The sequence below is a fragment of the Xenopus laevis genome, chromosome 8L (genome assembly GCF_017654675.1).
Source record: "Xenopus laevis strain J_2021 chromosome 8L, Xenopus_laevis_v10.1, whole genome shotgun sequence".
Taxonomy (NCBI): domain Eukaryota; kingdom Metazoa; phylum Chordata; class Amphibia; order Anura; family Pipidae; genus Xenopus; species Xenopus laevis.
In genome coordinates this window covers 134,620,130-134,692,218 of record NC_054385.1, presented here as the reverse complement: position 1 = coordinate 134,692,218, position 72,089 = coordinate 134,620,130, and the positions used below count along the sequence as shown (strand labels likewise).

At 41.3% G+C, this 72,089-nt stretch overlaps 2 protein-coding genes and 2 pseudogenes across 2 annotated transcripts; 2 read left to right on the top strand and 2 right to left on the bottom strand.

The window, feature by feature from the left end:
* Window positions 1–4,330: 4,330 nt before the first annotated feature.
* Window positions 4,331–6,933, bottom strand: LOC108699481 (E3 ubiquitin-protein ligase TRIM39). The gene has a single exon (XM_018231581.2). It carries the CDS (start codon window positions 6,479–6,481, stop codon window positions 5,042–5,044), a length of 1,440 nt encoding a protein of 479 aa, XP_018087070.1. The 5' UTR covers window positions 6,482–6,933; the 3' UTR covers window positions 4,331–5,041.
* A 33,199-nt stretch (window positions 6,934–40,132) lies between these two features.
* On the bottom strand, window positions 40,133–42,486 carry LOC108699480 (E3 ubiquitin/ISG15 ligase TRIM25). Its single transcript, XM_018231580.2, has one exon. It carries the CDS (start codon window positions 42,037–42,039, stop codon window positions 40,603–40,605), a length of 1,437 nt encoding a protein of 478 aa, XP_018087069.1. The 5' UTR covers window positions 42,040–42,486; the 3' UTR covers window positions 40,133–40,602.
* Window positions 42,487–62,800: 20,314 nt separating this feature from the next.
* Window positions 62,801–62,919, top strand: LOC121397476 (annotated as a pseudogene).
* Window positions 62,920–63,185: 266 nt separating this feature from the next.
* Window positions 63,186–63,294, top strand: LOC121397470 (annotated as a pseudogene).
* The last annotated feature ends 8,795 nt before the right edge of the window (window positions 63,295–72,089 follow it).

Here is a 72,089-nt window from a genome sequence, read left to right as displayed (position 1 = left end):
AAACAAAGATGAGTCCCCTCATATTCAAATTTAGGGTTCAGCCTTGCCGCGGTCATGATCAATTCCTTCAAAGTGAAATCATGCACTCTGCAGATGACATCCCTAGGGATATTACTGTCCATATTCTTGGGCTTCAGCGCTCTGTGCACCCTGTCTAGTGTCACTGCATCCGTGGAAGATCTGTCCAGCAATTTATTAAATATTAGTTTCACATTCTCTCTAAGGTCCTCGTGATCACGAGCTTCCGGGAGGCCTCTGATCCTGACATTATTACGACGTTGTCTGTTTTCGAGGTCCTCCACATGGGAGCGAAGGTCACATAGTTGGGCAGACTGTTTTTGCACTATGGTATGCAGCTGAGTCACCATAGTCAGTGTTGTGGCTTCTGCTTGTTCTATCTCGGCAATTTGAGTCGCCATATTAAGCAGGTCTGCTCTAACTTCCTGCATATCGGCCTTATGAGATTCCTCAATTCTTTGGATTAATTGCTCCATGTCCTTTTTTGTGGGCAAGGAACGCAAGTGGGTTCTAAGGTCCCAGTCCTCTTCCTCATCAGAGGTGGATCCCGGGGAAATACAGCCGGAACGGGCCTCCGGGCCTAATCGCAGTCTGGCAGGTGAGGCCCTCTGTGGCTTAGGCTTATGGGCTTTAGCAGGCGTATTACTCACCGCCGATATCGGGGTAGGATCCGAATCCCACGTCAGAGGGGGAGACCAAGCTCCTCTTGAGGCCTCAGGAGAAGGAGTATGGAGATTGCGGCCTTGCCGGTCCGCCTGATCCACGTCCTGCGCATTCGCCGCCATCTTGGGGGAGCCGGGGACCGCACCCGCTCGGTGCTGTTTGTGGAAATACTGCGCGATGGCGCTTTTATCAAGAGCCGATTGCTGACCCGGGGCACCTTTAGCCTTTTTATGCTTGCCCATCGCCAACGATATGTTCGCTCGTATGCTTATTCACAGCTTATATTGGTCACGGACCTCGGAGCCACAGCAAAGCGCGTCTCTATCCCTCCATGTCCAGGCCACGCCCCCCTAAATTTGTTTTTTATTGAAGTCTCGTCACAGATTTAAATGTGCATTCACACAGTGATGTCCTCATCGTTACAAGCTGAACATTCATTAAACAAGAATAAAAGCATTTTGAGCAAAGCCTGTTTTGTTTGCGTGTTTTCAGAGAATATGAACATATTATAGCAAACTTGGTAGTGGCGGTCACACTTATAAATTCGCCACTAATTCTGTCTAGGTGACTATGAGAGACCTCTGCTATATTCAAATCCTAATAATTATTAACAAAACAACAACATAAAATAAAACATTTAGATCAGTCATGCCTATTACTCGCCCTTGTTAAAAAGGGCATTTATACGTTTTCCTTTATCTATGTGTCCGTGAATCCTGGGAGGCAGCTAGTATATCCATTTTATTCAGACCGTATTGCTAGGATAAGAGGGTTAGTTCCTCGGAGGCTTTCTAGGTCGTACCACGTGGTTCTGTAGAATGTGGAAACCGTCAGTTTTCTTATGTCAGGGGGGAGATTCAGGATATAAGTGGTCCATATGTCAAAGAATTTGCTGGTATGGGATATTTTGTGTATGGATGCTTCCAGCCAGTCCATGTGGAATAGGAAATGCAGTTTATTTTTTACTAAATTCATGGAGGGTGGGTTGGGTGATAACCATTCCTGTAATATAGCTTTCCTAGTAGCTGCGGCTAACCGTTCTGCTAGAGCTTTATCGGCCCTGGTGATTTGTTGGGTGTTCTTAAGTTTACTAAATAGAGCCCATTCGATGTCAGGTTCGAATTGTTTTTTGGTCAATGAATGCCAATATTCATATACCTCCAACCAGAAGGTTTTGATAATTGGACATGACCACATGCAATGAATTAAGGAGGCATCAGCTGTTGAGCATCGCAAACACGATGGGCTGGCTAGCAATCCCATTTTGAACCGTCTTAGTGGGGTCAGGTAGGATTGGTGTAGTATTTGCAGGGTCATGATCTGATATTGACTGAATGGTATTAGGTGCATTGAATGAGAGTGCATTTTCACAATGTCTGATGTTGAAGTTCCTGAAATTATGTCAGTCCATTTTCCAAAAGAGGAGTCATTTTCCAATGGGTCTAGGTTTGTTCTTGTAAGTTTGTAAATGTAGGAAGTGGAGCGTGGTGTGTTGGGTCCCTTCCATATATGGTTTAATGGATTAGATATGTCTTGCTCTGTCATCTTACGTAATACCTCCCTCGCATAGTGGGTAGCTTGTAAGTAGTGGAAATGTTGTCTGCAAAGAATCGGGTGTTTAGCGGATGCTTCCGCGTGTGTCATGACATTTAGTGTGCTAGTGAGTATGTCTCTTATGCAATAGATGTCATTGTTTCGCCAGGTAGTGAACGTATTAGATAATAGACCATTTGGGAATTGTTTATTACCAGTCCAAGGTAGATATAGGGAAAGGACTTGTGTGGTATTCCCTTTATGTCGGGCGTGTCTCCAGGCTTTATAAGTGCCCATAAAGAGAGGGTTAATTTTTTGGTTGTGTGTGAGTTCATTAGGTGGGAGGTGGAGTAAGGGATTTAAGTATGTAGTATCCATAAGCTCTTGTTCTAGGTCTAAGTTGCTGTATGTGGTAGTATTGTATATCCAGTCACCAGCATGACGCAACAATGCAGCTTCATTATAATCCTCAATATTGGGAAAGTTAATACCTCCATTCATTTTTTGTTGCTGTAGCTTTAGTAGGGCTATTCGGGGCCTTTTCATTTTCCAAATGAAGTCCCTGAAAAGTTTATTGTTTAGTTTTAGGTCTTTGCGTTTGAGGTAAAATGGTAATATTTGGATCTTATAAAGTATTTTTGGGAAATATATCATTTTGATTAAATGTGCTCTGCCTAAAAAGGAGATGTTTGCCGTTTTCCATTTATCTAGGTCATGCTGGATGTTGGAGATGGCTTGTTTTATGTTTAGCTGGTAGATATCTGTGTGATGGCTTGCAAATTTTATGCCTAGATATGTAATACTTATCTGCACTTTTTATCTGGAGTGAGGGGCACACAAGCTGGAGGGGAATTTGTCCCCTAACTCTCCCTGTACTCACAGCAGGGTCACCAATAATTACCCCAGTGAGGAGGGAGGGGGAGAGGAGTCAGAGGAGGTGCATTCTGGGAAGTGATTGTTATACCAGAGGCACAGAGAGGAGGGACAATACATGATTGACAGCTGACATATTAAATGTAACTATATAACAAGTGTGTGTAGAAGAAAAACTAATTGGGCTTCATCTTTAATTAGAAAATTCATTTTATTAGACAGATTTTCATAGTGGGTTACAGGTTCTCTTTAATGGTAAATAACTGTCAGTTGGGGGCACTTACACAAATGGGGGCATTAGGTCTCTGCCCCTGGTAGTGTTACTGGTACCCCCACTCTCTCCCACTACAAGTTCATTATAGACATAGAGAAATCATTCAGAATTATTTATAGCAGCTCATATAAACTACAGATTCATTTCATATACACATTCCTCTTCATTTGTAACTGTACACTTTGTATTTTACTACTTCACGTCCTAGAGCAGGCATCAGGGAGTTGCTGGGAGTTGTAAACCATAAAAATAGCAAAGTACCAAGTCCATCATTTTTACATCTGACTGAATCCAAAGCCTAATGTCAATATTCAGAGTTGAGGGAAATAAAAAGGTCACATTCAGTCAATGACTTTACATGACTTTAAAGGAAAACTAAATCCTAAAAAAGCCTCTGGTTAGAAATGCTGTATGTTATATACTGTACCAGCCCAGAGGTGCAACACCCCTATAATAATAATAATCCAGCCCTTCAATTCTTTCCCCCAGCAGCCCCCCATCTTAGATCTTGTTAGACATCTTCTGTGTGTCAGTGACTCTGCACATGCTCAGTGGGCTCTGGGCTGTTGGGAAGTGAAGCTTAGGGGTTGGGAAATCATCCAGTAGAAAGTAAGGTCACATCTTTCATTGAAGCTGATGCTACAGGGCTGATTATGAATCAATTTTGATGCAGTCCGATTTTTAAGCTGTGGTATAATGTGGATCTGATTTCTTTAAAGGATAAGTAAACATTTAAAAATAAGTGGATGTAAAATGAATGAGGGGCCTATTCTAAGAAATTTTGCTATGTACATTCATTATTTATTTTGTTTTAATTCCAAGATATTAAGGGATACATGTACTATTAATATGAATGAATTGTGTTACAACAGCACCACCTGCTGGTCAGTTTCCCACCAGTCTGACCAGCAAGTAGTCAAGGAAGTTGTCAGGAGAAAGAAAGAGGCTGATGTTCTTCTGCTTAGGAAAGATGTGAGAAAGGTTTCTACTTTTATTCCTTTTAGATTTTAAATGTGCCCCATTGAATCTTGCTCATAGGTTTTCACATAACAGCATAAAATAACATGTGTGGCCCTTAATTCTTTCCTTAGATTTAATTCCTCTATAAAGGTTTGGATTTGGGTTGTGCTGAACACTCACGACTCCACCAAATCCAAGTCCTACAAAAAGTGCTAAAATTTGGTCACATCCAGACCAGGATTTGGTGCTTCCCTAGTTACAGCAGTAAATATATATAAATATAAATCAGTATATAAAAGAGTGAAGCGAGAGATCTATACTGTATAATGAATCAAAATAAATGAATAATATTATCCCCCTTCCCCCCGGGACATATAACTGTATGTAATTCAGATTCTGTATATGCAAATAGTTGGAAATAAATGTCAGTAATTATGATGAAGTTGGCACATGATCAGCACCAGAACAGGCACAGGCACAGGCACAGGGAACAGGAACATATTCCAGGGGAGAGGGAAGAAGAAGTTAGGGATGTTTTCAAAAATGTAAAAAACATACAACATAATTCTAACTGGGAATAAATTGAATTACTTGAGTCTCTTAATTAAAGTGATGACTCTTTGTGAAGTCGTTGCTGAAACTCTGCCCACCTATCCATGCATCATATGGATATGGGCAACTCTGGGAATGGGTTTCCTCATGTTGGGCAGTTGGCAGTGACTAACTCATATTTTTCAAACAGGCATTTTCATCCCACACCAAGCATGCGGCATGAAGGGGCTCAGTGAATGTGGCAGTGAAGGTGTGTAAGTGTCTGATTGGCTCACTCAGCTCATAAAAGGACAGACGTCCGGCCTCATAGTCCAATGAGATCCTGATTCTACTGCAGGAAGGGACGTGGGGTAAATGTGTCCATTCCCTGTTATATGTAACTGAATATGCATTAATCCATCTGCACAAACACCAGGATTTGTTATTATCCCCAATCCAGGAATGACCACCATTCCTCTCTATACTGGGATAGGCCACCCCTATCCCCCAGCCCCCTGATTCACTGCCCTCCATGTCCCAGTAATGTCGCCCTGAGGGGAAACTCCTGCTGCTTAAAGTCTGAGGGACCTGAAATCTCTCTGGGGATTGTGGGTAATGTAGTTCTGTTAGTGAGTAGCAAACAGATTTTCTGTCCTCTGATACAGATAAATGATTCCCAGCCGTGTTTATATCCAGTAACAGGTCTGTAGCCTCCTGCCCATAGATCCACCTTCCCTTTACCCCAGTCCCAATGGCAGCTAAGCCTGTGAGTAATGTCTCTGAGATCAGATCCACATCCAGATCCCCTACAGCAGGGACCTTTATATCATGTCTCTCTCTGCCCCCCTCATTATCTGCAGCTCCATGTGATTCCCGTTCCTGTAGGACAGTGAGTGGATCTGCCATGTTGCACAGCTCCTCAATGTGACGGATCTTCCTGGACAGCTCGTCCTTCTTTATTTCCAGCTGGTGGATCAGATCAGTGAGTGGGAGTGAGAGCTTCTCTTTCTGGCTGGAGATGTCACTCAGGAGTCGCTTCTCTAGGGCTTCCAGCTGTTCCCTGATGTCTCTAAACAGGGCAGTGACTCTCTCTGTCTCACCGGCTGCTTTTTCTGCCACTTCTCTCCTGCGCTCCTGCAGTCTCTGGGCTCCTCTCTCAGTCTCCTCTCTCTCTGGCCTCAGTTTCTCCACAACTTTCCTCAGTTTCTCTTTCTTCTTCTCAGAGGCCTCACTCAGCAGCTCCACCCTGTGGCCCCTGTGCTTTCCCACAAGGCAGCAGGACACACAGACACACACAGACTCCTCACAGCAGTAATACTCCAGGATCTTGTTGTGTGAGGAGCATTTTGAGTCTCCAGAGGTCCCAGTCCCATCCTGCTGTGGGTCAGTAGAAAGGAATTGCTCTGCTATGTTCCTCAGCCTCAGGTTCCTTATCAGTTCAGGTTTCCTTCTATATGTCCTTCTACATTCAGGGCAGGAGGGATCTTCCTCTATACTCTTCTGCCAGTCCCATGTTCTCTCAATACAGATGAGACAGAAGTTATGGCCACACAACAGGGTTACAGGGTTGGTATAAATCTCTCGGCACACGGAGCAGCTCAGTTCAGCTCTCAGATCAGCAGCCGCCATTGCTGGAACCTGGAAGATGTTTTCTCTCTCCTCTCACACAGGGAGAGGCAAGTTTATTGCTTGGACTTTGGACTCAATTAAAATATGAAACTTGAAACTCTTGCAGGGAAATAATGTGGGGTTATTATATAGTGAATTCTGTACATTTCTACTGGTCACAGCCAGTGATTATTTAGCTATTAGTTAAGCCAAGAAGCTGTGCCATTCTGCTCCCAGTAGTATCTACTCATGATTATGGTGTCGTGGGCATGAGAGAAGTGTTGGGCATGTCCTGGTAACTTGTCAGGGAGCAGATTGGCCTCTATTTCTCTTCAATATAACATGATGTTTCTATTCTGCCGTCATTATTGTCTCATCTACACACTTGACAATTCTTTAGCCAAGTGATGGGCAAATCTGTTCTGTTTCACTTCATCAAAAAATGGTGAAGATTCACAAAATGTATTAAAGTCAATGGGCTTTTTTTTGCACAACTTTTTTTTTTTTTTTACAATACATTGAAGTCTATGGGCATATTCTTTGCTGCTAAACATTTTACTACTCACTAAACATCTTTAAATTACTTTCCACTTTTATTTCAACCCATCATTTTGTTATTCTTGTATTTCCCAGTGCAGGATCGGTAACCAACTTACTGACTCTCTAAACTGTTCCAAGTGATACAATCGTAGGTGGTGTCTCTTTGCTGCTGGGAATTCTATCAAGCGAGGGTTCAAAAATCTGCTACTGGGAAACGAGAGTGCCGATTGAAACAGATTCATTGTAAATCTTACATTAAAAAAAAGATAAACGGTTAATGGAAATTTAAAATGGTCTGTATTTTAAATCCAGATTCCAGAGCCAGATGTTATTTTATGGTTCATCACAGGAAGACTTATGGGTGAGATTCACTTTGAGAAGAAAAAAATGTTCTTTTAATTCAGTTCCAGGTTTTTATCATTCAGTTCAGTTCCATTGAGTTTTTTAATTCAGTTCCAATTATTTTCCATAGAGTTTAATAAAGTGACATTTTTCTCATTGAATTGTATCTGGCTCTATGGGACAACTTGGAATTGAATCAAGAGATAAGCTTTTTATACTAACCCCAATTGCTGTGATAGTGACTGATTTTCCAGTGGGACCTCCGTACCTGGTCTGTATGGAGCTGTAACAACCTCTGAGGCCAAACTTTGCCAGATACCTGCACTCACCAGGGACTTGGAAACCACAAAGCTTCTTTATTTGGAGAGGAGGGACAAATGCTGGAGGTTAAAAGGAATATTTCACTTCCTAAACTCTGGAGCAGCTCCTCACTCATAGAAGGCAGCGACACAAGTGGTTGATTGGAGGAAGTGACATCACACATGAGGAAGGGGAAGGGGAGGGTTTTGCAAATAAGGAAATAAAACAGTTGCAATATAATATTGGTCACTAGGTGGCAAGGTATGTGCATATAAACAATGAAAAATATACAGTGGGCAGCACACTTTTCTCATCAACTGAATCTGGCCCAATGTATGATGGTGTCTGAATGCAAATTATTAACATGCATATATATTGGATGCTTGTTCCTACAATATATATATATATCTAAGAGACAATCACTTTTTTTACAGTTTGGCTCTATTGGGCAGTTGGCGGCTGGGTGTTACTTACCTTCATGCAATCCCATGTTTGGACAATGCAGCTCCCATACAGTATGTCCTTGTATCTTTCCAGTTTATTATGGAGAGTGACAATGCCATGTTTGAATATCTTATTGGTATTTTCCCTTTTAATTATTTCCGCTAGGGTAGGTGCAGTTGTAGTTTTCCATTTGCTGGCAATGGCTGTAAGTATCTGGTTAACTAAGCTTTGGCCACTTTCAGTGGTGTAACTACCAGGGGTGCAGGGGGTGCAATCGCCACAATAATGGTTATCACAGGAGGCTGTGCAGGGGGAGATATTACAGCTTGCACGATTCATAGGGGGGAGAGCCCAACAGGGGGGCCCAGATGCACATGCTGTACCAGGGCCCACCGGTGAGAGGTTATGCCACTGGCCACTTTTTTTTTTTTTTTTTTTTTAAAGGTTGTATTTTATTGAATTTCAATAACACACACTCTACATGGAAGAGAAGAAAAAAAAAGGGAAGAAAGAAAAGTGTACATCTGGTTGTGTTAAGGTATAACAGTAATTATCACAACAGACATTGCTCTGCGTATATGTTAAGCAGAATTCCAGTATTACAAGAATCTAACCGTCAGGGGTCTTATATGATTATCCCTGGTTCTCATTCTCCATTGGGTGGATATCTAGCCAGGGGGACCACAGCTTCTCGAATTTGGAAGGGCAACCTCGGCTTTCATAAGTGAGCCTAGTAGCATGGAGCATTTTATTAACAAGATTGACCCCCTGGTCCACTACAGGTGCACTATTTCCCATCCAGTTCATGACAATTAACTTTTTAGCATATAATAGTAGTACTATGGCCAAAGATCTAGTTTTATTAAGGGAAAGTGACTCTCAATAAGGCCTAGCAAGCATGTTTCTGGGGTGAGTACATTCGGGAAATCCAGGCCACTGGCCACTTTTAAGGAGATTTTCCAAAGGTTTCCCCAACAGCATTGTAGCAAGGTCCAGTGGGATCTGTCAAGAAAAGATCCGGCTTAGGAGATTGGCTATTTCCCTCCATATAGGCTGGATAGTCGGGCAGTCCCAGAAAATATGTACCAGTGTTCCTGGTGTTCCACAGCCTCTCCAGCAGGTAGAGGGCGAGTCTGGAAAGAGTTTATGAAGCTTGTCTGGAGCAGTGGCGTAACTAGTCCCTTAAGGGCCCTGGTACGGAAATTTAAAACTGGGCCCCCTACCCCCCCACGCATTGGCCTGCAATACACCCCACCGCTTACTACGCTCCTCTACTGACCTGCTACTCAACTCTTCTCTCATTACCTCCTCACATGCTCGCATTCAAGACCTACTTTCTCCCAACCTTTCTGCTTTCAAGAAATCTCTTAAAACGCACCTGCTATCCCACAGTCACACTCCCTTCCCAGAGACTATTATCCACTGTTACTATAGGCACCATCTCTCCCTACTATACCTGCTATCCCACAGTCACACTCCCTTCCCAGAGACTATTATCCACTGTTACTATAGACACCATCTCTCCCTACTATACCTGCTATCCCACAGTCACACTCCCTTCCCAGAGACTATTATCCACTGTTACTATAGACACCATCTCTCCCTACTATACCTGCTATCCCACAGTCACACTCCCTTCCCAGAGACTATTATCCCACTGTTACTATAGGCACCATCTCTCCCTACTATACCTGCTATCCCACAGTCACACTCCCTTCCCAGAGACTATTATCCACTGTTACTATAGGCACCATCTCTCCCTACTATACCTGCTATCCCACAGTCACACTCCCTTCCCAGAGACTATTATCCACTGTTACTATAGACACCATCTCTCCCTACTATACCTGCTATCCCACAGTCACACTCCCTTCCCAGAGACTATTATCCACTGTTACTATAGACACCATCTCTCCCTACTATACCTGCTATCCCACAGTCACACTCCCTTCCCAGAGACTATTATCCACTGTTACTATAGACACCATCTCTCCCTACTATACCTGCTATCCCACAGTCACACTCCCTTCCCACTGACTATTATCCACTGTTACTATAGGCACCATCTCTCCCTACTATACCTGCTATCCCACAGTCACACTCCCTTCCCAGAGACTATTATCCACTGTTACTATAGGCACCATCTCTCCCTACTATACCTGCTATCCCACAGTCACACTCCCTTCCCAGAGACTATTATCCCCACTGTTACTATAGACACATCTCTCCCTACTATACCTGCTATCCCACAGTCACACTCCCTTCCCAGAGACTATTATCCACTGTTACTATAGACACATCTCTCCATACTATACCTGCTATCCCACAGTCACACTCCCTTCCCAGAGTTATAGACACCATCTCTCCCTACTATACCTGCTATCTCACAGTCACAGTCTTAGAGGGTCTGCCACTACCCTTTATAGTCTCATAAATGACTGCTGTTCTGCAAGGAATTCCATTAAGTAAGGGATGAGAGCCTCTTGATGAGCAGTTTATAGTGACGTTTAATATCTATAACTGGACAGATAAATTGTGCGCTCGCTGCGCTGTTAGCACCGCCAAATCGTGCAGTAAAATTGCTCCAACAAGGGAAGCAGATTACAGGCTGTGGTGGAGACACTCACTAGGAACCATTTCTCTTTAGCTGAGCTGAGGGCAGTTGCCCAAAGAGCCTGAGGGTCCCTGGGGAATGGGCATGTCATGGGCGTCCGCAGAAAATTTTCCAGGGGGGAGGCAAAGTAATCAGTCAAATAACAATCTGTATTTCTAGACTAAGCCTGAATACAAATAACTTGGTATCGCATTTGTAGGAAATCAAATGAATTGTCAAAACCTATAAAGTCACTCACAACTTACATAATTGTAGAACTAGGGGGGCAGTTTAAGTAGAGAGTATAAATCACGAGATCATGTGCTGCACTATACAAAACACAATAACAGGTAAAAATCTATTGGAAAAATATTTGAGCAGACTCAGAGTGTCTATCCAAGACTAGTCAGCTACTATTATATAACCCACACTCATTTCTTATACACACATACATATTGCCTGTCCACCACACTGAAGGAAAGCTGTTTTCTAACACAAAGTCTCTCACACAGAAACCCCTGGGGCCCGTCAAACAGAAAAGTGCAACCACAATCACCACCCCTTACAGCTTTTGCTGTACCCTGATATGTACATGGATAAGTAGGATGTCTCAACAAAATTAGGGCCTAAGGTGAAAATAAAGCCTGAAACCCCCCAAAATGGACTACACAACACTCTTTAGCTATAATTACCTATATAAGACAAGAAGATCACTATAGAAATGCATTATGATCATATTAACTGCACCAAGTCTTATTAACACTGTAAAAAATGGACAATAAAACATTAACCCATAATATGCCAGAGAGATTAGTGCAGAAAATGGGCAGATTGAAAGCATTACCATAACAGAAAAATCATTGTTTAACGAAATGGTTAATGAGCTTTGCACCAACTCCAAACATGACCCTCAGCACATTTATAAAAAATAAACATCACATTTTTAGAGGTAATGGCAGACAGGGAAAGAGTTAAGGTTAGAGTTCTCACCCATCTTCTCCTTCTTGGGGGGGGGGGGGGAATCTGGAAAGAAACCTGCCATAAATTTTAAACAGGACTGAGTGTGTGGGTGGGTAGTTCACTAAGAATTACTAATATGAGATTATTTAGCTGTTCCTCTTGCAGTCTGACAAGCAACGAATCCACCCACCTCCCCCACGTGAAACACATAAGCATCCCGCACAAGAAACACAGAGTGTTTGTTTTATGGCAAAAGCTAAAGTGCATGGGGCCTGCTCCTCGCTCCGATTCTGATGGGCAATGAAACTTTTATTAAGGGTTTATGAGATGCACCAAGATATCACCCTAGACAAACACAGTTTGAACGGAGCAAGAGGAGGAACAGCAGCGACTGTCGCTGGACACCCACCAGACCACCTTTCCCCCCTCCCTTAACAAGAGCCGTAGCTGCCTGGCCCAAATTAAAACAATCACCCCAGCCTGACTCCAGCCTCCCGGGACTATCAGGATTAAAAGGGTAGGGAGAGAAATAAGAAATCATCAGGGAGCTGGTCCTCCTTGTCCCGGACGGGACGGACACCCATGGGGCACATTAAACTTACACGCTGCTGACGAATAAAGAAAGGAGCTGGGAGCTGTAGGCGTGGGCTGACGGTTCAGCCTGCCCCTCCTCTGTGTATGTGGGCGGCTGCTGCTGCTGGAAGTAGGTGTTGGAAGCAACGTTCCGTTACCGACCTCTGTCTACAGATCACTTCTCACACTCTGTTGCTGTCCTCTTCCGGGCTTCTGCAGGCAGGTGGGCGGGGCTTCCTTTCTGTCGTCCCTTCCAATTCAACGGCTAGGGGTGGTGCTGGAACCCATCCGCACAGCGAAAAAAAATGCAAAAACAAAACTAAAATAAAAAAAGTCAATGGAGGCGCAAAGTTCTGGGCGGGCCCCTAGGGGGAGTGGGCCCTGGCGCAACTGCACCTTCTGCACCCCTGGTAGTTACGCCACTGGTCTGGAGTGTGGTACCAAAACATCAGAATCTTATTTTTATGCTTAAGTCTTTCCCAAATTGACACGGTGAGTTGTGTTGTTGTTAGCAATGAAGTAAAGGTTTGTTTGGCCACAGTGGTAGACCAAATTGCTAAGTCAAGATGGAAGTCCATAGTCGCACTATTTTCAATTTGGGTCCAAATTAGATGTGATGACCAATATGACCCTGCTAATAACTGTCTCAATTGTGCTGCTTCATAATACTTCTGTATATTAGTTACACCCAGACCGCCGTGCCTAACTGCTGATAGAATTATTGATTTAGTGATTCTATGTCTATGGTGGTCCCAAATGAAATGATGAAACAGCGCTTGAATGTCTTTCAATATCTTACTAGGTAGTATCACTGGTAGTGTTGTAAATAGATATACAAACTTTGGCAATATTTTCATTTTCAGGGCTGCAGTTCTCCCTAACCAGGAGATTGTACTTTTGGACCATTGGGCAAATGTGTTCTTAGTGTTTTGTATTAAAGGTTTAAAATTTAAATTAAATATTTGATTGTGATTAGCTGGGATCTGAATTCCAAGATATGGAAGTGAGCCTGTCCTCCATTTGTAATTAAAATTTGCTTTCAAAGAGTCTAAAACTTTCTGGGGGATATGCAAAGGGAGGGCTTCTGTTTTGTTTAAGTTCAATTTATGTCCCAAAAACCTGCCGTATTTAAGTAAAATCGGGTGCAAATTTGCAGGGTTGGTTAGGGTGAGTAAAATATCACCTGCAAACAAGTCCACTTTGTGTTGAGTTCATTGTACTTGAAGCCCTGAAATGTCTGGATGAGTTCTGATGGCTGCTGCTAGGGGTTCAATACTTAGAGCATATAACAGAGGTGATAGAGGGAAGCCTATTGGAAATTAGAATTGGCTTTTCCGATTAAACTGGTAATTTTAAATAAGTCGTAGGGACACTATACCGATTTCGTAGAGCAAGTCGATATGGACCTGTGAGATTAATATATTCAAGTAAAGTGAACAAATCTGATCAATTTAACCTATCGAAAGTCTTCTCGGCATCTAAACTTAAAACTAAGGATGGGGCGCTTTGTGAGAAACTGAGGAAAGTTCTGGAGAAACTGAGCACAGAGAGAGAAGAAACTGAGGGGCAAATCCAGAGACTGGAAGCCCTAGTGAAACAACCCCTGAGTGACATCTCCAGGGAACAAGAGAAGCTCTCACTCACACTCACTGATCTGATGGAGCAGCTGGAAATAAAGAAGGACGAGCTGTCCAGGAAGATCCGTCACATTGAGGAGCTGTGCAACATGGCAGATCCACTCACTGTCCTACAGGAACGGGAATCACATGGAGCTGCAGATAATGAGGGGGGCAGAGAGAGACATGATATAAAGGTCCCTGCTGTAGGGGATCTGGATGTGGATCTGATCTCAGAGACATTACTCACAGGCTTAGCTGCCATTGTGACTGGGGTAAAGGGAAGGATCTATGGGCAGGAGGCTACAGACCTGTTACTGGATATAAACACAGTTTATAAACATATAACTGTATTAATAGACAGGAAATCTGTTTCCTATTCACAGACAGACCAGCATCACCCACAAACCCCAGAGAGATTTCAGGTCCCTCAGACTTCCCCTCAGGGCGACATTACTGGGAAGTGGAGGTCAGTGAATCAGGGGAGTGGGGGGTAGGGGTGGCCTATCCCAGTATAGAGAGGGGAGGGGGTGAGTCATGTATTGGGGAGAATAACAAGTCCTGGGGTTTGTGCAGATGGAATAATAAATATACAGTGGTACATGACAGTAAAGACACAGAGTTACCTCACGTCCCTTCCTGCAGTAGAATCAGGATCTCATTGGATTATGAGGCCGGACGTCTGTCCTTTTATGAGCTGAGTGAGCCAATCAGACACTTACACACCTTCACTGCCACATTCACTGAGCCCCTTCATGCTGCATTCTGGGTAGGAAAAGGGTCACTTTTTGATATTCACTGGGTGAGAATAATTCATGAGGGCACTGTCGAATGTCAAACAGGGAACCCCTGGAAGCACTAGGGGACATATTTATGTTGGGTGACCCCCTAGTAATGACTGGGTGATCATTTTAACTAAGGGACCCAGTTTAAGGGGTGGTTCACCTTTCAGTTCACTTTTAATAGGTTATAGAACATCAAGTGTAATTTTATTGACCAGAGTAAAATTCCACCACTTTTTAAAATACATGTAAGTGACTGTTAGGGGCATATTTATGAAAGGATGACCAATAAATGTGCCCCTGGAAATTCCATATAAAATGAATAAATAATTAATCTGGCTGTTTAATTTGCTCAGCAATGTATAACACACCATGGAGTGGAAAGTAGGGGTAAATAACACTGAGCCCTCTAGTCAAGCCAAATTCAGGGTCACCAGATTTTTAGTCAAGGGTTTGTGTTCTGCATTTGTATAAGATATTTTGCTTTTCATTGTGATCTGAATATAGACAGTGTTTATTTATGTATATATATGTGTATAACACCAAGTATTTATATGAGATACAGGGAGGTACTACTCATGGTATCACAGCAGAGTCATTTCTATTAACATCCAATAATCTCACAAAGGATCCCAAACTGCATATATAAAGGGATACAAGGAGTTAACTTACCCTACATTGCATAGGAGTAGCCACTGCCATTTAAAGGTTGAAGTTCTTATTGGTCATTATGTATTGTGTCTGTTTCCTACTTTCCCTTGTCTATAAAAGGGGATCTCACACATTCTCTCTTTGGACTACACGTAATGAAGTTATTGGATGTGCTGGAGGGCCATTACATTAGTACAGTCTGTGCCAGTGAGACAGTCAGAGATAATGTGCAAGAGCAGTCGTACGCTCCACTAAGGGGACACTGATTTGGGCTACTATTCCTCTGGTGATGCCTGTCTGTTGGAGGAACCTAAGTTATTACCTAGTAAAGGTAAACCTTATTTCTTTTATTTTTTTTTGTAACAATACAAACAATAAGCAATTGTTTTAGATATTACATTACATTTGTCTCTGGTTCCCCCCTCCCTTTTTCCCTTTACACAGTGGAAACACTCAGGTACATCACAGTATAGGCTTTGTTAGATAATACAAGTTTATGTTTGTGTAACACCCTCTTGGCAACCCCCCTGGTGCCAAGGTTGTACATTAATACTGACTTACAGGTCCTGAGTTCCCTTTGCTAGGTGAAAGGATACTGGGAATTCTTCTCTGGCAGTGCCTCCACCTAATGGGATATGGGAATACACCTGTGGTTGGCCCATTAGGAATAACATTGAACACACACTTTGCTTTTATAAAAAACAATAACTTTATATAAAGAAAGTGTAAATTAAAGGGTTAGTAAAAATGGCATTTACATCATATAAATATAACCCACTCCCATGGGAACCTGTAAAAGTCCATTTCCTGGCCCTCGGTCCCAGGCAAAGTCCCGCACTACTCATTGACAGATCAAAGTCTCAGTCCCTTATCCCCAATGAGCACACTTGGTCCCAGGCAGCGCTAGCAGCCCAAAATACCTTTCCCTCCAGTTAGGTACTGGCTCCCTCTTGGCAGGCATCTACAAACTGCCTGTATCACAAACGTAAACCATCCTGGATCCTCTCTTTTTCTACCCTCCCTGGGGCACATCTTACCCTGGGGATTCACACAGATGGGTAGGCTCATCCAGAGCTGGAGCAGGCTTCCACAGCAATGAATCCATTTTCATGAAGCACGTGCAGCTTGCTTAATCCTCCAGACATAGCTCCCGGCACTGTCTATAGTGCGGCACACTTTTGCTGAATCCATGACTGAACTGTAGCTCCCAGCACTGTATATAGCGCAAGCATTTCCATATTCAGTTTGGAAAATCTGGAGCTTCAGTCCCTCCTGATCGAGCTCCCAGGCATGGGGTTGCCTACCCCAGCCTCAGAGGCCTCCTGCCTCTACAAAGTGGCTGAAATCACTATCTCCTTAGTGAAATACAGTCAGCAGAAATCCTCCAGCAGTAATGGCTGTGAGCACATGGCAATCTGCTTTTATAGGGTGCAGCAGCGACACCTAGTGACACCTTTTGAGATCGGCCATACTGCACCGGCCATGCTGCACCAACACAAGGGCTCTGCCCCTTAGAAACCCTGTAGTTAGTCCCAGCAGGGTTTCTGCACCATGAGGCTCTGACCAGAGGGGAATTAACCCTCCAGGTTCCTACATTTGTAACACATCATTGTGGGTGTCAACCCCATCCAATGCATTATTACACATTTTTTAGCATTAAAGAGCAGGACCCTGAACCGCAATCTTGCATGGGTCATACATACTAGGTGATCAACTACTCCCAATAGGCATACCATGGGGGTAAGTACTTGTGGGTAATATAATGTATCTGGTAGGGTGGCTATTATTTGCATTTCCAAATCATGTGTAGAAATTGGCTGTATGGTTCCTACACCTAGGGCAAGCTTCATCTTCTCTCTTACCCATCTTCTTTAACTTTTGGGGGAGTAATGTATAACTGGTGGAAGACCTTGTACTGAATTAATCTGTCCCGTACTGCTATTAAGCTAATGTAGATATTTTCAATGGCTTCGTCCCAATCATCTTGGGTGAGTTCCGGAACAGTTTCTTGCCATTTCACCTATGCTACATTAAACAGAGGGGGAACTGATTGAGCATATTGCGATATAGTTTGGATATCAGTTTATTGGGTAGTTCCCCTGACAAGGTTTCTTCTACTGCCAAAATGGTTAGAGTAGGGGAGAGGTTGCTGAATTGGGACTTAAATATGTGGCAAATTTGAAAATACCTGAATAATGGTACATTTGGTGTAGAGCATTTAGCTCAAAGTGCTTCATGGGTAAGAAAGGCACCGCTCTGAAGGAGATCCCCTAGGTATTTAATTCCATGTTTTGGCCAATATAGAAAGTCTTCCAGGTTGCAAAAATGGGGAAGATGGGAGTTACCCCAAAAAGGCAGGTTGGGGGTAAGCCTGACAGGATCCTTTTTAAGGACTTTCAAGGTTTGAGTCCAGGCTCTATGTGGTGTGGTAATGGTAGGAGGGAGAGTGCCCATGTCCGTTAGCTTTCGGTGTGGTCGATTTTTAAGGCCTTTTAATGAACCCACTACTGTGGCTTGTAATGCCAGGTTACATGTGTGTAGTATGTATGGGTCAGGATGGTACCACCAATGTGTATAGTATACCTTGGCTGCTAGGTAGTATAGCTGAAAGTTGGGCATGGCTAAACCTTCATCTTCTTTTTCTGCAGTCAATTTAACCAGGGCAATTCTAGGGGTTTTTTGGTTCCAGATAAAAGGAAGAAATAGGCAGTTCATCCTTTTGAAAAGAGACTGAGGAATATGGACTGGGGTGTTATGTAGGTGGTATAGGAGATTTGGGAGGTAGATTAACTCTAATTCTTGCCGTTGGCTGGTGGTATAACATCTGAAGCCATCTAATAAATTGACTAATAAATTGACTAATAAATTGACTAATAAATTGACTAATAAATTGACTAATAAATTGACTAATAAATTGACTAGGGTGTTTTCCTGGTTTTGGGATTACTACTATAAGGGCTTCTCCAATGAGGGGGGGGGGGTCCAGCGTCAAAGGATTTCTGCAGAATTTTTAAAAGATGAGGGGCTAATTGTTCAGCTAGGACCTTATACCAGTTGGATGGGAGACCATCCATACCTGGTCATATATTTAACTTGGAATACGAGGCCTAGTAAAAAATATTATAGCACACTGGGAACCTCTAGTGGCCAAACAGGGTGCAACTATAACTTTTGAAAAATGATCCCAGAGCCCTGCTTCAAGATAAAAAATATAAGTTTATTTCACATATTAAAAGTCAAAAATTACCCCATTAAGGTGCCATAATGGGGTAATTTTTGACTTCCAATATGTGAAATAAACTTATATTTTTTATCTTGAAGCATCCATACCTGGTGTTTTGTTAGCAGGGAGGGATGCTATGGCTGCCTTAACTTCCTCAATGGTTATTGGTTGATTTAGAGAAATTTTGTCTTGTGGGTGTATTTTGGGAATTATTATGTTATCTAAAAATTGGATATGCTCATTGTTGGGGTGCCGTATAGTTGTTTGATATAATTTCTGGTAGTAGATTGCAAACTCTTACACTATATGTTTAGGGTCTATAGCTATTGTACCATCTATCCTCCTTATATTTGATACGGCTGTTGTGGGGCTTTGGGTTTTTGCAAAATATGCCAACAGTCTCCCATTTTTGTAAACGTGGAGCGCTCACCTTGTTGTTTCACACTTCTTGTAGTGTCAGGTGCTGTAACTGGAGGACCCACTCCTGTCACTGGGTCATAATAACATGTAGAAAGGAACCAGCAGCACACTGTATTCAAGTTGCAAAAAGTGTACCAAAATTTATTAAGCCCACATCATACAATTTAGGCAACGTTTCGGGCCTACCAGGCCCTTTATCAAGCCATGTGTTACATGATGACCATTCCTTTTAAAGTGAGAGCAAGGGGTGTGTGAGTCCATGCCCCACCCTCTCCTCGTGACATCACAGGGATGTTATATACAATCAGTGACAATTTCTAACAGTCCAGTGACAAAAAAGTAGAAAAAAAGGGAAAAAAGGAAAAAAAGAAAAAGATCCATACAAATGTCCAACTAAATGTCCAATGTCCAATTGTCTCAAGACATTCAAAAAAAATTTTTTATAATTATTAATGTGAACAAAAATGCATAGTTAACTGATCAAGCATACCTGAGGCGCCATTAAGACTCACTCTGCATACCGTACTCAGCACTTTTCTGAGACACTTAGTGATATGTCAGATGCATTGTCAGCACTCAGGGTGTTCTATGCCGATCTTTAATAACCTTAGATAAAACAGAGAATATATAGTTAAAAACATTTGATTAGACAAATTTATAATATGCAATATGTAACATCATTGTATGTCTATACAGGATCACCGTAATTACCTAAAAAATAAAGCTTGCAGGGGTGTATTCCCTGTTCAGACCTCGGGGCCAGATTGTGTCCAATTTATGTATCCATTTCATTTCAAGTTTCTTAAGCATTAGGAGTCTATCCCCTCCTCTCCTTGGTATTTCCACAGAGTCAATAACCTGAAATTTAAGTTGACTCACAGAATGTCTGGCTGTTTGAAAGTGTGCGGGGACTGGCAATGCGGTTAAAGCTCTGCGAATAGTTGACTTATGTTTAGAGATACGATCCCGTATCTTTTGTGTAGTTTCGCCCACATATAGTAAGCCACAAGGGCATTTCAACAGATAAATTACAAATGAAGATTCACAGGTAAAGTATTTCTTTATCTCATATTTGTTCCCTCTATGTGGATGATAGAAGACATTGCCCTTTGTAACCGAATTACACTGAGTACAGTGCAAACAGGGAAAGGTACGAAATTTTGGGTTTTGCAGAAACAACTGTTTACAGGGGGTTTTTCCACCAATATCTGCTTTCCCCAATTGGTCCTTTAGGTTCCTTCCCCGTTTGTACGCTAGCATCGGTACCTGTTGGAAGGCCGGTATATTTTCGTGGCATGATTGCAAAATATGCCAATGTCGGCGGATAACATTGCCTACATGCCGGCTAGCAGTAGTGTACTTACTCACAAAAATCAGCCTGTCTCCCTTCCGGGCGTCTCTTTTAGTGGGGGCTAATAGCTCCTCTCTACTTTTATCTAGTATTTTTCTCTGACTTGTATCCAGTACTTCTCGTGGATAACCTCTCTCACTAAAACACAACGTCATTTCCACCGTTTCCTTCTTTAAATCAGTGTCATCATTAACTATACGTTTCAACCTTGTAAATTGGGTCAATGGTAATGAATCCCTTAGGGGTTTAGGATGAAAACTGGTATAGTGCAGCAAACTGTTTTTGTCAGTTGTTTTCCTAAACAGACTTGTGTTGAGTTGTGTACCCACTCTTGTTAGTTGTACATCAAGGAAATTTATGGTGGTGTTATCATATACACTGGTAAATTTGATGGTATCCTCCATATTATTGAGGAAAGTGTGGAAAGTAGTGAGATTATCCAATGGACCATCCCAGATGACCAGCAGGTCGTCTATATAGCGTATATATAGAAGACAATGTTCTTGAAAGAGTGAATTCTCATATACAATAGTTTCTTCAAGAAAAGCCATAAAGAGATTGGCGTAGGTAGGGGCAACATTACTGCCCATGGCAGTGCCCCTCTGTTGAATGTAATAAGAATCACCAAACAAGAAATAGTTTTGATGTAATACGATCTCAAGTAGATCTAACAAGAATTGTTTCTGTGTTGTTGTATACTCAGTCTTGTCTAAATGATAACGTGTGGCAAGGAGTCCAGACTCATGTGAAATGGACGTATACAGACTGGTTACATCAAAACTTGCCAATAAAATGTCATGATCTGGGAGGTGCAGTGTATTCAGAATATTAAGTAGGTGTGTGGTGTCTTTTACAAAGGATTTAGTGCTTTGTGCCAGTGGTTGTAGTAACTTATCCAAAAATATTGCCAAAGGACTCAACACCGAATCTGTCCCTGCTACTATTGGCCTGCCAGGGGGTTTCTCAAGGTTTTTGTGTACCTTTGGCAGTGTATATAGCACTGGTGTGATAGGGTGTTTCTTAATCAAAAATTCCTTGAGGTCCTCGTCAATTACGTTATCCTCAAGGGCATTGTATACCTTATCCAATATACACTGTTGAATTGAGGTAAGTGGATTGGTATTTACTTTCTTATAGATCTCAGTATGTGCCAACTGTGAGTGAATCTCCTCAATATAAAAATCCTTGTTCATGACCACCAATGCACCTCCCTTATCCGCTGGTTTGATTATAATATTGTCATTGTGTAACAATTCTGCTAGACATGACCTTTCTCGATAATTTAAATTTGATTCATGCCCAAACCAGGGATTACGGATAGCCTTCTGCTTAAGTTTGTTAACATCATTTGTAACCATTTTCACATAAGCTTCTACTACATTATCAGGTGATGATGGTGTGAAAATACTCTTATTACGTAACCCTGTAGCATTAAGAGTGATACATGCAGGATCAGGCGTAACATCATTACAAATTGGCAACATTGTATCAGGCATTTTGGCAAAAAAGCTTTTTAACCTTAGGCTACGAAAAAACCTTTGTAATTCAATGTCTAGGTTAAATGTATCACAACAATAAGTGGGACAGAAGGAAAGACCTCTTTGTAAAATCATTAACTGCTGCTGGGTAAGTATATAGTTAGAAATGTTATATACTAACGTTGTTTGCGTTTGTCCTTCTTCGCAAACCTCGGCGGAAGCTGTTTCCGTTCCTGGGAACTCAGGCCGTGTTGGGAGCCCTTGGTACGGTGGCTTTTTTCTGTTGCCTCTCCTGCACCTCCGTCTGCCCTTGCGGGTTCCGGAGTCCGTGAATCTAAAAAAGAGGATGAGGAGGACGTGGAGGCCGTGTTATCTGATGTACTCTCCTCTACGAATCTTACACCTTGTCTCCGCTGGTATTCTGGGCGCTGCCCCCGTCTCTCCAGTTCTGTTTCGTACTCTCGCGGGATTTGGCGTGAACCTCCTGTTCTCTCCCGTCTGTAGTCCCTGATGTATCCTCGCGGTGCTTGAGTAGGGGATCCTCTCTCCGTGTTCCTCCACCGATAAATCTGTCCTGTACGATAGTCCTCTGCGTCGCGCTGGAACTTGATGCGTTTCCTGTCCTCAATCACTTTCCGGTGCCTGCTAATCACCTCATCAACCCGGGTATGTAGATTTCTCAAATTCTCTGCATCGGTTGAGTCCTTTAGTTTTTGTTCAATATCCTTGATCTGGGATTGTACTTCCGGTATTTTAGTTTGAAGAAATTCTATGTTCAATAAGACAATGTCAAAGGAACATTTATTTATGATCTGTTCGTGGCGTTTCGTGAATTCAATATCATCTGAGAAAATGGTGGGTTTCAGGTTCACACGTAGCCCACGGGGAATCCTCTTATGCCGATAATATTCTGCAAGTGTCACTGAGTGTAATTCTAGGCCCACAAGTCTTTTCTTTTCTCTCTCTAGTTCACGTGTTAGATTTTCTCCTGTTGGTAATGTTAGAAAGGCACTGCTGCCATGTTCTCCGCCGATAATTCGGATTGCATCCGCCTCTGAATAGGCAAAGGTAGAGATGTCCTGTAGTATAGGGCTGGGTTGCTAGGTTATTAAAGATCGGCATAGAACACCCTGAGTGCTGACAATGCATCTGACATATCACTAAGTGTCTCAGAAAAGTGCTGAGTACGGTATGCAGAGTGAGTCTTAATGGCGCCTCAGGTATGCTTGATCAGTTAACTATGCATTTTTGTTCACATTAATAATTATAAAAAATTTTTTTTGAATGTCTTGAGACAATTGGACATTGGACATTTAGTTGGACATTTGTATGGATCTTTTTCTTTTTTTCCTTTTTTCCCTTTTTTTCTACTTTTTTGTCACTGGACTGTTAGAAATTGTCACTGATTGTATATAACATCCCTGTGATGTCACGAGGAGAGGGTGGGGCATGGACTCACACACCCCTTGCTCTCACTTTAAAAGGAATGGTCATCATGTAACACATGGCTTGATAAAGGGCCTGGTAGGCCCGAAACGTTGCCTAAATTGTATGATGTGGGCTTAATAAATTTTGGTACACTTTTTGCAACTTGAATACAGTGTGCTGCTGGTTCCTTTCTACATGTTATTATGACCCAGTGACAGGAGTGGGTCCTCCAGTTACAGCACCTGACACTACAAGAAGTGTGAAACAACAAGGTGAGCGCTCCACGTTTACAGAGATATACATTTTTCCTGCCAGGAGTTGATTTTGCTCCCTTGTAAGTGAATTATTTTCAAATGGTTTCAATGTCGCAACCCAGCCCTATACTACAGGACATCTCTACCTTTGCCTATTCAGAGGCGGATGCAATCCGAATTATCGGCGGAGAACATGGCAGCAGTGCCTTTCTAACATTACCAACAGGAGAAAATCTAACACGTGAACTAGAGAGAGAAAAGAAAAGACTTGTGGGCCTAGAATTACACTCAGTGACACTTGCAGAATATTATCGGCATAAGAGGATTCCCCGTGGGCTACGTGTGAACCTGAAACCCACCATTTTCTCAGATGATATTGAATTCACGAAACGCCACGAACAGATCATAAATAAATGTTCCTTTGACATTGTCTTATTGAACATAGAATTTCTTCAAACTAAAATACCGGAAGTACAATCCCAGATCAAGGATATTGAACAAAAACTAAAGGACTCAACCGATGCAGAGAATTTGAGAAATCTACATACCCGGGTTGATGAGGTGATTAGCAGGCACCGGAAAGTGATTGAGGACAGGAAACGCATCAAGTTCCAGCGCGACGCAGAGGACTATCGTACAGGACAGATTTATCGGTGGAGGAACACGGAGAGAGGATCCCCTACTCAAGCACCGCGAGGATACATCAGGGACTACAGACGGGAGAGAACAGGAGGTTCACGCCAAATCCCGCGAGAGTACGAAACAGAACTGGAGAGACGGGGCAGCGCCCAGAATACCAGCGGAGACAAGGTGTAAGATTCGTAGAGGAGAGTACATCAGATAACACGGCCTCCACGTCCTCCTCATCCTCTTTTTTAGATTCACGGACTCCGGAACCCGCAAGGGCAGACGGAGGTGCAGGAGAGGCAACAGAAAAAAGCCACCGTACCAAGGGCTCCCAACACGGCCTGAGTTCCCAGGAACGGAAACAGCTTCCGCCGAGGTTTGCGAAGAAGGACAAACGCAAACAACGTTAGTATATAACATTTCTAACTATATACTTACCCAGCAGCAGTTAATGATTTTACAAAGAGGTCTTTCCTTCTGTCCCACTTATTGTTGTGATACATTTAACCTAGACATTGAATTACAAAGGTTTTTTCGTAGCCTAAGGTTAAAAAGCTTTTTTGCCAAAATGCCTGATACAATGTTGCCAATTTGTAATGATGTTACGCCTGATCCTGCATGTATCACTCTTAATGCTACAGGGTTACGTAATAAGAGTATTTTCACACCATCATCACCTGATAATGTAGTAGAAGCTTATGTGAAAATGGTTACAAATGATGTTAACAAACTTAAGCAGAAGGCTATCCGTAATCCCTGGTTTGGGCATGAATCAAATTTAAATTATCGAGAAAGGTCATGTCTAGCAGAATTGTTACACAATGACAATATTATAATCAAACCAGCGGATAAGGGAGGTGCATTGGTGGTCATGAACAAGGATTTTTATATTGAGGAGATTCACTCACAGTTGGCACATACTGAGATCTATAAGAAAGTAAATACCAATCCACTTACCTCAATTCAACAGTGTATATTGGATAAGGTATACAATGCCCTTGAGGATAACGTAATTGACGAGGACCTCAAGGAATTTTTGATTAAGAAACACCCTATCACACCAGTGCTATATACACTGCCAAAGGTACATAAAAACCTTGAGAAACCCCCTGGCAGGCCAATAGTAGCAGGGACAGATTCGGTGTTGAGTCCTTTGGCAATATTTTTGGATAAGTTACTACAACCACTGGCACAAAGCACTAAATCCTTTGTAAAAGACACCACACACCTACTTAATATTCTGAATACACTGCACCTCCCAGATCATGACATTTTATTGGCAAGTTTTGATGTAACCAGTCTGTATACGTCCATTTCACATGAGTCTGGACTCCTTGCCACACGTTATCATTTAGACAAGACTGAGTATACAACAACACAGAAACAATTCTTGTTAGATCTACTTGAGATCGTATTACATCAAAACTATTTCTTGTTTGGTGATTCTTATTACATTCAACAGAGGGGCACTGCCATGGGCAGTAATGTTGCCCCTACCTACGCCAATCTCTTTATGGCTTTTCTTGAAGAAACTATTGTATATGAGAATTCACTCTTTCAAGAACATTGTCTTCTATATATACGCTATATAGACGACCTGCTGGTCATCTGGGATGGTCCATTGGATAATCTCACTACTTTCCACACTTTCCTCAATAATATGGAGGATACCATCAAATTTACCAGTGTATATGATAACACCACCATAAATTTCCTTGATGTACAACTAACAAGAGTGGGTACACAACTCAACACAAGTCTGTTTAGGAAAACAACTGACAAAAACAGTTTGCTGCACTATACCAGTTTTCATCCTAAACCCCTAAGGGATTCATTACCATTGACCCAATTTACAAGGTTGAAACGTATAGTTAATGATGACACTGATTTAAAGAAGGAAACGGTGGAAATGACGTTGTGTTTTAGTGAGAGAGGTTATCCACGAGAAGTACTGGATACAAGTCAGAGAAAAATACTAGATAAAAGTAGAGAGGAGCTATTAGCCCCCACTAAAAGAGACGCCCGGAAGGGAGACAGGCTGATTTTTGTGAGTAAGTACACTACTGCTAGCCGGCATGTAGGCAATGTTATCCGCCGACATTGGCATATTTTGCAATCATGCCACGAAAATATACCGGCCTTCCAACAGGTACCGATGCTAGCGTACAAACGGGGAAGGAACCTAAAGGACCAATTGGTGAAAGCAGATATTGGTGGAAAAACCCCCTGTAAACAGTTGTTTCTGCAAAACCCAAAATTTGGGTACCTTTCCCTGTTTGCACTGTACTCAGTGTAATTCGGTTACAAAGGGCAATGTCTTCTATCATCCACATAGAGGGAACAAATATGAGATAAAGAAATACTTTACCTGTGAATCTTCATTTGTAATTTATCTGTTGAAATGCCCTTGTGGCTTACTATATGTGGGCGAAACTACACAAAAGATACGGGATCGTATCTCTAAACATAAGTCAACTATTCGCAGAGCTTTAACCGCATTGCCAGTCCCCGCACACTTTCAAACAGCCAGACATTCTGTGAGTCAACTTAAATTTCAGGTTATTGACTCTGTGGAAATACCAAGGAGAGGAGGGGATAGACTCCTAATGCTTAAGAAACTTGAAATGAAATGGATACATAAATTGGACACAATCTGGCCCCGAGGTCTGAACAGGGAATACACCCCTGCAAGCTTTATTTTTTAGGTAATTACGGTGATCCTGTATAGACATACAATGATGTTACATATTGCATATTATAAATTTGTCTAATCAAATGTTTTTAACTATATATTCTCTGTTTTATCTAAGGTTATTAAAGATCGGCATAGAACACCCTGAGTGCTGACAATGCATCTGACATATCACTAAGTGTCTCAGAAAAGTGCTGAGTACGGTATGCAGAGTGAGTCTTAATGGCGCCTCAGGTATGCTTGATCAGTTAACTATGCATTTTTGTTCACATTAATAATTATAAAAAATTTTTTTTGAATGTCTTGAGACAATTGGACATTGGACATTTAGTTGGACATTTGTATGGATCTTTTTCTTTTTTTCCTTTTTTCCCTTTTTTTCTACTTTTTTGTCACTGGACTGTTACAAATTTTCACTGATTGTATATAACATCCCTGTGATGTCACGAGGAGAGGGTGGGGCATGGACTCACACACCCCTTGCTCTCACTTTAAAAGGAATGGTCATCATGTAACACATGGCTTGATAAAGGGCCTGGTAGGCCCGAAACGTTGCCTAAATTGTATGATGTGGGCTTAATAAATTTTGGTACACTTTTTGCAACTTGAATACAGTGTGCTGCTGGTTCCTTTCTAACAGTCTCCCATTTTTGTCTCCCTGTTCAAACATTCTTTGGAATTGGTATAGAAGGGCTTTCTTTGTTAAAAGGGTATTTTGAAGTTCTGGGGTGTTGCATTTTGCTTGTAATGATGCATAGGTTTATAGTGTGGGGTTTGCGGTGTGATTACTTTCTGCTTGTTCTGCTTCTTTCTCTGCCTGTTCTATTATTTCTTGTGTTTGTCGGCATACTTGTGTTATGGCTCTTGTTCAGTTCTCCCCAAATTACCACCTTACTTGCATCCCATAGAGTATCCTTCAGTATTGGCCGCATGTACTGTGTCGTTATCCAGCCATAGGGGATTTAATCTCCACAATCTGGACCCCATTGGGTTGGACCAATGGAGGGAGAGCAGGAGCGGAGAGTGGTCAGAGAGTATACGTAGTAAGAATTGCGTCCTTTCAATGAGGGGGAGGACGTCATTAGATATCAGTGCTAAATCTATAATATAATATATAATTTATAAATCTATTCTTGAAAAAGTGTGATGTGTGGTTGAGTGACAAGAGTATTCTTTTGCCTCTGGGTGTTTCCATCTCCAGGCATCTATTTGGTTGAAGGCTTCAGCCCCTTGAGCTAGTTTAGTTGGGCCGGGTTCCTGATACATATTGGGGATGGTGGTAAGGTCACTATTTTGGTATTAATTAGGTCTAATTAGGGCTCCGTTAAATGGTGGGGACATATACACATTAACAATAGTGATGGGTTTGTTACACAGCATACATAGTAACATAGTAACATAGTAAGTAAGGTTGAAAAAAGACACATGTCCATCGAGTTCAACCTTTTTTTTTTTTTTTTTTTTTTTATTATTAACTACCTATCTGCCAGTTGATCCAGAGGAAGGCAAAAAACCCATCTGAAGCCTCTCCAATTTGCCTCAGAGGGGGAAAAATTCCTTCCTGACTCCAAAATGGCAATCGGACTAGTCCCTGGATCAACTTGTACTATGAGCTATTTCCCATAACCCTGTATTCCCTTACTTGCTAAAAAGCCATCCAACCCCTTCTTAAAGCTATCTAATGTATCAGCCTGTACAACTGATTCAGGGAGAGAATTCCACATCTTCACAGCTCTCACTGTAAAAAACCCCTTCCGAATATTTAGGCGGAACCTCTTTTCTTCTAATCGGAATGGGTGACCTTGTGTCAGCTGGAAAGACCTACTGGTAAATAAAGCATTAGAGAGATTATTATATGATCCCCTTATATATTTATACATAGTTATCATATCTCCCCTTAAGCGCCTCTTCTCCAGCGTGAACATCCCCAATTTGGCCAGTCTTTACTCATAGCTAAGATTTTCCCTTTACCAGCTTAGTTGCCCTTCTCTGTCCCCTCTCTAATACAATAATGTCCTGTTTGAGTGATGGAGACCAAAACTGTAGGGCATATTCTAGATGGGGCCTTACCAGTGCTCTATACAGTGGGACCCCCTCCTCCCGTGACTCTCTGCCCCATTTAATACAAGTCAAGACCTTATTTGCCCTTGATGCTGCTGACTGGCATTGCTTGCTACAGACAAGTTTATTATCTACAAGGACTCCAAGCTCCGTCTCCATTATGGATTTGCCTAGTGCAGTCCCATTAAGGGTATAAGTGGATATTGTTACATCCCAGGTGCAGGACTTTACATTTATCAACATTGAATCTCATTTGCCACTTAGCTGCCCAGATTGCCAGTTAGTCAAGATCCTGTTGCAAGTGCCACATCCTGGATGGAATTAATTGGGCTGATAGTTTTGTCTCATCTGCAAACACTGATACATTACTTACAATCCCCTCCCCCAAGTCATTAATGAACAAGTTAAATAAAAGTGGCCCCAATACTGAGCCCTGGGGGACCCCACTAAGAACCTTACTCCAAGTAGAGAATGTCCCATTAACAACCACCCTCTGTACCCGATCCTGTAGACAGTTTCCTATCCATGTGCAAACGACTTCATTAAGCCCAACAGACCTTAGTTTAGAAAGCAGTCGTTTGTGGGGCACAGTATCAAACGCTTTGGCAAAATCCAAATAGATCACATCTACTGCCCCCCCACTATCCAGAATCTTACTTACCACATCATAAAATGCAATCAAATTAGTCTGACATGACCTATCCTTCATAAAGCCATGCTGATTGCTGCTCATAATGCCATTCACTAGGACAACATTTTGAATGTGATCCCTTAACAAGCCTTCAAATAATTTGCCCACCACAGATGTCAGACTTACTGGCCTATAATTGCCAGGCTGAGATCGTAATCCCTTTTTAAATATTGGAATAACATCAGCTTTTCTCCAATCCATAGGCACCATACCAGATGAAAGTGAATATGAGAAAATCAGAAATAAGGGCTGGTCTAAAACTGAACTAAGTTCTCTTAGAACCCGGGGGTGTATGCCATCAGGCCCTCGAGCCTTGTTTACATTAATTTGTATTAAAGCTTTTTGAATCATATCCTGAGTCAGCCACTGACTAGATTGAGCTGAACCATTCGTGCATTTATTAAGTGAGCCTGTGAACCCAGACTCCTCTATTGTATACACAGCGTGCCTTAAAGAATTATATATCAACCATATTGGTCCGTAATAACTTGGTTTAATGAGAAGTTCATATTTTTCCTGATTAGAATTGATACCCCCCATGCAGAAGTGGAGAAGGTAGCATGATAGGACCATCCCACCCAGGGTCTTTAAGAGAGAGAATTTTCTGCCCTGTAAGATGTGTTTCTTGCAGTTGGAGGATGGAAGGTGTGTGTTTTTGAGATAGTTATGCATCAGACTATGCTTAAATTTAAGTTAAGTCCCCTGATATTCCACAAAATTATATTATACATATACATGTTTGAAGGGGTATTCCTGAGAGAACAATATGGGCACCATTGGTTGCTGTACAGTTTTAACCCGACACATTGATTTACAGTAGAAAACAAAAAAATAAACAACATTTTAACATTACCCAAATTCCCTCCCTACCCCCCCCCCGAACTTGGGTGGGTCTAAAGGTGGCCATACACGGATAGATCCGCTCGTTTGGTGATGTCGCCAAACGAGCGGATCTCCCTCCGATATGCCCACCTTGAGGTGGGCAATATCGGGCTGATCCGATCGTGGGCCCTAGGGCCCAACGATCGGATCCTAGCGCTCGCAAACGGGCGGTCGGATCGCGGTACCGCATCAACGAACAGATGCGGCCGCGATCCGACGGGATTTTTAACCCCATCCGATCGAGATCTGGCCGACTTTCGGCCAGATCTCGATCGGGGAAGCCCGTCGGGGACCCCCATACACGGGCCAATAAGCTGCCGACACAGTCTGTCGGCAGCTTTTATCGGCCCGTGTATGGCCACCTTAATACTCTTCACTGTAGACCTTAAGAACATAAAACCTATCTCAAATTGAAGTTACCTGGGAATTCAGGGGGGTTTCACCAGAAAATCTGACTTTTTTGGGGTTTTTGCCAAAAAAAAAGAATCTGAATTATAAGGGACTCCACATGTAAAGTTATTACTCACCACGAGAAGGAAGTGGCCCAGGTGCACCATCCTGAGCCCTCAGTCCAGGGAGCGGACCAACCGAAAAACCTTTTGGAGCAGGCACTCAGTGAAGGGAAACTTCCACCAGGCAAATAGTTCAAAGTGAAGAGTTTATTGTGTCCACAGGCTGTGGGCTATTTGCCTTCACTGAGTGCCTGCTCCAAAAGGTTTTTTCCTTTTTGGCAAAAACTCAAAAAAATGAGCAATTTGGGAAAAAGGCCCAAATAATTTGAGCAATTAGGGTTTTCGCTCAATTTTATTGTTTTTCTGAAATCCAATGAAATCGAGTTATTGTATTAATAAGCTAAAATTGGGCATGGGAGTTTGGTCATGGTTTTTTTTAATTAAAATATGAGATAAGTGTGAGCCAGCGCAGGGATAGAGAGGACTGGCCTATTTACCCTCCATTTGTTTTATATCATATATATATGTTTATACAGGCCATTATAGAGATCCAGCCAATACCAAAAATACCAAAAAAAATAATTATTATTTATTATTATAAATTTTTCTGGTTGTGAAATAAAGCAATTTGCAGATCCTTACAGTCGCCCTACACCCACCTTTGTTCCTCATCTCACCCTCTTGTGTTTAAACCAAACAATTCATTGTTCAAATATCACAATAGGCAACTCAAGAAACAAGAAAAAGTGATTTATTTCTATTTATTTACTGTGCCGGAGCTGCGGATCATTGAATGAAATCCCTGAATACTTTCCAGTCTTTTGTGCCAAACACTACTTGTAGGAAATGGAACAAAATCAGATGAAGTAAAAGCAATATATTTGTTTATTGGAAGGGAAACGACTTACACAGGATGGGTCTTTGCTAAGAGGAAGAGGAAGGGGAGAACTACACCTCTCTCGCTGTTCTGGAGACATAAAATAAATAAACTAGAGGACACAGCAGGTTCTTGCAAACACACATAACAACAGGGTTAATACTCACAGATCCAATAGAGGCAGTATGGAAATAGGAGCAGTCACAGGCAGAGTCAGCAATTGTAACACACTGTGGAGATGGCCGGGTAGATTAAATGGATCTGGGAGAGGAATAAAACCTGTATAACCCTATTGATGACCCTTCTAGCAAGTCTTCTGCTCCACTCATGGTGATTACCTGATGGCATGGGACAAACTGGAATCACTGTGTAGTTGTATATGGAGAGACTGCATATCTGATGTGCAGTGTCTCCATGCAATGGGATCCAGGACTGCACCTATAGGTGGCCCCACTAGGAACAAGGGTCGGACTGGGCTGGTGGTATACGGGGGAAAATCCGGTGCACCCTGGCTCTCGTGGGCCCTGTTGGCCCAGACCTGATTGCTGACCTTGCTGCCCCTGATCACCCTCTCTGGCCTCAGTTGCAGCAAAAGAGGCTGAATGGGGGTGCAGCTGCTGTGGGGGTCCACAGGGTGCTTTGTAACAGGGACAGGGGACCCTAAGACAGTAGCCCCGGTGGGCCCTGGGACCCCCAGTCCGACCCTGCTAGGAACAATAATAACACACACATACTGTCTTTGTATAACAGTAAAGGGGAAGCTAATAATAATGCTATAAAAATGGTAATAAGGGCCTCACTAACTAACTTCATCAGGGTAAGTAATCTGACTAATCCAGGCTGGATTTCTTGCCAGGGTGCCCAGAGACCAACATCATCCATTGCCCCCTCCCAGGATCATACGAAAAAGTACCCTTTAGTTTTATAAAGGGGACAAAGACCTGCAGAAAGAATCAATTCCTGTGCAAATGTAAGTTGTGGCTGTTACACTTTATTTGTGCCACCCTAGGCCTTTGTGGACTTGCCACAAATCTGGGCCTGTGACTAATTTAAGTGTAAAGTCCTTTAACTCAGTCCCAAAAACACAGTCTCTCAAATCTTTGAGCACTAATTTAATATATTGTCACTTTAAACGTGAATACTCCCTCCAAAGTCTCTTTACACTGAACCTACAGGCGAGTCCAGTACTTACAGACATGCAGTTGTGACTACTAACCCCAAATTGCAGTGAATTGCCGCAGGCGTCAAAATGCGTGTTTCGCAAATTTCCCGCCATTTTGTGAATTTCGCAGGAAATTCCCTAATTTTTCAGCGTATCGAAACAGGAGACATTCACCCATCACTACTGCTGACTCTATGTTCCCCAGTGACCATCACCAAAATGGAACTGACTACAAAGGGGGTTATTGTACAGACCCTCAGAGTACTAAACCTTAGTGACAAGTGCATCTGTCCTGTTTCACCCAAATCATTTGCTACATTTTTTGTTGTGATGCTTTTGTCTCACAAAGTTTTCTGGTCAATGGGTGTTTTTTGTGGCACCTTGTTTGTGCTTTGTGACCACCAATAAATCCCAACAGCAAAATCCCACACGTGTTTCACTCAGTTTTCTGCTACACACTTGCCTTATGTTGTTAGAGGAATCCTATCCATTAGGCTACAACTAGTTAAAGGGGTCGTTCACCTTCAATGTCCAAATCTTATTAAACCACTAAAAATGCTCTCATTGTGTTGGAAAACCCATTTGACATCAAAAAAAGTAAAAAGGTCATTGTAAAAGCTAATTTCTATACTATTTAAATCTGTCCTTCTCCTGTCTCTCTGATCAGTTTTCTGAAGGATGGGAGTGGCCTGTTTTACACCTGCACTTCCTATATGATTACATCATCACTCTCAGGCTTTGCCCTTACTTGCTTCTTATTGGACATTGATACTGCCCTCCCCTTGTAATTCATTGGTTGCTTGTGCACTTGTAAGCAGTCACATAAATTCAAAGGCCATTGGTTCATTTCTCCCTCGCATTGGCTGCTATTTTATGTGCATTACTTGTGTGTCTCACATAGGTAAAAAGAGCAGCATATCCCAAATGTAACACATTTTTACTATGCAAATAATCATATACATTAATGGACATGTAAACTCTATAAACCAGGGGTCCTTTTTTTTTTTTTTTCGACGACCACGGTGGGATGGGGTCGGCAGCAAATTTGTAGTGCCGGGGTCCAATTTTGGGGCGCCAGCGTCCAATTTGCCGTGCCTCGTTTTTGCGCACTGGGCTTCGGTGGCCCAGTGTGGGAGTGTCCGTGGCCCGGCGGTTGGGGGCCCCTGCTATAAACCATGTCTTTAAATTGGGCACATATTTCCCACACAAAATTCATCATTGTCTCTGTATTTTCCCCTCCATTATCAGCACTGTAGTGTTTCCTGAATACAAGATCTGCTTCAACCAGGCGGCCATTTTCTATCAGTTACATCATCATTTATATTTGTATATCCAGCCTGATGTCCTTGCTCACAAGTTTTGTAAAGTAACTTTATTAGCAAGTATTTGTAATCCCACTCACTCCTACATGTAATCCCACTCCTACATGTAATCCCACACACATATGCATAATCCCACTCATACATGTAACCCAACTCACTCATATGATTAATCCCACTCATACATGTAATCCCACACACACATATGCATAATCCTACTCACGCATATACTTAATCCCACTCATACATGTAACCCCATTCACATGCATAATCCCACTCTCTCATATGCTTAATCTCACTCATACATGTAATTCCACTACTACATTTAACCCCACTCACTCATACATGCAAATCTGGTCAATAATGTTGCTAGTACGTTCTTGCCAGATAGAGCCCTGCCAGCATATACAGAGTTAAAATACAGGGCTCAATTGAGAACTACAGATGCAGGTAGTCCGGTATTGTTTGGGGGAAGCAGGTCTTTGCACTTTGGAGTTCAGAGATTTGCTGCAAGTTTTAGTGCAGAGAATGATGCAAATGTAAAACACAGAAGTGATGAACCATGTTTTCTGCATGTACAGTATATAATACTCCTGCAATGGATCTACTGTAAATGCACCAGACTAGAGCAGGGGAGGAAGAATGAGACTGGGGGTGTAGTATCTCTCATTACACAGTAACCTTGGGCTATAGTTGTACAAGACCAGTATATATAATGGGTGAAGTACATGAGGGCACATTTTATCCTGTCACAGGGGAATCAAACAGCAGGTGAATCAGATACATGTGGATGTGCTTATTGGGGTTTTTCAGTCTGATTTACTTACAAGACCCTTTTCTCCTTGCCCGCAGGCTACACAGCAGGTTGGAGGTTATAGTAGAATAACTTTAGATAATTAAATCCAGTGAGTTCAGCCAGTGCAGCACAGGGAGAAACACTCACAACTCTGTAAAATGGCCCCCGTAGTGACTAGGGATGCGCCGAATCCAGGAATCCTTCTGCCAGGCCGAACCAAATTTGCATATGCAAATTAGGGGCGGGGAGGGAAATTGTGTGACTTTTTGTCACAAAACAAGGAAGTAAAAAATGTTTTCCCCTTCCCACCCCTAATTTGCATATGCAAATTAGTATTCGGTTCTGTATTCGGGGGAATCTTTCATGAAGGATTCGGGGTTTGGCTGAATCCAAAATGGTGGGTTGGGTACATCCCTAGTAGTGACACGGCCCATGTAAGCGCCAAACACAGAATGTTGCAGCTCATTCAGATCTTACATGCGTCTGTGTCAGTTTGGGAAAGAAATGCAGCTTGTGGCATCTTAATCAAACACTCAAACCTGCACATCAAATGCACAAAATAATAACCCTGTGTATGAGCCCTAGGAGTGAATGTTCTCTAATTAGTCAATCTGATAAGTCATACATTTGGTTTGCTATATATTATAGTATCGCCCAAACACACAGAGATCTGTTGCCTGTGGTAAATCTATCCTGTTACTGGTGACAAGTCTGCCCAAAATACTTCCACTTGCCTAAAATCCATTATACAGAAATCCCAATGAATCCCAGGAACTTTACCTTCTTTTTCTCATATTAAACTGGATCACCACTATGATGTTTTGGCAAGGAGAAAGCATTTTCATGAGATTTCTTGCCCATAGTAAACATGAACTACAGGTATGGGATGCATAATCCAGAAACCCATTATACAGAAAGATCTGAATCACAGAAAGACTGTCTCCCACAGACTCCTTTCTATCCAAATGTAATAAAACAGGAGCTTGTACTTGGGTTTATTTAATGTTTACTTCATTTTCTAGTCGATTTAAGGTATAAAGATCCAAATTCTGGAATGATCTGCTATCTGAAAAACCCCAGGTCCTGAGCACTCTGGATAAAAGGTCCCACACCTGAACCACAACAAATCTCCGTGTGTGCCAGTACTGATATGTAATATGTAATAATACGCTACTTTGCAAAACCATAAACAAATGCCTGTAGCTGGTATTGTGGGTCGTTTGTGTATAAATGAGATTAAAGAGCAATTTTATTAAAAGGAAAAATATATCACAGGCTATGGGGAGTGATTTCTTAGAGAAAACGGGTGAGTGTAAGTACTAGCAGCATTGTGTGTATATAAGTGGGATTGTCTGGTACAAGTAAAGGGAGTTCCCCTGGGACAATCATTGATACACACGGGACATTATCTGTCTATTAAATCTGACAAACACACAATTCACTATTGTCCAACAGGCAGTTCTTCTGCTATTGCCTTTTAATATTATTACTTTATATCCTCATATTTGCACAATTATCAGAAATCACTTACTGTATGTGAAAAATACCACAGCAAAGTCCTTTCCAATTCTCTAATGAAACAAATATCTATATTTTCCTTCAGTGACACAGGTACACAGGAGTTGGGGGTTAATAATAAATCCCAGGGCTGTCGGGTGTAATAATTATAGAGTCATTAATAAAAGAAATCCTCTCACTTCAGCAAATGCTGCTACAATGTAATGTGTGTGACACAGAGTTGTGTGTTGGAAAGTTAAAGTGCAGAGTGAGTGTAGAATACAGACACAATAAGATCACTCAGCTGAGGGGATGTGCTTGTATTGCTCATTTATTGCTCATTTATTGGTACATTTCAGTATCATGTGAAAGACACACTCCATAACAAGATGAACTCACCCTCTCAACACTTATTCCCCTGTACAAGATGGAGTCTGACCACTTACAACTGACCCCCCAAACAGTGAGAAATGTCAGCTGAGCCCTGTCTGATAGTGACTGATCTCTCCCTCCTCATGAGACTATTCACCAGCCCTCCCCAAGTACTAACATGACATTTTCTCCTCACAAACCCCATTATAACACAGTCACACACACACACACACACACACACACACACACACAGTCACACACAGACACACACACGAGTTCTCCCTCCTCACACGTCCCCACAAGTGACAGACCTTCCAGCCAGCACTGACTTTCCCTTCCCTCACACACAGACACTCCATGACCCCCTCCTCCTCCTCCTCCATGTGGATCAGTCACAGATCACTTGTCCCTTCACACAGCAGCTCCTCCTCCCTCCTCCGACCCCACACAAGCCTGTGCCCCCCACACCCTCCTCTTCCCCCTGTGAATATGACACCCTGTCCTCCCAACACACACACACAACTAAACATTCATTCCCTTCACATAAGAGACGTCTCTGTACAGACACACTGTCACACCCAGTCTCACCAGAAGACTCCTCCTCTCCTCACACACTGGCCCCGCCCTACAGTGTGTATGCAAATGAACCACACTGACTAGGGATGAGAAGCAGACTGACAGGAGAATCAGCCAATCACAGTTAAGCTTCAGAAACTGCTGCATGTGTGCACTTCCTGCTTCTGCCAGGAGTGTCTGTGATGTAAAATAAGGAAGTACAACAGTCACTGTAGCGTTTTTGGGGGTCGGCGACCCCCCAACAGGGGGCCCATGAAGAAAGAACCCCACCTGCAAAGGGATCCATCTGAGGTGAATATCTCATCAACTGCACATGTTTTGTTAAACAATTATATGGCAAAGCTTGTTATTTTTACATGAACTTTTACATTTTTGAAAGTTATATGAAGGTGAACAACCCCTTTAAAGAATGAAGAATGAAGATCCAAATTATGGAAAGATTCATTATTCAGAAAACACCAGGTTTCGATCATTCTGGATAACATACCTGTAAGATTCATCTGCACTAGTTACACAATATACAAACTGTATAAATGAGCAGAAGAAAAACACACAATAGTTACACTATATGTTCCTGCACCTTTAATATTGATCACTGAGTATTTAGCTACAGGATTTTAGCTGCAGTGTAACTTAGTTAGTAGACACTTTATGTCCCACATAACCTTCTACTCTGAGTTGTAGGATCAGACTGGCCTGTGGGGAATCAGGTAAAACCCTGGTGGGCTCTGGGGCTGAGACTTTTCTCCTTTATTGAGGGCCAGAAAAATCGTGGGTAGAACAGTAAGTTTAGTTCCGTTACATATTATCAGGAGTTCCCTCTAAGCTACACACTTATGTACACACTCGTACACACACTCACACACACTCACACTCACTCACACACACACTCACACACTCGTACACACTCACACACTCACACACACACTCACACTCACACACATACACACACACTCTCATACACTTTGGGGCCAGTGGACACAACAAACAGTGGTGAATACAAAGAATGTTGTGGGGGTGGGTCCCTGAGCTCAGGTAACTGCTAAAGAAGATATTGGGGGCAACTACAAGGGCTAAAGGAATGGGGGGCATGGGTTGGTACAGAATATAGTGCTCCACATTCCATTTGATGCAATTTAAAGGGGTGAACCTTTATCATTATTAATAATTGTATTAATTCATATGATTATTAATACAAATATACTGGATCAATAATTAAACCTTTTGCTATACTGATTGTGAGCAATAACTTACACACACACAAGTAAAGGTAAAAACATTTCTATCTTCGTATGATGGTAATTACAAGAATATCCAATTCAGCACAATCAGGGAGCTCCACAACCTTTGGTGCAGGACCCTCAGGTTCCCAATAATCAAGCGATGATCCAAAATTCCTGGAACTATTTCAGGAGTCCGAGGTGAAGCTCCTCATCCAAAAATGAAGGTGTTCTTTATACTCAACAGCTAAAGAGACCTTTAACTCTGAATGTTGATCTAGACAATATTGTTCTATAGATCTTCAGCCCAAAATACTGTCCTGTACAATTCTAACTGATCAGCAAGAACTTTGTATTTCTTTCACCAAGACTCCATTTGTTACTCTGAGTCCTGTCTGTTTATTTCTTCTTATGGATATTTGCTGGGTAACCAAACCTGTGTTTACTATGGACTGTTTAGCAGCAATACATGTAGAGCAAGGACACCTTCTTATCTTTACAATAACTCTCTAACATCTGCTGAATTTACTTCACTGACTAAAGCTATAGAAGACTCAAATCAGAAATATAGATTGTAAATAAGAAAATTAAACTAGAAAATATCCACCGTGCTACAACGGGAACTATAGTGAAAATGAAAATGTAATACAAGTTTCCTCATACTGAAATAAGAAACTTTCTAAATACAATCAATTAAATATTCTAAATAATGTTTCTGAAATAATCAAGTTTATATTCACTATTCCTCTCTCAGCATCTGTTTCTCTTCATTCTGTCTTCATGCAGCAGTTGGGTGTCAGATATTCACTGACAGTTAGATCCAATATATCTTATAGGGGGGCTTCTTTTCTAGCAGATAAATTAGAGGTCACTCAAATAACTGATTCCAGTACAAACAAAATCTAACAAAATAACTGCCTTTTGCACAAATTCTGCATGTAGAGAGACATGATGTCTGGTGAGTTTAATAGAGTGACCTCTAATACATCTTCTAGGCAAAAGGAGCCCCCCTATAAGATATATTGGATCTAACTGTCAGTGAATATCTGACACCCAACTGCTGCATGAAGAGAGAATGAAGAGAAACAGATACTGAGAGGGATAGTGAAGATAAATGTAATTATTTCAGAAAATCTCTATCTCGATGGGGAAAACTGAAATCTGGACAATTTTCTTCTCTCCTCACTTACAAGGAGTTATTTACAAAAACTCTAAATTTTCAGGTTAGAGTTTTAACGGGGGAGAAAAAATTTGAGGAAAAACTTGACTTTTCCAATTTGTTATACCCTGAAGTTGTTAAAAGTCCAAATCCAAAAATACTCTCAAATAATCTCAAACCTGTCGAGGTCATGTAGAAGTCAATGGCAGATGTCCCTTTTATAATTTTGAGGATATTGTGCACTGGGTTTTGTACAAATCTGAAAATTCGTACGATTCAAATTCTCATACAATTTTATTGAGTTGTTTGCCTTACCAAACTTTTCTCTTTTTTTTTTTGGATGGAAGTTTGGTCAATTTTGTTTTAATAAAATAATCACAACATTTTGAGTTTTAGTAAATAACCCAGTGAATGTTGCCCATAAGTTTTCACATAACAGTATAAAATAAAATGTTCTCATTGATTAGAATGTGACTCTATGTGTGGCCCTTAATTCTTTCTTTAGATTTAATTCCTCTATAAAGGTTTGGATTTGGCTTGTGCTGAACACTCACGACTCCACGAAATCCAAGTCCTGCAAAAAGTGCTAAAATGTGGTCACATCCAGACCAGGATTTGGTGCTTCCCTAGTTACAGCAATGTATATAAATCAGTAAATCAAATAGCTAAGGATCCATACTGTACAATGAATTAAATGATGTAGGCAATACAGATACATATACACATAAATGCAATAATGTAATACAGAAGCAGAAGGGACTTATCCCCCAGAATGGGAATGGGTTTCCTGATGTGGGCAGTTCCCTAACTAATGATTCTTACACAGGAATTATAACCCCACACACAGAATGCAGCATGAAGGGGCTCAGTGAAGGTGACAGTGAAGGTGTGTAAGTGTCTGATTGGCTCACTCAGCTCATAAAAGGACAGACATCCGGCCTCATAGTCCAATGAGATCCTGATTCTCCTGCAGGAAGGGACGTGGGGTAACTCTGTCCATTTATTGTCATGTATCACTAAATATTTATTATTATTGTACAAACACCAGGACTTGTTATTATCCCCAATACAGGACTGAACCCCTTTCCTCCCTATACTGGGATAGGCCACCCCTACCCTCCACTCCCCTGATTCACTGACCTCCACTTCCCAGTAATGTCGCCCTGAGGGGAAACTCCTGCTGCTTAAAGTCTGAGCAAAATATTGAAATCTCTCTGGGGATTGTGGGTAATGTAGTTTTGTTAGTGAGTAGGAAGCAGATTTCCTGTCCCCTGATACAGATACATCATTCCCAGCCGTGTTTATATCCAGTAACAGGTCTGTAGCCTTCTGCCCATGGATCCTTCCCATTACCCCAGTCACAATGGCAGCTAAGCCTGTGAGTAATGTCTCTGAGATCAGATCCACATCCAGATCCCCTACAGCAGGGACCTTTATATCATGTCTCTCTCTGCCCCCCTCATTATCTGCAGCTCCATGTGATTCCCGTTCCTGTAGGACAGTGAGTGGATCTGCCATGTTGCACAGCTCCTCAATGTGACGGATCTTCCTGGACAGCTCGTCCTTCTTTATTTCCAGCTGCTCCATCAGATCAGTGAGTGTGAGTGAGAGCTTCTCTTTGTGGCTGGAGATGTCACTCAGGAGTCGCTTCTCTAGGGCTTCCAGCTGTTCCCTGATGTCTCTAAACAGGGCAGTGACTCTCTCTGTCTCACCGGCTGCTTTTTCTGCCACTTCTCTCCTGCGCTCCTGCAGTCTCTGGGCTTCTCTCTCAGTCTTCTCTCTCTCTGGCCTCAGCTTCTCCAGAACTTTCCTCAGTTTCTCTTTCTTCTTCTCAGAGGCCTCACTCAGCAGCTCCACCTTGTGGCCTCTGTGCTCTCCAAAGGCAACACATGAGCCACAGACACAGACACCATCCTTATAGCAGTAATACTCCAGGATCTTGTTGTGTGAGGAGCATTTTGAGTCTCTAGAGGTCCCAGTCCCATCCTGCTGTGGGTCAGTAGAAAGGAATTGCTCTGCTATGTTCCTCAGCCTCAGGTTCCTTATCAGTTCAGGGCACTTTCTATATGTCCTTCTACATTCAGGACAGGAGGGATCTTCCTCTATACTCTTCTGCCAGTCCCATGTTCTCTCAATACAGATGAGACAGAAGTTATGGCCACACAACAGGGTTACAGGGTCGGTATAAATCTCCCGGCACACGGAGCAGGTCAGTTCCTCTCTCAGATCAGCAGCCGCCATTGCTGGAACCTGGAAGGAGAAGAAATGAAAGTGAAAGGGGGACTTGTCTTATATTAAATCCCCAATGGAGCGACTCCTTAGCTCTAGTCTTTAATCTCTATAAAAGGGGTGGTTCACCTTTTCTCACTGCTACACAGTGTATGAATCAATTCTGTTATACAAAGTCTGTGTAACTATGTGGCTCAATATGCTGAACTTTCTGTAATAGCTGCAGTTCACAAAGAGGAATCCAAGTAAGATTTCGGGGGGGGGGAGGATTTCTCCTCTCTGCAGAGTCACATGGAAATATGCTGATCATCAGCAAGACTTTTCCCTTACTATTCACTTTTTGGCTAGCAGGAGAAACCGTTTCATTGGCTCTACCATTTACTTCAGATTTGTTGTGATAATAAACTTTATTGCAGCTGCATCATGTTCATCTGAGCGTTTCATGTTGGATTTAATGAGACAGACCTGGTCAGCAGCTTCACAAGGTCCCACTGCTAGTTTGCATCACAAGCATTGTTATCCTTCAATTGCTCTAATAAACTCGCTTTTATTTTATATTTTCATACCTCCCAACATTTTGGAAATAGAAAGAGGGAGAAAAAGATTTGCCATGCAGCAAAACACTTTTTGACCACACCTATTGTTGTGGCCACACCCCCTAATTACCATGTTCATTTTACAAAATTTGGCAGGTTATGGAAGTTTCAAGACATTCTGTGGTTTTTATGTGTTATTACAGTTTTTGCTAATGAAGGTGAATTGTCCTTTCAGCTGCAAGTCACAGTTTCCCCAAGAGACCTGCTTATCTTAAATTATTACGATTATTTCTTTGCTTATCCTAAATTGGTAAAATTCTGGCCAAAATAAGTTAGAAACATTGTATGTAACTGCAGGGACAGTTGGGAGGTATGTATCTTATAGTCAAACATTGCATTAGCTCTTCTGTTAGAAAATTCTCAGGACTTGAAATGGCCGCAGAAAGTGAATATTCTGATACAGAATCTAAAGCCTCGAGAGATGAAATGGTAAGTTTAGAATAATTTGTTTTGAAATAATTTACTTTTTAATGCTCTTTTACTAGGACTTCTACACACCCTTGTTATAATTCTTAGCCTCTACTCCCACAAAAAAGTACTGTGTAAGCTTTCGGCCCGTTGCTATTGCTGTTTAATATTTTAAGTCTTGTATGGGTGAACCTGCATCCTCTGTGCAGACACAGAAGTTATATTGGCTCATGTTACTAAGGCACCTCCAGGAATTGATAGAGGTTGCACTGCTCAAGCAGTATGGCACCTCCTTCCTTTCTTATGAGTCTGCTCTTAACAAGCAGTGTTCCACCTGTCTGGATATTCCTGCTGACAAGCCTGAGCTATCTGGTAAGGTGCCTGTGTTCCTCTGACTTCTTGTCTGAAGGACAAGTCTTCTGTTGTGAGCTGGAGTCCTGTCACGGTCGGCACCCAACACCAGAAGAAACACCAGGCACCCTGGTCTGGGCTCGTGCTTCACCAGTAGTGTGACCCCCTTTGGCCTCGGGAGGAGCCCTCAGCTACTTGGATGCCACCAGGACTTAAATGAGAGGTACAAGGCTAGAGGTTCTGGATAGGCAGAGGGGCACGACAGTAGAGCAAAGTCTTTGGGCAGAAGGTTGTGGTACAAGGCGTTAGGCGAAAGAGTAGTCAGATCAGGCCGGGTCGGGGCAGGCAGAGAATAAACATAGTCAGGCAGGCAAGGGTCAAACCAGGAAGTCAATCAGAGGGTTAAGCAGAATCGGAGTTGGTAAACAGGTCAGGATATGGAGAGTAGAATTGTCAAAAGCCAAGCAGGGGTCACAACAGGAATCAAACAGGTTCAAAACAGAATTAGCAAAATCTCAGGAAGCACCAGGAATAAACTCCTATAACGGGCAATAATTCTAAACCTGAATGTCCCTTCAAACATTTGAATTTTGCACCAATTGCACGCTGATGTCATGACGCCAGTGCGAATGCGCCTTTAAATAGGAAAGATGCGCGGTGTGCATGCCTTAGGAAGAAGGAAGAGGATTGCGTGGTGGGCGTCCCCGCCGAGGGGGCAGCAGGCATCCGTGCCGTCCCCCCACTAGACCACCAGGGTTAGTAACTTTTATTACAAGTCCTCTGTGCAAAATGCAGTATTGGCTCTTGTGACACAAGGTACTTTCAGTACTGACTGGTGAATCTCTCTGCTGAAGCAGTGTGGTACCTGAATCCAGCGAGTATGATTTATCAGTATCCACGGTGTGTTTGAAACATTCATTTCACTGGGAAGTCTGCATGTTAATAAGCTAATTATGTCCCTCAGCTGAAAGCTATCAGGGTTCTAGCTGAAGTTTTCATCCTGCGGACTAGTCATTGCTATCAGGTAAGGTGCAGATACTCCTCAGTTTGCTACTGTTGTTTCTATTGTCCTCTGAGCAGACACACAGAGGTTATATTTGCCTTTTATTACACAGGGTGCTTGCAGGGTTGGCTGGAGGCTTGCATTGCTGAAGCAGTATGGTAGCCCCTTCCTTCCTTACATTGAGTCTGTTCAGTGCTGTAACCTGATGTCATTGGGCCCCACAGCAAATTCATTTTAGGGCCCCTAATATAACCAGAGGTTGTGCTGTTTTACCAATATATATTGATATTGCTCTTTATTTGGGCCTCATGGGGTCCCTATAATTTTTGGGCCCACCTGCAGCCGCAGGGTCTGCTTCCTCTTTAGTTACGCCCCTGAGTCTGGTCCTAAGAAGCAGCCTGACACCAAGGATCTGACTGGATTATTCCTACTGACTAGCGCATATTATCTGGTTGTGTGCCGGTGTTCCTCTGACTTCTTGTATTGATGTCATCTGAGGTCTTAGGTTTGTGAGCCCGAGTTCTCTGTGCAGACACAGTAGGTAAGTGTGATCTTATTACATCTGGTTTTTCCAGGACTGGCTGGGGTTTGTTCTGCTTTAGCAGCATTGTACCCCATTTTTTCCTATGATGTTTTCACACTTAACAGGCAGTGTTCCGATTTATATGGTGTATTTTTGTGTGATGTAGGCTTTCTCTTAGATATTCTATTCCCATCTGGTGGTTTTTGTTGGGAGCTCAGTTGTAGTTATACTACATCTACTGAGTTTTGGTGGCTGTAGGTTTCCCTTCTTTAATTGTTTGTAGATTGAAGGGCACTTACTGTTATGTCTGCTGGCACCTTAACAGGCTTGAAGTCAGCTTGTAGTCTATGACCATTTGTGTGGCTTCAGGCTTCTCGCCAGGGAACTGGGTTTGTGTGGCCTCTGGCTTTCATTGTGGCCCTTGGCTTGGATTAGAGCCCTTGTTTTCATCCATGGCTAATGGGTTTGCTGGCCTTTTTCCATGGCCCTCGGCTCATGGGTCTGCTGGCCTTTTACAAGGGCCCTTGTTCTGCTGGCCTGTTGCATGAGCCTTTGGCTCATGTGGTCTTTTACCCTTGGCACATTTGTTTGGTTGACCTTTTACCAGGTTTATTATTGCTGTGGGCCTGATTCCATGGCCTATAACTTAGGTGCATGCTTGCCTTTTAACAGGGTTCTTGGGCTATTGGCCTCTTTCCATGGCCCTTGGCTAAGGTGGCGGCTAGTTTTTATTATAGTCCTTGGGGGCTTGTGGCTGCCAGCCTTTGGTGTGACCTATGGTGCAGAGGCCACTGGCTAGGCGGTGGCGACTGATAGGCATGGCTACTGTTCTTTGCTGTGGCCCTTGGTGGGCATGTCTGTTTGTCTTGCGGCAATGCTCGGCAGGACAACAGCCATTGGTTTTGTCTTGTCTACAATCCTTGCAGGCATGGTTCTGGTTACACCAGCAGTAGGCAATATTGGCTATTTGGTTGGATCTAACATGGGTTGTCCCATCAGCTGGTGTTTGCTCTGAGTTTCACAGCCCATAGCTAATTTTGTTGCTGATTGGTATTCAGCAGCTGATGTCGGTCATATGTTGTTGGCTTACAGCTAACCTTTGCTTCTGCCTTACATGCATTGTTTTTGGTCTTGTATGCCACTGTTTATTATCAATAAGGCTGGCTTGTGGACCAGGGTTTTGCAAGTTCAACAACTGGTTTATGCTCCATTGTTGCATATGTGGAAATTGACTTTTGTGTCAGGTGCCAGTGCAGTTGGTGACCTTGTCTCTAAGGGTGGCATTCACAATAGCTGGCTTATGTACTATTGCTTGTGTATTAGAGTTCCACTCTGGTGTTTTGCATATACTGCAGCTGATGGGCATCTTGGCCTGCTAGTGTGACAATGGCCTTGCACATCTATGTTAGAATACATAATAGCTGGCTGGTCCACCACTGGTTGCATGTATGGTGGCTGGCTCATTGCCAGTGGATGATCCCATGTGTACTGACATGGAGGGACGTAGAAGAAATAGAGAATTTTACTTACCTACTTGACGTAAATTCCTTTTCTTCTAGTCCCGACATGTCAGTACAGGGTTTCCCATCCCAATTATTATTTTGGTTACTGTACTGCTATGGCAAAAGTATAACTGTGGTGAGGAGGAAGTCATGTGGTCTTATAGGTCATGATTCATTTTGATTGGCTATGTTATAGGTCCTACCTCCAGGTCTGGGAGGGGCAATGCCCATGTGTACTGACATGTCGGGACTAGAAGAAAAGGAATTTACGTCAAGTAGGTAAGTAAAATTCTCTTTTTCCCCCTGCATGTGCAGTTGTTATGGTCTGTCTAAAAAACATAACTGAATCCTTATTTTTGTCATTTACTGATAATCCAAATTGCACACTGCTATTTGCAATAATCAAGGGCTTGTTCACCTTTAAATTAACTGTTAGTATGTTGTAGAGAGGGATATTTTGAGACAATTTGTAATTGGTTTTCATTTTTTATTATTTCTAGTTTTTGACTTATTTAGCTTTTTATTCAGCAGCTCTCCAGTTTGCAATTTCAGCCATCTGGTTGCTAAGGTCCAAATTCCCCTAGCAACCATGCATTGATATGAATAAGAGACTGAAATATGAACAGGAGAGGGTCTGAATAAACATATGTGTTTTAAAAGTAGCAGTAACTATAAATGTGTAGCCTTATAGAGCATTGTTTTTAGTGACTCCCTATTTGAAAGTTGGAAAGTATCAGAATAAAAAGACAAATAATAAAAAAAAGTAATAAATAATTAAGGCCATTTGAAACATTCTGCAACATACTAAATGTTAAAGGTTAACCACCTCTTTAAAGGGGTAGTTCACCTATAAGTGAACTTTTAATATGTTATAGAATGCCCCGTTCCTAGCAACTTTGTAATCAGTCTTCATTATTTATTTTTTATAGTTTTCTAATTATTTGCCTTTCTCTTCAACTTCCCAGCTTTCAAATGGGTGTCGCTGACCCTATCAGCTAAAATACTATGGGGCAAATTCACTAAGCCGTGAAGCGCCGAACGCTAGCGTTAATTCGCTAGCGTTTGGCATTTTCGCTACTGCGCAAATTCACTAACGAACGCTGACGTAGTTTCGCTAGTGTTACTTCGCAACCTTACGCCAGGCGAAGTTTCGCTAGCGACGAAACTATGCAAATTCACTAACTTGCGCAGTGTACTGAACGCTACCTTTTACGCTAGACTTCCTTCGCCACCTCAGACCTGGCGAAGCGCAATAGAGTAGATAGGGATTGTTTAAAAAAAAGTCAATTTTTTTTCTAAGTCCCAAAAAAACGCTGGCATGTTTTCTACATGATGGCTGATAGGCTGAAAAAGATCGAAACATTTTTGGGGCTCCCCTTCCTCCCCCCTACATTTCCTGACTCATGGCAACTTACCTAGACAGTGGGCACATGTGTAGGGCAAAATAAAAATTTTATTTGCTGATTTGAAGGTTTTCTAGGCATTTGTAGTGCAGATACGTGTTCCTCCATTGAAATTTGAATTTCACGCCGTATGCATATTAGTCTTCGCTAGCGCAACTTCGCTTTATATAGCGAAACAACGCTAGCGCAACTTCGCAACCTTACGCTACCCCTGTGCGCAACTTCGGATTTTAGTGAATTTGTGGAGCCCTGGCGAAACTACGCCTGGCGAAGTGCGGCGAAGTTGCGCCTGGCGCAACTTCGCATCTTAGTGAATTTGCCCCTATAGCTCTATGATGTTGCAATTTTATTATTATTATATTATTCAGGGTCCCTCCTATTCATATACCAGTCCCTCATTCAAACCACTTATTGGTTTGTAAGGTAACCAAGAGCCTAGTAACCAGACTGCTGCTGAAATTGCTAACTGAACATAAGGGTCAGGGCACACACAAAGATTCTGGGACATTTAGTCGCCCGCTGATAAATCGCCTCTTCTTTGGGGTGACTAATCTCCCGAACTGCCTCCGTCCAGCTAGAATAAAAATTGCCGGCGGGATGGCACTCTGAGCACTTTGTTTTCCAAAGTTGCCCAAAGTTTCCTCGTGAGGCAACTTCATGGCAGAAACGTTATTAAACCAGAAATTTGGCTTTTCTAGTGCAGAGAGCACAATTCTGCGATGCGACCCCTGTTGTTGATTCTAAGGTAAGAGCAATGGGAAGGGGGGGCGTATTTTGAATGCTGCCTCAGGCGGCGGAGATTAGTCGCCCCAAAGAATCTTCGCATGTGCCCTTACCCTAGTTAAGTTAAAATAACTCAAAGTGAAATAACTCAAAAACCACAAAAAATAATTGCAAATTGCCTCTGAATATCATTGTCTACATCATACTAATACTGTATATACTCGAGTATAAGCCGTCCCGAGTATAAGCCGAGGTACCTAATTTTACCTCTAAAAACTGGGAAAGCTTATTGACTCGAGTATAAGCCTAGGGTGAGAAATGCAGCAGCTTCTGGTAAGTTTCAATCAAAAAATTGAGGGTTTCTGCTCCCATTGGAGGTGCCGGCGTCTCGTTTTTGGATGCCGGCGACCATTCTTGGACGCGGGCGAATATTCTTGGAGACTATTCTTGGACGCCGGTGACTATTCTTGGGCGCCGGTGACTATTCTTAGACACCGGCGACCGTTTTTGCGCTTGACCCGAGTATAAGCCGAGGTAGCGTTTTTCAGCATATTTTGGGGGCTGAAAAACTCAGCTTATACTCGCGTATCTACGGTAGTTGATGTAAAGCTATTTGATCATGTGTAGCTGGAATTCATCTCCCTAATTTGCCTATTCCAATGATATGCAGGTTATGGTCCGAGAGGGACTTTGAGGGTGAAAACTATTCAGGTCATCACTGATTTATATTTAATTTCCTTCTTATTCAAACCACTGCATTGTTCATTAGTGATGGGCGGATCTGTTCTCCAGGTGCAAATGCACGACGAATTTCTGCGTTTCACCATGAAAATTCACTAAAATGTTGGTGTGTCACCAAGAGGACGTTCAGGATCATTTTGGAAACATAGATCAGGAACGTTACGCTGGGATTTAGTAAAGGAACGCATCTCAGTGAACATAAGATGAAGCTAAAAAGAATAAGAGAAACAGAGTGTGAGTCAAACAATTTTGACCCCCGCAACATTGTGATCATGCAGAAAACTGCAGCACATCAAAATTATTCAGACACCCATAGACTTTTTAATGTAAATTGTCGCCGGTGTAAAAAAATTGTGTTTCGCTAATCGCCGTTTCTCAAATTTTACAGGAAATTTGCTACTTTTTCGGCAAAGAGAAACGGGACAAATTAGCCACTATTCATGTTTTAATTTGGACCATGGCATTTATAATAAAAATGTAAGACTCATGACAAACTATTATGGTTACATTGCACACAGCCTGGCTGATTTCAAATAACCAACGATCTGTTTCTCTTATACTTTTTAGCATCATCTTATGTTCACTGAGATGTGTTCCCTTGCTAAATCACAGCTTAACGTTCCTGATTAGTGATGGGTGAATTTGTGCCGTTTGGCCGAAAAATTCGCGAATTTCGCGTAACGGCGAAAAATTTGAGAAACGGCGCCGGTGTCTCGTTTTTGATGCCGGTGCCCGTTTTTGATGCCGGTGCCCGTTTTTTTGACGCCGGCGTCAGTTTTTGACGCCGGTGCCCGTTTTTGACGCCGGCGTCCGTTTTTTCGGAAAATTTTTCTTGTCTCTGCGAATTTTCGCAGGCGTTTCGCAAATTTATTTGCTGGCGGCGAATCGCGCAAATTCGCCACAAATTTGCGCCTGGCGAATAAATTCTCCCATCACTATTCCTGATCTATGTTTCTAAAATGATCCCGAAGGTCCTCTTGTTGACGCACCTGAACCAGCGGAAGATGATCCACAATAAAGACTTGAAAACACAAACTGAAAATTTCTAGCACATTATGAAAGGTATATCCATGTCTTTGTAATTCTTTAAAGAGGTGGTTCCCCTTTAAGTGAACGTTTAGTATGTTATAGAATGGCCAGACCTGAGCAACTTTTCAGTTGGTCTTCATTATTTATTGTTTTATAGTTTTTAACTAATTTGCCTTCTTCTGACTGTTTCAAGCTTTCAAATGGGGGTCACTGACCCCATCTAAAAAAACAAATGCTCTGTAAGGCTACAAATGTATTGTTATTATTACTTTATATTACTTATCTTTTTATTCAGGCCTCTCCTGTTCATATTCCAGTCACTTATTCAAATCAGTGCATGGTTGCTAGGGGAATTTGGACCCCTAGCAACCAGATGGCTGTTGAATAATAAGCTAACTAAAAAAACACAAATAATAAAAAAATTAAAACCAATTGCAAGTTGTCTCTGAATATCAAATCTGAACAACCCCTTTAATATTTTCAGTAGCTATGCTGTTATCAAGGTCTTCAATTACCTGTGTAACAACCAGGGTGAGAAGGTAAGAAAAATGAATTAAAGGGGACCTGTCACCCACCCATGAAAATCTGTTTAATAAAAGTCCTTTTAAAATTAATCATGAAACCCAAATTCTTTTTTTTATTGAAACATCCATACTGGTTATAAACTCATTTAAAACTTTCAGCTGTCAATCAAATATTGCCTGCCCCTCCTCTATGCCTTAGGCGGGCAATTACTTTCACTTTCTATTCTGCAATTCCTATATGTCACTGCATTCCTTACATTCCCCCTCTGTCTCCAACATTTCATTTTGTAGTCAGTGCATGGGCATCAGGTGCTCCATTATGGTGCATAAACTAGATTTTGGCTAGATTTTAGTCTTAATAAAAGAGTCCACAAGATGGCTGCCGCCTGCTTGATGTGATTGTGATTTATAAGACTAAAAGAAAGAAGATTGAAATCATGTAAATAGTGTAAGTGAAGTTTATTTTGCTTGACTAACATCATAAAACAGGATTTGGAATTATTTTTTAGGGTGACAGGTCCCTTTTAATTGTCAATACAACATAAGATTAAATAGATATATAATTATTCAAAATCGTAGGTTTTTATTTTTCAAATGTGGCTTTGGAATCGTGTTGTCTCTGAGTTAAAAAATTAGATTAATTTGCAAAAAAATATATATTTTATAATAAATATATTCTTTTTGTTAAGGTACATGAGAAAAGCTGTAAATAGAGCTTTTAGTGTATAGAAACAAGCCTTTTTAGGAAAAGGGAAACTAATACCTATACCAGCTTGCATGGTCACTCTCTTCAGAAGGACCTACCCTGACAAAGAAGGTAGATACGTAGGATTTTATTGGGCTGTGGACAATCCAGCATTTGATATGAGATATGATGATTGAGCTATACTTACTATTATGCAAATTAGTTTTATTTCATAATACAATTTTAAACTGTTATGTTAACACACAGTTTTATATTTTCTTCTGAAAACAATGTGTTAATAAAAATATATATCATACATATTTAAAATAATGAAATAAACTCATTTAAATGGTATTGATTGTCCTTTTTACTAAAGGAGAAGGAAAGCTACAGAGGCAGTTTATTGGCAACAGATTAGCCACAATAGTACAAGCTATAACACTATATTTATTCTGCAGAATGTTTTACCATAATGAGTAAACAGCTCCAGAAGCTCTCTGTTTGTTTAGGATAGCAGCTGCCATATTAGCTTGGTGTGACATCACTTCCTGCCTGAGTATCTCCCTGCTCACTCATAGCTCTGGGCTCAGATTACAGCAGGGGGGAGGAGCAAAATGATCATGCTCAAGCCCTAGCCCTGGAGGTTTAAGCATACCTCCCAACATTTTGGAAAAAAAGAGGGACAAATAAAGTGCTGTGAAATTTTTGTGTCCATGCCCCTTTTGTGGCCACACCCCCTGATTACCATATTCCTTTTACACAAGTTTGAACATATTTTTGTGTTTTTCTTTCAGTTATTACAGTTTTGCTAATGAAGGTGAATTGCCCTTTAAGCTGTGAGTCTAACTTTTTCCAAGGGACCTGTTTATCTAAAATGTACAAATTATTATTATTATTATTATTAACATGTATTTATATAGCGCCAACATATTGCGTAGCACTGTAAAGTAAATGTGATTATACAACTACATCACATGAATTACATACATAGAATATATGGAGTAACAAACATCACAATCAATACAGGTACAAAAGGTGAGGCAGGCCCTGTACAGAAAGAGCTTACAGTCTAAAGGGAAGGGAGTAATACACAAGGTGTGGGAGTGGGCAAGATCGAATTAAGTGGGTGAGAAATGTGGTACTGTATGTGGTGTTTTGTGGTGTGGTGTTTTCAAATGAATTAATAGTATAAATATTATAGTATATAGTAATAGTATAAATAGTATAGTATATAGTAATAGTATAAATAGTATAGTATATAGTAATAGTATAAATAGTATAGTATATAGTAATAGTGTAAATAGTATGGTATATAGTAATAGTATAAATAGTATAGTATATAGTAATAGTATAAATAGCATAGTATATAGTAATAGTATAAATAGCATAGTATATAGTAATAGTATAAATAGTATGGTATATAGTAATAGTATAAATAGTATAGTATATAGTAATAGTATAAATAGTATAGTATATAGTAATAGTATAAATAGTATGGTATATAGTAATAGTATAAATTATTACTAAAACAGAGTGAGTTTATTGCCTGGGCTCTTTGTGAATAGAGTGGGGATAAGGGGCATGAGTGTGGGCACAGTATCACACACACACAACAGTAAATGTACCAATTTACTCTCACACACAGTAACTCTCTAACACACAGAGTAACTCTCTAACACACACACAGTAACTCTCTAACACACACAGTAAATCTCTAACACACACACAGTAACTCTCTAACACACACAGTAACTCTCTAACACACACACAGTAACTCTCTAACACACACAGTGTAACTCACACACACAGTAACTCTCTAATACACACACAGTAACTCTCTAACACACACACACAGTAACTCTCTAATACACACACAGTAACTCTCTAACACACACACAGTAACTCTCTAACACACACACAGTAACTCTGTTACACACTCGGGTTCCTCGCTGTGCAGTAACACGATAAATGTGCTGCCTCACAGAACTCACAGAACTCACAGAAAGAGGACATCTGAGCACTGAGCCATTGCAGGAACAAATTATTTTGTGCTTCAGAACCTGTTTTTATTTGGGCTGTTTGGGCCCTCAATGCATTTCTGGGAGGATGCTTGGAAATAAATCTTGCAAATGGCATTTGTTTCATGTGTGAATATAAAAGTAACACAGTAACTCACACACAGGAGAGCTCTCTCTAAGTTGCACGGCACCCTCCTCCCTAAATCCACCCCACTCCCAAGCACAAAGGTGTTACGTTACTCACAGACCCACAGTTCCATTCCAGCACAAAGCAGGCTTACTATTTCCACTATTTCCACTTGTAGGGATGTGAAAATCTTAGACACCCTTACACTTTACAGACAGGCACATCCCTAGTAATATGGACACCTCAGTGGGTCCTTATGGGGACCTTGTGCTTATGTAACCCCTGCAGTTCACACAGTGTACACCAGATGGCACTGTGCCAGAGTATAAAAGGTTTAGGAACCATGTGCTCTGGGTCCATTGCTTTAGCCCAACCAAGTAGGCTGGAAGGGAATGGGTAGTGCTGACCCTAGGCGACTTGGCCCTAGTAATTAGACAGCTATAATCAATTATAGATCACTCTAGGAGTGATAGAGAGGTTAATTAGTTGAGCAGCACAAGGCTCCGCCGAGGAGATTAGAGGGATTGAGATCCCAGGGTATTACTGAACCAGAGTAAGGAACCAAGTGTTGAGATAGGGATGTCAGGAGTTCCCCTAGTCTGCCACTGGAAGATATCCTGAAAACTGGGCAATACCCATCACACACTGTCAACTTACTCTCTGCTGTATATTCCCTAGCCTGTGGGGATTCAGCCTATACGTGCTGTGAGTATATGCTTCCTTTATGCTGCTGTGTATGTTCTATACTCCATTGTGGATCAATGTGCTGAATGATCTCTGTGCTATTGTTCAATAAATACTGTTCTTTGTTCAACTGTTAAAGAACTACTGGCGCCCATCATTGTGCTATTGCATCAGGTTACAGTTACACTACACCCTTGCCTCCACCCCGCTGCCAGGGCTTACCCCTGAGAAAGAGAGTTCATCGGTGGTCTCAGCCCACCAAGGAAAGTAGCTAAACTGTCCTAACACAAGTCAGTTTTCTATAGCGCTACACACTATTTCCACTCCTTTACCAAAGCAGCGGAGCCCCCGGCACTACACTGACTATAACTCAAACTACAGGGGGGGGAGGAGTTTAGGACTAAAATGAAGAGTCCATATGGGCACGCCTCTCAGACACTGAAGCACCACCCGGAAGGTTCCGCCTCCCCAATGACGCCGTGGCTAGAAACTTCATTTGTTTTTCTAAAATTCTGAATGTAACTTCAGTGCAGAGAAAGTCAAAGTCGGGACTTTTAAGTACAGATGCGTGACAGCGGGCTTAGCTGTCAAAAGCGGGACTGTCCTGCTGAAAACGGGACAGTTGGGAGGTTTAAGCTGAAAACAGTTAGTCTGATACAGAAGCCCATGAGTACACAATAGAAGGAAAGAAATGTGCTGTTTGACAGAGGACTCAGAGCAGCATTACTTTGAGGGGTTACTGGTGTATTTATATAGACCTTTCTGATAAACCTCACTTACTTTTAGCCTTTCCTTCTCCTTTAAAGGAGAAACCAACCCATACTGTAAAAAAACCCTCCCCCTCCTCCTCCCTCCTGCCTACCTGCCCCCCCCCTCGGGCAAATGCCCCTAATTTTTTACTCACCCCCTGCGGCAGATTCATCCAGTGTTTTTTTATTAATGTTTCCTTCTCTAGGGCCACAGAAGATGATTCTGGTAACACTTGTTCACCATTAAAATGTATAATTTTCTTTGTTGTGGATTCCAGAGAAAGTGTAGGCACAATATTGGCACAGAAGCCGGGCCTGTCTCACTGTCCATCTCCAGACAGACCCACTGCTTGGTCTTCAACTCCCTTCAATTTCCATTTGCCAATGATGACTGATAATTGGGAAAAGATATATCCGTTGGTTTCAATAATGTCTAGTTTTCCAAACTTGTTTTAGTCCGAGGATCTTGTTCATGTGACTGACTTTGATATGGTTTCAGTATTGAGTAGAACAGCAGTGGAGATCATTAAATGAATTACTTCCTTTCTTTGCTTGACTGTTCTAAAGATGGAATTGGTGCCCCTCATAACATTCAGCAGACACACTTAAATAACAACCGATAATGTTCATTCTAAGTTTTTGGTTTTAGTTTTCAAAAAAAGCTTTATTGTAAACTTCCAGCAATACAGAGCTTTATATACATATACAAATATATAGCTGAAGATGGATACAACTCATTCAAACATTTAGGGGCAGATTTATCAACGGTCGAATTTCGAGGGATCCTTGAATTCGAAGGATTTAGGGCAAATGCTTAGATCGAACGATCAAATAAAAATCGATCAAACGATTTTAAGCGATCGATTGAAGGATTTTTATTAGGTCGAAAAAAGTTTAGAAAAGTGCTGGGGAAGGTCCCCATAGGCTAACATTGCAGCTCGGTAGGTTTAAAGTGGCGACGTATGAAGTCGATTTTTTTTTTAAAGAGACAGTACGTCAACTATCGAATGGTCAAATAGTCAAATGATTTTTACTTCGATACAACAGAATTTCAATCGAATTTGACCCATTCAATGGTCAAATCACCCAAAAAAATACTTCAAAATTCTAATTTTTTTCATTCTAATTCTTCACTTGAGCTTAGTAAATCTGCCCCTTAGTATTTTGTACATTTTTATATACAGAGATTGTTATCGTCTGCTAAGGTTATGTACTCATAGAGATAAATTCTCATGTTGGACCTGTCAAGTCTCTAATGGCTAAATGAAAAGCTTCAGTATTGTGGAGAATGAAGTAGAGTTATAGGGGCAAATTCACTAAGATTCGTAGTTGCGCCAGCGTCCACTTTGCCAGGCGTATTTTCGCCAGCACTACACAAATTCACTAAAATCCGAAGTTGCGCTCAGGGGAAGCGTAAAGTTGCGAAGTTGCGCTAGCGTTAATTCGCCAAGCAAAGCGAAGTTACACTCACGATGGTTAATTTGCATACGGCGCCAAATTGAAGTTACAATGGAGGAATATGTAGCAGAACTACACAAGCCTGGGAAACCTTCAAAACAGCAAATAAAATGTTTATTGTGCCCTACACATGTGCCCACTGTATAGTTAAGTTGCCATGAGTTAGGAAATGTAGGGGGAGGGGAGCCCCAAAAATTTTTTCGATCTTTTTCAGCCTATCACCAATAAAAAAAGAAAAAACGCCAGTGTTTTTTGGGACTTAGAATTTTTTTTAACTTTTTTTGAAGCAATCCCTATCTACTCTATTGCGCTTCGCCTGGTCTGAGGTGGCGAAGGAAGTCTGGTGTAAAAGGTAGCGTTCAGAAAAATTTGCGCGTCAGTGAATTTGCGTAGTTACGTCCGTTGCGCAAATTCGCCAGACGTAAGGGTGTGAAGTGTCCGTTAGTGAATCGGCGAATTAACAAACATGCGCTACGCTAGCGAATTAACGCTAGCGTTAGGCTCTTCGTCCTTTAGTGAATTTGCCCCATAGTTGGGGGAGGAAAGGGTAAAGTAAAGAAAGCGGATGGGTTAGTGCAGCGAGGAGTTAGTGACCCTACTCTTCCCTATTGTGTTGCTTTGTAGGACTCTTTGAACAGAAACCATCGTATCCAGACAGCTGTAAATTTGGAAATCTGATCTGGGTTTGAAGTGGACATTTCCTCGAATCTGCATATTTCTAGATATAGATATTTGTAGTTTTCCAGTGCAAAGGTATTAAAAGTTTTGCTGCATTTAGTAGTTGGGGTTCTAGACCCCAGTTAAAGGTTGCTGCTGCTGGCTGAGGGTTATGGAATAGCAGTACTTGTAGTGGGTTTGCCGGTATGGTGACCCCCAGGATTTGGCCCGGAAAGTAAGCAGACCTCTTCCCTAGTTTAATGAGGGTGCAGAATATATGAAGTAGGGTTCCTTTTTCTCTATTACAGCACCAGCAATTGCCGTTCCATATTTTGTATATATGTTGTATCTTGGAGGGGGTATAGTACCATCTTGTAACTATCTTATAGTTTCATTCTTGTATACAACAACATCTCCAGCTATTGAGTCATTTGGATAGAATATTTACAATCTGGGCATCTTCTAACTGAATATTTAGGTCTCTGGACCATCTATTGATAAAAGATATTGACTCCCATTTAGTTGGTAGTTGAAGTAATTTGTATAGGAGAGAAATTACATGTTTTGGCGGGTCCTGTAATGTGCAGGTTGCTTCCAATTTAGAAAGGTCGCACCCTAATGTTTGTGATCCTCCTCAGCTATGGAAATAGTGGGAAATTTATGCGAATTTTAAGTGATCCATCTGGGTGAATGGTGATAGGTTTTGTAGTTTTTCTTTGGATATAAGAGCTTTATTTTCCATGAAGTGAATAAGCTGTAGATTCCCTTGTATCAGCCATTCCTGTAAACTGTTGGGCTGTAATCCAGGGGGGAAGACAGGGCTATTAATTAAGGGTATGAGGGGCGATGGATAGGAGGTGAGTGAGTATTTAGTGCGACATTTATCCCGTATTGACAAGGGGTTGGAGAGAAAGGGAGGTCTGGATGTTTTAGTCTCCTCTATATGTGATCTAACCAGGGTAAGTGCATGAGGTAAGAATATGCTGATTGCTGTTCTATCTCTATCCATAGTTTTACACTATTCTCTATTATTCTCAGTAAAACTGATGCATTATGATTGTATTTCTAGTAGTGCCATTTTGACCTCGTGTAAGACAAAACTCAGTAAAGGAAAACCTTTAGTAATAGTCAGGCAATTTATTCATACATAATACAACATAACAGTTGTGTCTGGGTAAGCTGTTGGAGTAACACACAGAATGTCAGCCAAGGACTTACCAAAGACCCACCTCTTGGTCCAGGCGTTATATAGCTTTCAGAAGGCAATTACAGTAATTGTGACAAGGGGTTCATGGAAATATCATACATGGTCTGGCGAGGAGACTTACTGGCATATATATTTATACACTCCTGTAAGATGTGCAGTTTTACAACATAAGAGATTTCTGCTTCCAACTGTCCACAGCCTCGTAGACATCTGTTGGCTAAACATTGTGGTACAGACAGCTATTGAGCAACACTTCTGCAAAAGGGCATAAGAGACAGGCTGACAGTATGCTGACACTCTTCTAAGTAACAGAGTGGAGATCATTTATTTGTATGGCCTACTATAAGTTATATGCGTGACCATTGTCCACAGTTGACCATTAGCCCTTATAGTCCATCCCTGTCTTGGGCCTGGCATTTGTAACAGAGGATTGAGGGTTTCAAATAATAGATATAGACCCTCTGACATTAGCCATTCATCCATCATAGGAAATAGACCGTTCCAGATATAAAAGATATAAAAAATATAAACAATAGTAGTACGGGTGGCAGTTAGGTAAGGCTACACCTCCCTGGCGTTTAGTTTTTAATTAGAATTTTTTGACTAATTCTTGGGGTTTTTTTGTCCTGCCAGATGAAATTTTGTATTTTTTGTAGTTGGTTCAGTTCTGATTCCCCTATTTGCAGTGGTAGTGTTTGGAAAATATATAAAATTCTAGGCATGATATTCATTTATATTATACTCCTCCAAAACCATGAGATGGGTTTATCTTTCCAAGCTTTCGGGTCTTTTTCAATTTTTGAAATGACATGTTCCAAATTTAGTTTCGGCCCAGCTTGAGGTGTTTCTCGAGATTTGAAGGCCTAAGTAGGAGAGATTTTGGTGGCTCCATTTATATGGAAAGCCAGTAGATATGCTATTCATCGTTTCCTCTGGGATTGAGATATTTAAGGCCATTGTGTTTTTTGGCCCAGAATATCAGGATATTTATATATATATATATATATATAGATATATATATAGATATATATATCTATATCTATATATATATATATATATATATCAGAATATCAGAATATCAATATATATTTATTAGTTTGTTTGTATGTATGCCCTCCCTTCCAGGGATAAAACCCACTTGTTCTGGATGTATTAAATTAGGGAGGAATGACTGTATTCTATGTGAAAGGATATTCGCCAGTCATTTTATGTCAGTGTTTATTAGTGAGATGGGTCGGAAGTTTCCTGGTTCTGTTGCTTCTTAGCAAGTTTTCGAGAGCAGTGTGATGTAAGCCTCAATCGAGGACTTGTCAAAAGGTTTTCCTGATGAGATGCTGTTAAATGCTGAGCACATGAAAAGCAACAGTTTATCTTTAAATACTTTATAATAAGATATTGTGAAGCCGTCTGGGCCTGGACTTTTATCTGAGGCTGTGTCTTTAAGGGCCGTTTCCAATTCCTCTATAGTTATTCCTTCCTCTAGTTTTTCTTTGGAAATACGATTTAGGTTGGAGGAAGTTAAATATGTTTTGATCTGATCTAGAAAGGAGGGTGGGGTTATAGAGGTCGGGTCTGGCAGTTGATATAGTGTCATGTAAAATTCCCGGATTGTTGTTGCTTTTTTGTCTGAAATGTGTTCAATTTAGCCTTGTTTTTTGGTTTATTGAGGGAATGAAATTCTTGGACTGTGAAAATTTCAAGAATCTGGCCAATACTTTCCCGCATTTGTTTCCATGTTCGCAAAAGCAGTGTTTTGTCATAGTAATGCCTTTGTACGGAGTGTAAGGTTAATCATGGAGTGAACTGACCATGTCCTGGGTTGGATGTGGCTTTGAACTACATCTTTTAATGCATTACAAGAGGGGAATATAAGGTCAATTTTAGAGTGAGTGTGATGTCGGCTGGAGAAGAAAGTGTAGTCTTTTACTGTTGGGAAGAGAATTTGCCATGAGTCTGCTAATTGTAATTGGTGAAGGAGTTTTTTGGTTTTAGTTATTTGAGTCCTAGGGACACTAGTCTGGCTCAAAGAGCAGTCCAGCGCTGGTTCCATAGGGAGGTTGAAGTCGCCACCTAAGATAAGGGTACCTTCAGTAAATGAGAGTAATTGGTCTGCAATGCATGCAAATTCAGTTTCTTGGTCAGCATTAGGTAGATATATATTGGCTAAGGTGTATGTTCGCCCAAGAAAAGTGCCTTTTATAAATATGTAACGGCTACTTGAGTCGCTTTTTTTTCCCTTAAATGCAAATTCGAAGTTACGTGCAAGTGCTATTGCTACTCCTCTAACATTGCTGGGTTGAGGCCTGCTTTGATATAAGTCTGGGAAGTGCTTGTTATTCCATTTAGGGGTGCAACCTTCTTTAAAACGTGTAATGCTTGCCTTTGTTTTTTGTAATTCTGAGGATAGAAGGATTCATTTTTGAGGAGAATTTAGACTATTTACATTTATACTGACTATATGGAATGAATCTATCTTGTTCTTTAGCATTGTATGTGTGATAGAAAATGTCTATACAATAGGGTTAAGTGAATGTCAATTCCACGCTGCACTGGGGTGGGGGCTGTAGTGGGTGTTGGGTTAAGTAAGAAAGGGATGGGGGTAGTATGGAAAAGAGTGAGGAGCTATAGGGACTCCCTTTATTACAGGGAAGTCAGGAAGAGAGGAAAGGAAGCTTAAAGCATTCCCTGAGTAGATAACTATTAGAGCACGAAGAGAGAGGTGTGATGAGTTCTTTATCATAGGAGGCAGGCACCTACTTCCTGATTCCTAGTGGACCATGGGCCAGTGTAATGGTGACTTTAGGTGAATGGACATTTTTATAAAGACTTGGCAGAGTGGCTCCATCTATGGGATACATCATGATGTGGGCTTATAAAGTTACTTTGTGAGTCTTACTTTTGGATCTGAGTTGATGTGTGGAATAGTAGTGAACTTTGAATCTTTCTGAGTACCATCTATATTATCTGAGGACAATGTGGTGTTTTTTTTTTTGAACTTTGACAAGTCAAGAAGCCACAACATGCCCACACTTAATGCCTGCGTCCATCCTGAAAGCGCCTGATCTCAGAAGCTAAGCAGTTCCGGGCCTGGTTAGTATCTGGATGGGGAATGCCAGGTGTAATAGGCTTTTTGACATGTCAACCTTTTCCAAGTGTTTTTTTTAAATTTTTTACAGAAAAAGAAAATTTTCGGCTCAAGTAGTCCTGTTTCAAATCATTAAACACGGGAAAAGAAGAATATTCTTTGAATGCGCATTCGGTGAAACTTCAAAGAAAAGGTGAGAACAATCTTTTAACTCATCTGAGCTCACCCTTAAACTTTTGTGACCCAGGTGTACGAAAAACCCCGGGTCCTGCACATGTATTCAATCCCGCTATTAACTCAATCACAGCTTATTGAGGAAAAGCACTCACCGAACATGCAGGGTGGCCCGGGTGCGTCGCCCCGAACCCGTAGCTGGGGTGAGTGAAGAAATATGGAGAAAACGGCAAGCACTCCTGGAGCCACTCGTAGGTAAAAACAGCTTTTATTCAGTCGGTTAAAACATGGAATCCTTAGGATTCTCCATTTTTTTTAATTTTGACAAGTCAAGAAGCCACAAAATGCCAACATGCAACGCCTATGGCTATACCACCCTGAAAGCGCCCAATCTTGTCTGATCTCAGAAGCCAAGCAGTGCCAGCCCTGGTTAATACTTGGATGGGAGACCACCTGGGAATATCAGGTGTCGTATAACTTTTGAAGCTTCAACCTTTTCCAATTGTTTTTTTTTTTTTTAATTTTGACAAGTCAAGAATCAACAAAGTGCCGATACTCAACGCCTACTGCCGCACCACCCTGATAGCGCCTGATCTCGGAAGCTAAACAGGGCCAGGCCTGGTTACTACCTGGATGGGAGACCTCCTGGGAATACCAGGTGTCATTGAATTTTGAAGCATCAACCTTTTCCTATTTTTTTTTTTGAACTTTGACAAGTCAAGAAGCCAAAAAGTGCCAAAACACAAAGCCTATGGTCTCCCCACCCTGAAACCACCCAATCCTGTCTGATCTCAGAAGCTAAGGTGGTCCAAGCCTGGTTAGTACCTGGATGGGGGCCCACCTGGGAATACCAGGTGTCAATTGACTTCTGACTCTTCAACCTTTTCCAAGTTTTTATTTTTTAACTTTGACAAGTCAAGAAACCACAACATGCCCACACTTAATGCCTGCGGCCATCCTGAATGCGCCTGATCTCGGAAGCTAAGCAGTGCCGGGCCAGGTTAGTATCTGGATGGAAAACTGCCTGGGAATGCCAGGTGTAATATGCTTTTTAAAACTTCAACCTTTTCCCAGTGTTTTTTTTAATTTTGACAAGCCAAGAAGCCACCAAATGACAATGCACAACACTTATGGCTACACCACCCTCAAAGCACCCAATCTTGTCAGATCTCAGAAGCTAAGCAGGGCCGGGCCTGGTTAATATTTGGATGGGAGACCACCTGGGAATACCGGCTGTCATATGACTTTTGAAACTTCAACCTTTTCCAAGTGTTTTATTTTTTAACTTTGACAAGTCAAGAAGCCACAAAGTGTCAATACACAATGCCTACAGCCACACCACCCTGAAAGCACCTGATTTTGGAAGCTAAGCAGGGCCAGGCCTGCTTAGTACATGGATGGGAGACTGCCTGTGAATACCAGGTGTTATAGGCTTTTTGACTCCTCAATCTTTTCCAAGTGTTTTCTTTTTTTATTTTGACAAGTTAAGCCACAAAGTGTCGACACTCAACGTCTATGGCCACACCACCCTGAAAGTGCCTGATCTCGGAAACTAAGCAGGACTGGGTCTGGTTAATACCTTGATGGGAAACCACCTGGGAATACCAGGTGTTGTAGGCTTTTTGACTTCTGACGCTTCAACCTTTTCCAAGTCTTCTTTTTTTAATTTTGACAAGTCAAGAAGCCGTAAAGTGCCAACAATCAACACCTACTGCCACACCACCCTGAAAGAGCCTGATCTTATCTCATTTTGGAAGCTAAGTAGGGCCGGGACTGGTTAGTACCTGGATGGGAGACTGCCTGGGAATACCAGGTGTCATAGGCTTTTTGACTCTTCAAACTTTTCCAAATGTTTTTTTTAATTTTAAGTCATGAAGCCACAAAGTGCCGACACTCAACGCCTACGGCCACACCACCCTAACAGTGCACAATCTCGTCTGATCTCAGAAACCAAGCATGGCTGTGCATGTTTAGTACCTGGATGGGTGACCGCTTCGGAATACCAGGTGTTGTAGGCTTTTTGACTTTTGACGCTTCAACCTTTTCCAAGTCAAGAAGCCACAAAGTGCTGACACTCAACACCTATGGCAAAAAGCTCCTGATCTCAGAAGCTGGGCCGGGCCTGGTTAGTACCTGGATGGGATACCGCTTGGGAATACCAGGTGTCATAGGCTTTTTGAATTTTGATGCTTAAACCTTTTCCAAGTTTTTTTTTAAACTTTGACAAGTCAAGAAGCCACAAAGTGGCCACACTCAATGCCGACAGCTACTGTACACCACCCTGAAAGAGACTGATCTCAGCTGATCTCGGAAGCTAAGCAGTGCTGGGCCTGGTTAGTATCTGGATGGGAGACCATCTTGGAATACCAGGTGTTGTAGGCTTTTTCACACTTCAACATTTTCCAAGTGTTTTTTTTTTTTTATTTTGACCTGACCTCAGAAGCTATCCGGGGGCTGGGCCTGCTTAGTACCTGGATAGGAGACCGCCTGGGATTACTATATGTTGTAGGCTTTTTGACTTTTGGCAGGTGTATTGAGAAGGGCTCTTGTTCAGTCTGTAGAGTGATTAAAGTGACATACACACAAGTAAAAGAAACATAAGAGATTTATTGATACTTAGCTGAGGGACCCCTCCATAAAATGGCTCAGCAGCAATTCCAACATAACCAGATACTCTGAAGTCCAGGCACAAGTCAAAGAGCCTCCCCCCAAATGAAGCTTTATATATGTTTCCCCCACACACGATATAAGAAGATTTATACATTTTAGCAGATAACATACTATATATGGTAAAAACTACACTAAGCATACTATATATGGTAAAAACTACATCATTACTGCATATATGTTATCACTAAGCATACTATAAATAGTTAATATACATCATTATTGAGTAAATCTTATCAGTTAACACACTTTATATGGTGAAAATCAAGCATTAACCAGTGTCACATTCCTTGAATTGCCAAAAGCTCTAGACGCCATCTTTAAGGTGCTGTTCTATTCTCTCTATCTTCTGCTCTGTCAATCACTCATTTTCCTTACAGCAGGTCACAGTTTTCAACATTTTTTTTTTTCAAAAAGTGTTCTTTTGTGAACGCAGACCACCCTGAAAGTGCCTGATCTTGGAAGCGATCCAGGGCTGTGCCTGGTTAGTACCTGGTATAGGAGACCGCCTGGGAATACCAGGAGTCGTAGGCTTTTTGACTTTTGGCAGCTCAAAGTTTTCAAGGTTTTTTTCCCAAAAGTTCTTTTGTGAACGCAGACAAGTCAAGAAGTGTCAAAGTGTCAATGCCTATGGCCACACCACCCTGAAAGCGCCTGATCTCGGAAGCTATCCGGGGCCTGGCCTGCTTAGTACCTGGGTGCCTGGGAATACCAGGTGTCGTAGGCTTTTTGACTTTTGGCCGGTCAGATGATCAATAAATACATTTTCAGATTTGAATAAAATTCTATAATTTGGATATTTCTATGAAGTGAAACATTTTTATTTTCTCTGCATGACATTTGTACACCAATCCATGGTTCTATTTCTGGAATATGTTTTTCACATTTAAATATTATATTATATTATTTAATATATTATAACTTGATGTTGACTCACACTTCGTAGTTCAGTGAGTTTTCCTCTTGGTTCATTTTCCTTTTTGCCCTTTTCTTCAGTCTCTCAGGTGGGAGATTTACTCTGTTACTTCAATCAGTTCTAATTGCCCAATCCTGGGGGTAGGAAGAGTCCAGTTGTTTGATCTATGTATTAAGACATCCTATGGGGAAAGCAGTGTAAGGGGGAGCAGCACAAGGGTGAATCATTGCAATGTGATGTGAAAATGAGTTTAACAAGGAGTTCAACGAGGGATTCAACATGGGAGTCACAACAGAGAATCCTGTAGTCTGTTTTCACAAGGGCAGGATCTGACTGACCCATCTGGATAATAGTAAAATCCCAGTGACCCCCATTGCTTAGTTGGCCTTACCTGCTCCACTCTGCTCCCCAAACATCAATAGAAAAGGAGAGGGGGAAAAGTAAGGATGGCTGTTGGTTGAACTATGGAATGCCGCCATCTTTGATTTTTTTTTTGCCAGGCAGAAAGAAGGAGAGACACAGTGTGGGAGCCCTGGCTAAGGAAAGTGTAAGCTCCTGCGCCTATTCCTATAGTGATATTACTGCACATGTGGAGTTAACTCAGTGCTCACTGGTAATTGTTACAGTATTATGGCATATCTAGGGTTAATATGCTGATTTTTTTTTTTTTTAATGTAGTAATTTTACCGGCACATCTGGGATTAATATTTTCTTAATTTATGTGTAAATTATACTAGTACGTCTAGAGTTAATATGCTTATTAGTGATTACAGAAATTACACAGTAAAGGGTGTCCAAAAACACTGTGCTGTTCTCTGTGCATTTTTTGGGGCCCTAAGCTCTAATTCATCTTAACCCCAATATGTTGTTCCATTATCCCCTCTTGTCCAAGTATGTAGCGTAGGGTGGGAAGCAGGCGTGCCTATGTTTTTGGGGAATCCCAGAATATTATCCCAACTCTCGTGCAAAGAGGCCTGGGGCACTTGTGGCTACTCAGCAGAATGGTAGCCAAGGGTCACTGAGAAGCACTTTTATATCAGCACATTCTGCAGCAACATAAATGTATACCCTGTACCCCCATAGCAGTCGTCCATTCCCCTCCAGGTCTTTTACTCAGCTGGATTCTTATACATTATTTCAGAAGTCAGAACCAGCATTGCAGAGACAGATGAGGCTTACTTTTACACATAACGTAATGAAAGTGGCTACAGATGATCAATTTCACAATTAGAGAGAAGTACAGACAGCAGCTCCATGAGGATCTTTCTCTCAGTCCATAATAAATGTCTCCCCTGCACACAGACCCCCATTGTCTCCATGGAACTTGTATAAAGAGTCCAGTAATAATAGGGACTATAATAATCTAATTGCTGAGGAGCTCCAGGAGGTTCACTCTCCCAAAATCCTGTTTACATCACAATCAAACATGGACTGAGCCTGGATACAATAACTGGGTGACATAATTGTACGTTTATTGATAAAGTTCAGAAAGTCCCTCGCAACTTCCATAATTCTATAACTAGGGTCTGTTTAGATGAGATTGGATAAATCATTACAATTTTAATTTTTGGGCTAAATGCATTTTGTAAAAAAGACTTCTTCATTTCCATATCAGTCAAAGTTGACCAATCACAAGACAACTTTCCAATCCATGTCACAGACTGTCAAACAACATAGCCCTTTGCCTATTATAGATTACCCCCTTCCATGTCAGTCACACAGCCTTTTTTTCTAAACTCTATGACAATTTGACATCACCCAATCCCTTCAATGATAAGATCTGACATTCCAACACATTTCCATGTCACAGTTGACCAATCACAAGAGGACTTTCCAATCCATGTCAAAGACTGCCTGTCAACAACATAACCCCTTGCCTATTATAGATTACTCCCTTCCATACAAAAGAATAAGAAGACCAACCCCCATCAAAAGAGCTCTAAGACACATAGCCCTTTGCATAGACTCTATGACAATTTGATATCACCCAATCCCTTCCATGATAAGATCTGACATTCCAACACATTACCATGTGTTGAGCTGTGCTAAGTAAGCCTCCACTTCTCTATCCCCTAATACCATAGGGAGAGAACAACCAACCGATTCTCCTTCATTTCCATATTAATCAAAGTTGACCAATCACAAGAGGACTTTCCAATCAATGTCAGAGACTGCCTGTCAGCAACATAACCCTTTGCCTAGACTCTATGACAATTTCACATTGCCGCTATCCCGTAATACCATAGGGAGAGAACAACCCACCAAGTCTCCTTCTTTTCCATATCAGTCATAGTTGACCAAACACAAGAGGACTTTCGAATCCATGTCACAGACTGCCTGTCAACAACATAGCTCTTCGCCTAGACTCTATGACAATTTGACACCACCCAATCCCTTCCATGTTAAGATCTGACATTCCAACACATAGCCATGTGTTGAGCTGTGCCAGGTAAGCCTCAACTTCCCTATCCCATAATACCATAGGGAGAGAAAAAAAACGGCAAAGTCTTCTTCATTTCCATATCGGTCAAGGTTGACCAATCACAAGAGGACTTTCCAATCCATGTTAAAGACTGCCTGTCAAACAACATAGCCCTTTGCCTAGACACTATGACAATTTGACATTGCCGCTATCCCGTAATACCATAGGGAGAGAAAAAAACGGCAAAGTCTTCTTCATTTCCATATCGGTCAAAGTTGACCAATCACAAGAGGACTTTCCAATCCATGTTAAAGACTGCCTGTCAAACAACATAGCCTTTTGCCTACTATAGATTCCTCCTTGCCATACAAAGAATAGGAAGACCCACAGTCTTCTATGACAAGAGCTGTCAGTCCCATATCCCTTTGCCTAAGCACTCCCATGATAAAATCTAACATTCCAACACATTACCATGTGTTGACCTGTGCCTAGTAAGCCTCAACTTCCCTATCCCATAATACCATAGGGAGAGAAAAAAACGGCAAAGTCTTCTTCATTTCCATATCGGTCAAAGTTGACCAATCACAAGAGGACTTTCCAATCCATGTTAAAGACTGCCTGTCAACAACATAGCCCTTTGCATAGACTCTATGACAATTTGACATTGCCGCTATCCCGTAATACTATAGGGAGAGAAAAAAACAGCAAAGTCTTCTTCATTACCATATCGGTCAAAGTTGACCAAGAGGACTTTCCAATCCATGTTAAAGACTGCCTGTCAAACAACATAGCCTTTTGCCTACTATAGATTCCTCCTTGCCATACAAAGAATAGGAAGACCCACAGCCTTCTATGACAAGAGCTGCCAGTCCCATATGTCTTTGCCTAAGCACTCCCATGATAAAATCTAACATTCCAACACATAACCATGAGTTGACCTGTGCCTAGTAAGCCTCAACTTCCCTATCCCGTAATACCATAGGGAGAGAAAAAAAGGGCAAAGTCTTCTTCATTTCCATATCGGTCAAAGTTGACCAATCACAAGAGGACTTTCCAATCCATGTTAAAGACTGCCTGTCAAACAACATAGCCTTTTGCCTACTATAGATTCCTCCTTGCCATACAAAGAATAGGAAGACCCACAGCCTTCTATGACAAGAGCTGTTAGTCCCATATCCCTTTGCCTAGGCTCTATGGCAAATTAGCCATTGCCGATTTCCGATTTTAAATAGTTTATTAACAACAAAAATAATTACATCATCAGGAAAAAAAAACAATAATAATAAATTACAGAACTAAAACAGGAAAATAATATTTTCACATTTCTTGACAAGTAAATTTGACAGAATTACTTGACAATATTATTCCATTGTTTAAACCCCCAAATTAACATTGCTTTCCCATTTCCGAGATATTTTTTATCTCTTAAAAAATAAATATACATTTGACTAAAAGCAATTCGAATACAGGTTTTAACATCGATAACATCAGTTTTAAAAAGTAAAATATTTCTGCATTTCCAAATAGCATTTTTCAAACAATTAATTATCATCCAACAAATTTCAAACTGTTTTATGGATGGACAAATAAAAAGACCATATAAAACCATTTGATAATTAAAATTCTTAAGATCCCCAACTTGCTTAAAAAGAGGTCCTACTGTTTTCCAGAGCTCTTGCGCATAGGGGCAATTCCAAAACACATGTAATATGGTCTCATCATTGCAGCATGAGTTCCTCGGGCATTTCCCCCGTGCCAACATCCCCCTTTTATGTTGGAATTCACGCGTGGGGAGGCACTGGTGGACAATGGCCCAAGAGAGGTCTTTGTGGACATTTGCAAGATACTTCCCAAACACATTGCGCCACACTTTCTTAGATCTTTGCTGGGAAAAATTTGAAACAGATAAAACAATTTCATCATTTTTCTTTAAAACCTTGGTAACCTGTTTTTGATTCCCCAATATTTCAGAGTTGACCTCTTTCAGGCGGAAGGATCTAATTGCCTTTTCAAGTACCACATAGTGCTTTGGGGGACATAATAATACAGGTGAATTCAAAGGAACCCGGAACCAATGTTTAAAAATCATACCTGCTGCATATTTAAGAAAGCAACTAAAAATTCCATCCGTATTTAAAAGTTTAAAACAAAAGCAGAAATATTTAACATAAAAGAATAAAAGAAGGTTGGGAACATCTTTACCGCCATTTATCTTCTCTTTATACATATAATCTCTCTTTAATTTCTCCATTGTTGAACCCCACAAAAACTTAAAACATACCCTGGTGAGTTTTCTTATGTATAAGTAAGAAGGAGGGAAAACCAGAGCCACATGGAGCATAATAGGTAATAGAATCATTTTTATGATTAAAACTTTCCCTTCCATTGTGAGCTTTCTCAAATTCCACATTAAAACCTTCCTTTCCATTTTTATTAAAACTGAATCCCAATTTGGGGTGCTTGTATTTGCAGCATTAAAAACAATTCCTAAAATTTTGATATGATCCTGTTTAACACTGATTTCAGGGGTGAGAGACTCATCCCACACCCCTATACCCAGACAATTGCATTTGTGTAAGTTTAACTTAAAACCAGACGCACAGCAGAAAATGGACGTCTGAAAAAGTGCTCTTTTTAAGGAGTAGGAGGAAGAGCATAAAACAGTGACATCATCCATATAGCTTAACACTTTAGCTTGTCGTCCTCCTCCACCGGGGACATGAATACCTCGAATGACTTTATCAGATCTTAAAAGAATTAAAAGAGGTTCAATCGCACAAATAAACAGAAAGGGGGATAAGGGACATCCCTGTTTCACCCCTGACTTTAAAATTACCTGCTGGGTTAAAAAGCCATTAATAGAAATTTGATTAAAACAGGACCTATATAAAACCTTTATGCTTTTTAAAAGAATATCAGGTATTGCGATTTTTTCCAAAATGCTAAAAAGAAAGGAATGAGAAAGGCGATCGAAAGCTTTCTCAAAATCAATGGATAAAATAGCAAGATTTAACTTTCTTTCTTTACAGTACCAGATAACATCACGTATTATATTGAGGGATTCAGACATGCTTCTTCCAGGAATCCCACATACCTGGTCTGGATGGATTAACTTTTCAGCAAAAGGTTTTAAACGTAAAGCAATAAGTTTGGCCATGATTTTATAATCGACATTTAGGAGAGTAATAGGCCTGTAGTTTTCTAGGCTCTCCTTGTTGCCCTTTTTAAAAATTAAAGACACAATCCCTCTTCTCCAGGAAGGGGGTAAAATATCAACAGTAAAACCTCTTTATACAATAATAAAAGATCGTCTTTTAAAAGGTCCCAAAAGTGTAAATAAAATTCCACTGGTAGGCCATCCTCACCAGGGGTTTTACCAAATAAAAAGCTTTTAAAAACCATTAGCAGTTCTTCAATGGTGATATCTTTGGATAAAAGCTCTTGATCTAAAACACTTAATTTACACTCTAAAACATTCAAACAATCTTTTAAAATAGAGGCATCGATACTTTTTTCATTAAATAGAAGCTGATAAAAATTAAATGCAATGTCTAAAATTTCACTCATTTTAGTTTTACCATCAAGTGAGGAAATGAGTTCTTTTTTGTCCATAACTTTTTTAAAGAAAAACCTAGAACATTTCTCGCCTTCTTCTAGGTGCTGGACATGTGCATTAAAGATTATTTCTTTACCTTTTTTGTCGATCAGCTTCTTGATTTCCGCTTTTAAGGAAAAAATATCATGGTCAACATCAATATCGACACTTTGCATTTTTAAAAGCGCTTGTAATCTTAAATTTAAAATATAAAACCATTGTTTTTTCCGTTTTGCGGCTATCTTACCCGCTTTGACAAAAAATGCTTTGATTTTTGGCTTAACACCCTCCCACCAATGTAGCATTGAATCACGGGGATTACGTGCATTCTGCCAACATTGATAGGTCCGTTTAAACCGGTCACACAATTGGGGATCATCCAGCAATTGAAGATTTAGTTTCCAGAGACCTCCATTTACCCTTTTTTCCCCGGAGATTTCTAGGTGAGCACATAAAACCTTATGATCTGAAAACACGTTAATTAAAAGATCACATTTAAAAGGGTTAAAAGCCTCGGATAAAAATATAAAATCAATTCTGGACTGTATCCTCCCATTTGACCATGTTGTATCAGGGTTGGTAAAAAGCATTTTAAAACTATCTTTTAGCCTAAAATCGTCAATAAAATTTTTTAACAGATAAGATGTTCGGTCTCTATTGTTAGGGTCACCTCCTTGTCGATGTTCACCTGCAAAGACACAATTAAAGTCTCCGCCTACTAGTAGAGGAGATGACCCAACAGCAAACAATGGTAACATTTCAAAAAGATCAGCCCTATCCTGCTTATCAGGAGAGGCATAAATATTTAAAAGACG

What these genes read in the sequence shown, in the direction of transcription:
- LOC108699481 (XM_018231581.2), bottom strand. Translation starts at nt 6,481, where the DNA reads ATGGCGGCTGCTGATCTGAGAGCTGAACTGAGCTGCTCCGTGTGCCGA.
- LOC108699480 (XM_018231580.2), bottom strand. Translation starts at nt 42,039, where the DNA reads ATGGCGGCTGCTGATCTGAGAGAGGAACTGACCTGCTCCGTGTGCCGG.